This window comes from Triticum urartu, chromosome 1A (genome assembly GCF_056163025.1).
Source record: "Triticum urartu cultivar PI428250 chromosome 1A, HENAU_Tu73, whole genome shotgun sequence".
Lineage (NCBI taxonomy): Eukaryota > Viridiplantae > Streptophyta > Magnoliopsida > Poales > Poaceae > Triticum > Triticum urartu.
Genome location: NC_141873.1, coordinates 102335553 through 102406693, shown reverse-complemented (window position 1 = coordinate 102406693; position 71141 = coordinate 102335553). Strand labels below are relative to the sequence as shown.

Below are 71141 nucleotides of genomic sequence, written 5' to 3'. Positions count from 1 at the left end.
GAAAACGGGCTGGAATAATATTGGATGGCCTAGATGACGCTACTGGGCCTAATTCGGATAGGGCATAACGGGCCTTGGGTTAGCGGGCTATAAATGGGCTATATTTGAATAGGACATTAACATTCTTTCCATGGGTCGGCCTTTTCACAGGAATGGGCCTCTGTTGGGCCGTGCCACGTGTCGACGTATCATAGGCGCCTTCCGTCCAATGAGTGGTTGACATCTGTCCCAACGATGAGCCGACACGTGTTTCCTCCAGCCAATGGTGATTTTACACGTGGAAAATCCCCATTGGTCAGGGCTGTTAATGGGTTATCGGACCCAAAACCTGGCCCGATAGCTTAACGGTGTTCCGTTACGGTGGATGCCACGTGTCGTTCACCCTTGACGAAAGCACTTCTGTGACGCGCGATTTATCGTCATGGAAGTGGACACTTCTGTGATGATAATTTTGGTAATATCATGGAACACTTCTACGACAGCACAGGTATGACTATCTTGATTCTGTCATAAATTTGTCATGGATGTACATGCATGACAGAAAACGCGACCTACTGGGACAAACACGTATCATCACGGAAGTGTATTTTTTTGTAGTGTCGCCGCCTCCTGCTGCTGCAGCCCATGCCCCATCCCCCATTCTCGCGTGGTCTCCAACGAGGTATCCTACTACAACGGTGGTCACCGCCCAAAACTCTCGCCGGATCATTTTGATCTACTTTTGCACATTTGTTCTTTATCTCATGAATTTTGTTATGTAGGAGGTGAACAATTGTTGATCCTGAAGTTTCATCACATGATTTTTTGTCTCTGAATGTTGCACCAATTCTTGATCCTGAAGCATCAATGCTTGAGCACTGATTTTTGTGTGTTAGGTGGGTGTACAGTGCGTTGGGCATGTGTTTTTATTTTATGTTCTGAGCAAAAAATCAACTACAAAAATTGTGCCATGCAAAGTTCATGTACACCTATTGAGGTGGTTCTAAAATTAAAACTTTTAAAGTTAAAAAATAGGAAATCGGTTATTTCGTTGTGGAGGTTCTTTTGTTCTTGAACTATATAAGAGTTCAACTTTTGCTTGCTTTTCAGTTCGAATTTTGCGTTCTTTTCAGTACATCAACTTTAATGTGTAGAACATCGAGGAAATCTTGAAAAATTATATGTGCACTCTATGTATTTTCTTATGCTTACAAGAATTCTGCACTCATACTGTTATGCATCAGTTCAAGTCGCTTGTGGAGTTTTATATATATGCAATCGGATTAGAGCACCATGCTCTCAACTAAAAGTTTGAAAAACCATTGCTTTTAGTTCTGGTAACATATATTTTGTTTCAGTTTTGCTAATTCTTTCTCCAATGGCCTTTATATATTATCTTTCATATGTCTTACTATATGAAAAAATGTTGCCTTCACCAAGCAATCTTGCTTAGTTTTCTGGTTTAAAAAACAGACAACATGGATTACTACCATGGGAATTCAAAGAAATGTCATCTATAAAAATAGTACAATTTGTGAGATTCTTGCAGACTAATGATGAGTTACTAGATAAACTAAGAGTCATCATTTGTGGGCTCGTGGCCGGAACACAAAGCTCAAGTTGTGGTCCAGTATGTCAGAAAATTTTAGTTCACCTTCGTAGGCTTTTTCACTTCATCTTATCAAAAGCAAAAAAAATCAAATGTGTTTCATAGGATATGTTATATATGTGTACACCTTTGTAGGCTTTTTCGGTTCAAGTTTTGCTATCAAAAATAGATTTGTGGCAGTTCAACATAGTTTGTTTTCAGAAAAGCTCCTTGGTATTTCTTCGGCTGCAACATGTACATGCATCCCTACAAAAAAATGGTGAGCATGCCGTCAGTTGCACGCTGCTGCCTCCATCCTCTGCATTTTTCTTCTTGGAGCCAAGCTGTTGTTGCTAATACGTTTGGATTTGATAAATAATAAAGAGAATAAAAGGGACAGGGTGAAGAGAGAGCAAGTAGAGGAGAAAAATTGCGGGAGCCAGGATTCTTGAAACATTGCATCCGAGTTGATTCTGGCTGCCTCATGAGTTTACAACTAACTTATTTTTGTGTGGTTCGTGCAGTCCTATAGGTGTTTGTGTTCATGCCTACAAGTGATTTGTTGTGAAGTTAGGCAAGATGAAGCTGGGACAAGGCCGAATCGTGTGGCAGAACCGCCTCCTTCTAGTGCGTCGCCTCCTCGTTCCAGCATGCCGCCACCGCCGCAACCCTCCACCGTCAATGTCACACGTGTGTCCTCCTCGGTCCAACCACATGGCATTAGGGTGGTCGAGTTCATCACGAGTAGCGGTCCATGGCTGTCGGGTTCAACTTTCCTCATCACGAGGCTTGTACTCTTCTCCTATGAGCTCTCTCTCACTTCTGTTGTTCATTTTTACTGCTGCTTCAATTTCCTTGTGATGCAAAATGTTGTTGATGAACATTACTGGTTATATATATTGTTGTACTCTTCTCCTATGAGCTCTCTCTCACTTCTATATATATTGTTGTTCTGTATGCAATCCCATCGCACAACACACACGTCTTATTAGCAGCAACTGTCCGTGTTATTGTCGGTCTTCACACACATTTCTAATTACAAACATGTTTGCCGCGTACCACACACATCTTGTTAAGTTGAACCGTTTCTGTTCTCATGTCTCAACGCAAACAGTTCATCCGAGTGAACTGCATGTCGTATATCGCACAAACCTTCATCTGGCTGACCGTTTCTTTTGTGTTGCCTAATCACAAACAGTTCATCCGAGTGAACCGTATGTTGTATATCGCACACACCTCCATCTGGCTGCCCGTTTCTTTTGTTCCTCCTCATCGCAAACAGTTAATTGAACTGAACCGTATACCCTACATCACACATGCAACTAAAATCTGAACCGTGTTTGATGGCTCCACCATCGCAAACGTTTTGCACCTTTTTTGACGGTTTTTACACCATCGTTTGCGATTATGGCATCGCACACAGTTTCGTCGAAGGGTCTCTGATCGTAGTGTCACGTTAGCAGCATCTTGTAGTAGTGATGTTGCAGTTAACACACCTTTCCACTTTTTTTTCTGTACTAGCGTGCTTAAACCTGCACATTGAAGCTATCTTTTGGAAATTATTTTGTTTGTCGTGGATATATTTGGTTGATATTTAGCCTGTTGTGCTTAACATGCCTCTCGATGTACTTATAGACGAACAACTGTTGTTTTCTATCGAGGTTAGTTTCATCCCATGGCTTATATATACTCATTGTTCAGGATATCGGTAGCTGGTACCATATAGGCTGGGGACTGATAAGGGACTAATCGGTGAATCGGACTTTTAACTGAATATATATGTAACCCATTTATCGTTAGGTTAACTAGGGCCATATGTAATATATCTGAGGCTACATAGCAACATGCATTGTACTGATCATGTCTAAATATGCAATCCTAGGCTACATAGCAACAAGGAAGAGTGTTACCTTAATGTTCTGATGATGTCTAGATATACGTAGAAGAGCAACAGCAGCAACAACAACAACACAGCCTTGTTTGGATACTCTAACTTAGCTAGAGGTTAGAGTTAGTTTCTAGCTGACTAACCCTGAACTAACTCTAGCCAAATAGGTGTTTGGATGACAGGGTTCGATTGACAATAAATGCACTAGGAGAACTAGATCCAATTAGAACCTCTTGGGTGGGATAGTTTTTTTAGGTGGGTTAGATGCAACTAGCTCAAACCAGCCCTCATGTTTGGATATACTTTAGGGCTATTTGAGTCCAAACTAGCTCAAACTAACTCTAATCCATGGATATAGCAGCAGTTGATCAGCCGATAATTTGTAAAAATGCAATAAAATCCCTTCGGCCCATAATATAAGATGTTAATTCATCTAATATGTGAGTATATTGAATGTTATAAGATATTATATAAGAGTATTGTAGTACATCATTGTGCAATTGCTGTTTAGCTTCTAATATTAACTTGGTGCTTTTAGGTAGATATGTCATTGGTAAAGATCCGCAATTCGACCCTTTCTGCGTATGAGGCAATGAGATATTGATGAACCAGCATCAAGTAAGGAAGTTGATAAATATTGTTAGTAAAATGGATCAAAAGATGGCAATTAAACTATTTGTTTACACTTTATCCAAGACAATAGTGAACTACAGGATGGTAAGTAAGAACTCTGCATCCTTCTTTTTACTGCCCATAATGAGTTGTGTTAGATGACAATGTCTGAATTTTTTTCCTTTGCAGTGGTTCACAAAGCAGTTTACTCAAGGTTACCTCTCAAACTACATGATTGGTGGGCATGCAAAGGTTAAAGTATTTCTATCAGAACACGATGATTATCTAGATGTGTTCATGAAGACGGTGAAGGATGGGCCGTCGACCATCACAAGGGGTTGGACTAGAGTTGTGCGTGCCTTCTGCATGGAGGAGGGCACAATACGGGCATTCCGCTTCACCTTGTTCAGCAATCAGAATGTATTTCGCCTCTTTCTTTACCGTCTTTAATAGTACAAGTATACAAATGTGGTTCATCATTCTTTATTTGGTGCTTATGTAATTCTTGAACATATGTACTTGTGAATCGAATAATGTATTGGTTGTTTGAACCTAATGGATACGAATAAAGCTATAGCATATTTTGAAATTCAAATCCGGTACAACTTGAAATAGCAGCAATTACATAGTCAAAAATAATAGCAGCAATTAAATTACGGTGAAATTATGCTCTGCAGGTTGTTATGGCGCACGCGGTCGGTAAAACACAAACGTTTGTGATATACACCATAATCCAACATGGTTCACAGAGAGGAAACGTGTGCGAGCATGTACACAGTTGCCGTTTGCAACGCGTGTGTGATGTCAGACAATATCACAAATGGTGTGGGCAAACTAAACGTTTGTGATAGTTGCCTTATCATACACGTTTTGCAACCATGAACTGTTTCTGATGTGGTACGGATCGTAAACGTTGCACCACAGAATAGCGTGTGCGATAGTTGTCATATACGACGATGTTACGATGGTACGACATTTTGTAATCCTATCCGACACTCGTACGACGATTAGCTGATTCTTAATTAGTTATCGCATATGGTTCGGGCAAAGTGAACGTGTTGATTGTCTACTTATCATACACGTTCTATAATCGTGAACCGTTTGTGATGGGCCGCGCATCGTAAACGTAGCACCACAGAATACCGACTGCGATGGCAATGCAAGCACAAACGAGTTGCAAGGATGGAGCGTATGGGATATTTGAGATATCAGAAACAGTTTTATATGCACAACTGTATGCATCTTTGCTCCCTATCCCCGGCGATTATTGGGTCATGTGGGAAGGACCCCCTGTCGGTGTCAAAACCGGCGGATCTCGGGTAGGGGGTCCCGAACTGTGCGTATAAGGCGGATGGTAACAGGAGGCAGGGGACACGATGTTTACCCAGGTTCGGGCCCTCTTGATAGAGGTAAAACCCTATGTCCTGCTTGATTGTTCTTGATGATATGAGTATTACAAGAGTAGATCTACCATGAGATCAGAGAGGCTAAACCCTATAAGCTAGCCTATGGTATGATTGTATGTTGTCCTACGAACTAAAACCCTCCGGTATATATAGACATCGGAGGGGGCTAGGGTTACACAAGGTCGGTTACAAAGGAGGAGATATCCATATTCGTATTGCCTAGCTTGCCTTCCACGCCAAGTAGAGTCCCATCCGGACATGGGACGAAGTCTTCAATCTCGTATCTTCACAATCCAACAGTCCGGCCAAAGGATATAGTCCGGCTGTCCGGAGACCCCTTAATCCAGGACTCCCTCAGTAGCCCCTGAACCAGGCTTCGATGACGATGGGTTCGGCACGCAGTATTGTCTTCGACATTGCAAGGCGGGTTCCTCCTCCGAATACACCACGAAAGAGTTTGAATACAAGGATAGTGTCCGACCCTGCAAAATAAGTTTCACACACCACCGTAGAGAGAATAATATTTCCACAAATCTAATCTGCTGACACGTTTTGACAGCATGACATCACGCCACGGCCCGGTCATTATTTGAACCGTTTTTCTTTAACCAGCCCCGCACATAACGCGAGGCGGTTTCTTGACACGTCTTGTCAAAGCAGAGATCGTGTTCCCCTTATCACGGGATTCTCATCAATACAAACGTGGGTAACCCAACCGTGCCAGTTGGTATGACTCCTAGATCTTAGGTAAGTCTCGAACGGCCACGAGGAGGATGCCTGATATTCATCCCCTTTATAAAGGGACAAGGCTTTTTCTTTTTCCTCTCCCGTGCTCAATCGAATCCTTCCCCCGCCTCGAGTTCTAACACCCAAAGCTCAGGTCAGGTGCTTCGGACCTTCAACCATGTCCGGATCCAGCCTTCAAGGCTGGTGGATGCCTTCCTCCATCACGGAGGAGGACATCAAGAAGTTGAGGGAGGCCAGATATCTGACCGCCGAAATTCCGCATAGGCTGCCCGCCCGAGGGCAGGTCGTCCCTACTCCCGAACCCAACGAGAGCATTGTGTTCGTCTCCCACTTCCTCCGAGGACTAGGCCTTGATCTAAATCCCTTTGTTAGGGGTCTCATGTTCTATTACGGGCCGGATTTTCATGATCTGACCCCGGATTCCCTTCTTCACATCTCGTCATTCATTGTCGTATGTGAGGTCTTCCTCCGCATTACCCCTCACTTTGGCCTGTGGCTCAAAACCTTCGATGTGAAGCCAAAGATGGTCGATGGGCAGTACGCAGCATGCGGAGGTGCTTTAATAAGCAAAATTGCTGACGCTCCATGGCCAAAGGGTTCCTTTCCAGAGGTGCCCGGATTGTGGCAGCGGGAGTGGTTTTACGTCATAGCTCCCCGAAGTGCCAAATGGGTAGCTGCCCCCACCTTTTGCTCGGGCCCCCCACCACAACTGATGTCATGGATCAGCAGGGGGCTGAGCTGGGGTCCAGCCAAGGACGTGCTAATACTGCAGAGCCGTATCCGAGATCTCTTCGAGGGAGATTTCAGTCTGGTTATGGTAATGCAAGTTATGCTGGTTCGTCGAGTCCAGCCTTGCAAACGCCAACCCCTCCGCATGTGGGAATTCAACCCGGAAGGACCGCACACTATTCAGCATTTCCTCGGCATGACGCATGAGGAGATGCACAAATCATTCTTCGGACCCCAAATAGAGTGTCCGGACACCATCGAGGACGTGGGCCTAAGCTGCAACCGCCCCGCTGCCCAAGTAAGTAATCCCATGGCCGAACACACTGTCCTTTTATTTATCATGACATCATTCTGAAGAATCGCTCTTTGACTAGGACTGGATAACGAAGGCTAAGCTGATCCGGTGTTCGGCTCCCCTTCCTAAGGGCTTGGACAATCCGGTGCTGGAAAAAATGCTCGAGCCAGCACCTTGTCTAGTGCCCTCAAAAGAAGATGAAGGGGGGAATAAAGAGGGCGAAAGCAGGCCTCCATCGCTATCCATTCCAATCGAGGGAATGAGCGCCTCCACGAGGGAGGATAACCAAGGGGAAGAATCTGACATTCTCTCTCCCCGGGGAAGGAAGAGGACTACCTCTGAAGATTCGGAAACTAAGGTTTCCAAACGGGAGAAGAAATCTTCGCCAGAGGGTCCTGCCTCGGAGGGTATTCTGGCCGCACGATGTCCGCGCGGGGATCAGCCCTCTATCGAGCTGTAAGTAATCAAAAAGTACTTAATAGTGAAGATATCCTATCTTACTTCCGAAGACAATGACCGATGCTTATAAATTGTAGTCCGGATCGCAGCCCTTCTCGACAAAATTCATCTTCGGGGGATCTTCTTCCGGAGATGATGGAGAGCGAAACGCCTCCTCCAGACTCCCCAGCTCAAGAAGCGGGCGACCTTGAAGTGTCGTCGTGAAGGGTATCTCCGGATCCACTAGGGCCAGAGGATAACCCTTTGGCTGCCCGGCATCCCCAGTATCCGGCTCCTGAGGGGAGCAACAGCAAGGGTCTGTACAATGTGCGGTCAGACGCGCTAAAGGATCTTCTAGGGCAAGCTGTCGTCTCGGAAGCGCATCGTAGGCTAATGGGTATGGTGATTGAAAGGATTTCATCCGCTGAAAGCGGTTTGCATGAAGCTTTTATGAGTCTGTTGAAAGGCTTCGAGGTACGTGAAACAATGTATGCCTTTAAGAGTACCGCATGCATTAGGTATGCCCATGTAGATAGTAGCCCCTGAGACTTTGGTTGTCTTCGGGAACGGCGGTAAACAGAGGATCATAGTCCCAGGTAATAACCAGATTGCCTGTGCAGGTGGTTGAAGCTCCGGTGGTTAGTCGGACAGATGGTTTTGCCGAACTAAAGCGGCAACTGGATACGGTAGATGCCGACATCGTGCTTGTCAACAAGCGGCTTGACGAGGCACAGGGTGAGTGATTTTTCTGGTGATCGTCATGTAATAAGAGCAACATGATGCCAGTATCATTAATATGTTGTGACTGCGGATGGAGCTGCCACCGTGGAGACCCTTCGGGCGGAGCTTGCCCGAGCCAAGGAGCAAGCAAGGAGTAGCAATGCGGCCGCTTTAAAGGCGGCCGAAGAGTTAAGGGCCGAACAGGCCGCGCATTGCGAGAGCAAGGAAAAAAATAGCCAAGATGGCTATAGAGTTAAAAGATGCTACTGACCATTATCGGCTTCTTGAAGAAGAACACCGGGCGAAGGCGACGGGCCTGGAGAAGGCCCGGGTGGCCGCCAAGGAAGCCCGCTCCAAAATTAGAGCGACGAAGGAGGAGCTGAATCAAGCTGCAGATATCGTGTCTAGGAAGCCCTTCTTGTTGCGGACTAAGTTCAGAGATCCGAAATATGCTTCTCTGGACCGGCTATGGAGTTCTGCGGATGCGTACATGGATTTGGCTGCAAGTGCTACTGACGCAGTCGAGTACTTCAAGGATCAGAAAGGTCCCGAAGTGGAAAAGTTGTTCTGGTCACAGTTTCATGCTCCAATCCGTCCGCTACTGCTGAATGAGCGATTGACCGGTTGGGCCGAGCTCCATAGGTTGTCCGGACTTGCCATGAGGTCCGTTGTGGATCACCTGTGGCTGGGAGGGCCAAGGCCGAGTAGCTACTTTAGCTTAGGGCAACAATTCCTTGAAGTTGTGCCACACGTCGATGTTGTAAAGAGATCAGCGTGCATAGAAGGTGCGCGGATGGCCCTTGCCCGTGTCAAAATGTACTGGGCGGAGATGGAGGCCACCACTGTTGCGGCACAGGGTTCGGCCATAGGTTGAGTTGCTGCCGAGCACTACTTTGAAGAAGTCCTTGAAGGCGCTCGTTCGATAGAGGCTTAGTGCTTGAAGAATATTATTTTCCAGTGACATGTAGTCCCATTGTACAAACAATGTTTTTCTGAATTAATCAAGGCTGTATTTATACTTTTGCCCGGAAGTACTATGATGCCTCCTGTGCGGCCGTTTATGTATACATGTATATAACCTGAAAGTTTGCAGTCATCGGCTTCCGCCCCCACGCATATAATGCGGGGGTGTTCGCAAAAGATGCATATCCACACTTGATCCAACGTCTTGGTCCATTAAGGAGATGATAGCGTAGCGAACGAGGCAATCAGACTATATTGCTTTAACACTTTCACTTAGCCATAAGAGTCTGACAGTGGGGCTACTATATAGCCCCTGGTACTTCTGCGCTCGTCCGAATACGGTGCGCGTATGTACATGACCGGAAAACGGCCCTTCGTTAATGCGGAGGAATCACGAAGATTCCGATTAGTCATCGAGTGGTTGACCAGTCTCTCGCTATATCATGACAGTCAGTTTTCGGCTTTCTCTACTGAGGTGCTCATCCGGGTGAACCAGGGCACAATCGCAGTAGTTCTCCCAGTGCTACCTTAGCCGATATAACGGAACGTAAGGTACCTAAACGTGGGAGCCGGGCAAACCCAACATTTGACCAAAGACATGATTCGGAGCTGATGCATATAGGTCCAAACTCGCGACACCGAACACTCCCTAAGGTGTTTGGTCTTTATAACATATACCGGGCTAAACAATGCCCTTTATAAGAAACCCCATGTGTTCAGGTACGTGCAAAATCCTGGCGTGGCCACATGCCAATAACGTCGGCATCCTTCTCGGTTGTGTGGAGTATACGGAGGATGTGAACAACAAGAGACAGTAAAAAAGGTTTACGTAGGGTCTTAATCTAAAAAGAAACCTTTGGGCGGGTCCCTAGTGCATGTCTGCGCCTGTGTCTCCATTGTGCCGTGTCCTGGACGGGTGTAGCATGAGCGTCATCTGCAAAAGGAAAGAACTTAGGTGAAAGTTGTCATGCCAACAAGAAGAATGAATTATCAAAATTCCAGAGAAGCTTAGTTGAGCCGGGCTGGCCCTGATTACACGCAGGAAGCCCCTGGTATCGTTTTATGAGGGTTTGAAAACCAATCTCATTTATATATGATGGAGCGCCGGACTCGTCTAACCGTGTTCGTGGTCTTGACGACCTGCTATTTTTTCTGGTTGGTGAGGCCGTCTAATGTGCGGCTGTTAGAGCCGCCGCGTCCTCCTCCGTTCATAAGGAACGGTTGGTATTTCTGCTAACTGTGATGATGCCTCGTGGACCGGGCATCTTTGAGCTTGAGAAAAGCATAATGCGGTATTGCGTTAAAACGAGTGAAAGCCGCTCTTCCGAGCAGTGCTTGATAATCACTTCGGAGTGGAGCGATGCGAAAAGTTAACGTTTCGCTTCGGAAGTTATCGGGAGAACCGAATACCACCTCTAGTGGTAGAGAGCCCGTACAACGGGCCTCTTGGCCTGGTATTACTCCCTTGAAGGTAGTATTACTGTGGCTTATTTGTGTCAGGTCTATCCCCATTTTGCGGACTGTGTCCTGATATATCAGATTTAGGTCACTACCGCCGTCCATTAGGACCCTTGTGAAATGGTACCCGTTTATTATTGGGTCTAACACCAAGGCCATCAGTCCACGCGCCGGATATTTGTATTGTGATCCCTACGATCAAAAGTGATCGGGCAGGCCAACTAGGGGTTGAGCCTAGGGGTGACGGGCTTTATGGCGCGTGTGCATCGGTGTAACACCCCGGATATGACTTTCCCAATATGTATTCCAACTCTTGCCATTTCCGGCGTTAAGTTATTTTATTTTCTCGGGTTCGGGTCTTTGTCTCCGTGTGTTGTTATCGTTGTCATGCTTCTCATATCATGTCATCATGTGCGCATTTGCATTCGTGTTCATCTCATGCATTCGAGCATTTTTCCCGTTGTCCGTTTTGCATTCCGGCGCTTCGTTCTCCTCCAGTGGTCATTTCTACCTTTCTTTCGTGTGTGGGGATTAAAAATTTCTGGATTGGACCGAGACTTGCCAAGCGGCCTTGGTTTACTACCGGTAGACCGCCTGTCAAGTTTCGTATCATTTGGACTTCGTTTGATACTCCAACGGTTAACCGAGGGACCGAAAAGGCCTCGTGTGTGTTGCAGCCCAACACCCCTCCAAGTTGGCCCAAAACCCACCAAAACCCTCTCCATCATCTAGAGAGTTTGATCATGATCGCGTGGCCGAAAACCGCACCTCATTTGGACTCTCCTAGCTCCCTCTATGCCTATATATAGACCCCTCATTCCAAATTCCGGATCCCCTCTTCGAAACCCTAAAATCCAAGATCCGCCGCGCCGGACAATGTCCGTCCCGGGCCGGACACACCGCGCCGCCGCGCCCAACCAGTGAACGGCCGCCACTTGTCCCGCGTGGGGCCTCCCTCCGCCGCCGGCCCGCGAGGCCCAAGGCGGGCCCTCCTCCGCCGCCGCCCGGGCCGAGCCGCCCCAGCGCGCCGCCCGCGTCTTCCCCGTCGCCAGCCACCCCCGTCGCTGCGTGCCATCGCCGGTGAGGCCGCCGCATCCGGCCGCCGCGAGCCCGCCCATCCGCCGCCTCACCGCCCTCCTCGCCGCTCTGCCCTCGTCGCCGGCAGGTGCACCGGCGACCAGATCCGGTGCCGCGCCGCCCCTCTCCCTCGACGCCGTCCTCGTCGTCCACTCCGGCCGGCAACTCCGGCGAGTTCTTCCACTGTTCCGGCGAGATCTCGGCGAACCTCGGGAGACATGCCCCGGATCTGGATCTGGAAGTTTGGATCGGTTGACTTTTTGCCCGAAACCCTAGTTCATTTGCTCCTGTTCATCGCATCGTAACTCCTCATCCGTAGCTCCATTTTGGGCATATAGCATATCAAAATGTTCGTCTCAGAGAGCAAATCATTTCATTCCAGTGCATCATTTTCATTTGAGTTTATCTTGATGCCCGAAATGCTGTTAGAAGAGGGCTACTTGAGATAATTGTCAGATCTATTGCTCCATTTAGATATTTGTCATTTTTGCCATGATTATTGTGTGCATGATATGCCCCTGGGCTCTACATATGTTTTGTTAAGGGTTTTGCCATCTTTCCAGAGGTGCAACCCATGTATTTTTGTGATGTGTGTGGTGTCTAGCACAAGCTTGCAAAGTGAGGCACTTGGTAATGCTGATTTCAGGGACTTAGCATTTCCACCAAGTCTTTGAGCTGTTTATCTCATATGGCCATATGTTCATGTTGTTTCCTAGTGATCCGTGCCTCTTTTGAGGATGATCAGTAAGGATGTTTTGTTAATCTTGTAGTGCTCTATCCATCCATGTCTTTGTTTGCAATTATGGAGCACCCTAGCTTGAGTAGATCGAGCTCTACTTTTGTCATTTCGTGAATCTGGGCAGATTGTCTACTTGTTAGCGATTTTGCCGAGGATGTTGTAGTTGATCCATGCATGCTATGTTATTGTTCTTGCCATGTCTAGCTTGCATTTTGTGTACTCTTGATGGATGTATGCTTAGCTTTTCATGACCTGCTCCGTAGTGAGTGCATCGAGCTCGTAAACATGCCTACTTGATATCTGTTTTCAGCATGTGCCAGTTTTCACTAAGTCTGAAAACTGATTATGTTTTTGCCATGTTCACATGCTTGTAAATGTGTTTTCTGATCCCTTTTGGCTCAAGGTCACTAAGGGACTTTTGTTAAACTCTTTGAGTAGCTCCATGCCATGCTTTACTTTGCCATGTTCAGGTCCTGTAGCATGTAGTTTTGTTGCTCCGAAGAGTGCTATCTGATCTGAAATTCCAGACAAGTGTTAATTTCACTAAGTTTGAGATCTGTTTGTCAAATGCATTTTTGCCATGCTTGTTTGAACCTGTTAATGGATGAATTGGTCGTAGCTCAGTGCTATACTTTTGTTAAGCATCATGAATGCATCCCTGCCATGTATTTTGATGCCATGTTTGCGTGTTGTAGCATGTTCATCTTGTTGCATTTAGATGGCTACTTGCTGTAAATCGCAGAACGTGGTCATATTTGAATTGCTTGCCATTTCCAAACCGTAACTCCGATTCCGGTGTTCTTTATATCGTTTTCAAGCGGTTTCATCTCATATTTACAGTGGCACACTTGGATTTCCATGTTGAGGCCAGCTTCATACATCCCTTGTCAAATCTTGCATATGCATCCTGCATCGCATCCCGCATAGCATACCATCTTTGCATCATATTGTTTGAGCCTTGCACGTGGTTGATTATGTCCTTGTTGCTTGTTTGTCTTGTTTGGGTAGAGCCGGGAGACGAATTCGCTAACAAGGAGCTCGTTGAGTTTTCTTTCGAGGATCCAGTCAACTCTGACAACTTTGCAGGCAAGATGATCATACCCTCGAAATCACTACTATCTTTGCTTTGCTAGATGCTCGCTCTTTTGCTATGCCAATGCTACGATGCCTACCACTTGCTTTCAAGCCTCCCAAATTTCCATGTCAAACCTCTAACCCACCATGTCCTAGCAAGCCGTTGATTGGCTATGTTACCGCTTTGCTCAACCCCTCCTATAGCGTTGCTAGTTGCAGGTGAAGATTGGAGACCGTTCCTTGTTGGAACATTATTTATTTGTTGGGATATCATTATATTTCTATGTTATCTTAATGCATCTATATACTTGGTAAAGGGTGGAAGGCTCGGCCTCTCGCCTAGTGTTTTGTTCCACTCTTGCCGCCCTAGTTTCCGTCATATCGGTGTTATGTTCCCGGATTTTGCGTTCCTTACGCGGTTGGGTTATAATGGGAACCCCTTGATAGTTCGCCTTGATTAAAGCTTTTCCAGCAATGCCCAACCTTGGTTTTACCATTTGCCACATAGCCTCTTTTTCTCTTGGGTTTCCGGAGCCCGAGGGTCATCTTATTTAAAGCCCCCCCCCCCCGGGCCAGTGCTCCTCTGAGTGTTGGTCCGAACCGAGTAGACTGCGGGGCCACCTCGGGGCAACTTGAGGGTTGGTTTTACTCGTAGGATGTCTCATCTGAGTGTGCCCTGAGAACGAGATATGTGCAGCTCCTATCGGGATTTGTCGGCACATTCGGGCGGTGTTGCTGGTCTTGTTTTAACCTGTCGAAGTGTCTTCAAGAACCGAGGTACCGAGTCTGATTGGAACGTCTCGGGAGGAGGTCTATTCCTTCGTTGACCGTGAGAGCTTGTCATGGGCTAAGTTGGGACTCCCCTACAGGGATTTGAACTTTCGAAAGCCGTGCCCGCGGTTATGGGCAGATGGGAATTTGTTAATGTCTGGTTGTAGATAACTTGAACCTTAACTTAATTAAAATGAATCAACAATGTGAGTTGCCATGATGGTCTCCTCTCGGCGGAGTCCGGGAAGTGAACACGGTGTTGGAGTAATGCTTGTCGCAGGTTTCCCCCTAGTTGTTCGACCGTGCTTTGCCTCCTCTTCTCCCTCTCTTTTGCGAATAGGTTAGCCATCAGATATGCTAGTCGCTTGCTGCAGCTCCACATATTTACCTTGCCTTACCTATTAAGCTTAAATAGTCTTGATCGCGAGGGTGCGAGATTGCTGAGTCCCTGTGGCTCATAGATTACTTCCAAACCAGATGCAGGGCCTGATAATTCCGCTCCAGGCGACGCGCTTGAGCTCAAGTGGGAGTTCGACGAGGACTCTCAACGTTACTACGTGTCTTTCCCTGATGATCAGTAGTGGTGCCTAGTTGGGGGTGATCGGGACCGTGTCGCATGTTGAGTTATCTTTTATTGTGGTGCTGTAGTCGGGCCATGAGTGTTTGGATGATGTAATGTTATTTATGTACCTTGATTGACGTGGCGAGTGTAAGCCAACTATGTTATCTCCCCTTTATTATTTATATTACATGGGATGTTATGAAGATTGCCTAACTTGCGACATTGCTTTCAATGCGGTTATGTCTCTAAGTCGTGCCTCGACACGTGGGAACTATAGCCGGATTGAGGGCGTTACAAGTTGGTATCAGAGCCTTCCCCGACCTTAGGAGCCCCATTGCTTGATCGTTATTAGCGGCCGAGTTGTGTCTAGAAAAAATGTTTTGAGTCATTTAGGAATTATATATCGGAGAGTTTAGGAATTCTTTTTACTTCCCAGTCTCCTCATCGCTCTGGTAAGGTATCCTGACGTAGAGTTTTGACTCTTCTCTTCTCAAATTTCACTAAAAAAAATTTAGGATCACGCGGGTATCTTGGAATCGTTCCGATGGTTTTATGATGAGAACATTGTCTTGGTGCGTCCTGTCAGGGGTTTTGTGGAAGTGTCCCGGGGAGTTGAGCTCTGAGGTGTTGTCGTCATAATTTTATCGTTGCAGTTCTGGAATACCTGAGTTTAGTACGCCGACATCGAAAATCTCTTTTATGCAGTTCGTTGGTGAGATAACCTCGATGCCACCCAGTACTGGGGCGGGAGTTCGGGAGTATCGCCATAACTTGTATAACGGATGCTTTTCGAAGGTTGAGGTAGATGGTTTCCAAAGTTTTTCTCGGTTATGTGTTGAAGGATGGATACAGCTGGATGTAGGATTTGCTAGATTTGGGTGAGATATTATGCTTCCCCTGTATCTCCAACACCTGATTGCATAACCGGAAAGGTTCGGGAGTTTCATAGGTGGGAATTCAAGTAGCTCTAGCTCTTCTTCCACAGATATTTGGTTTGAGATTGGGATTTCTTACCGAGTATTCATTCTTGATCCGTACCTTGTTGATTTATTTCTCTACCTAAATTCTAAGTGGCTTCTCAATTTATGGATTTCTGACCATTTCAAGAGGATTGCATTCGTTAATTTTGTTCAGATGTGAAGACTTTATGTTGCAATTTTCATTCCGTTGGATTCAGCTTCATTTTATCTGTCAATGTGCTAACGGTGGTCAACCTCTTCAGGATGGCTCCTGCTAAGAGCACCAATTAGAATCAGAATCAGGATCCGCCACCACCTCCACCTCCTCTGGAGGCATGGCAAGCTGTGATGGCCGCAACCAATGCAAACACACAGTTGATCATGCAAATTCTTCAAGAGCGTAATCAAGGCAACCAAGGGAACCAAGGCAACAATCAAAATCACTTTGCTACACTCAACCAATTCCTTGCTAACGGGCCAAAGACTTTCAGCAATTGTGTTGAGGCAACCGATGCTGACGATTGGCTCGTGGATCTGTGCAAGCATTTCGAGTGCAATAACATCAGGCCTGAGGACTTCGTCAAGTTCGCTTCCTTCCAACTCAAAGACCAAGCTGCAGAATGGTTCCAGCAGTACAAGGATTCCAGAGGAGGACGTGCGATTACCTGGGATGAATTCCGTCAAGATTTCAGAGCTCACCATATCCCTCAGAGCGTGGTTGAAAGCAAGCGTGAGGAATTCCGCAACCTGAAGCAAGGCTCTTTGTCTGTCTATGACTACAACAAGTTGTTTCAGAAGCTCGCCCGCTTTGCTAAGCAGGACGTCCCTGATGAGAAGAGCATGATATACCAGTTCAGGGGTGGTCTCAGAGAAGAAATTCAGCTTGCTCTTGTCCTCTTTGAGCCCTTGAGGTACGATGAGTTCTACAACATGGCACTGAAGCAAGAGGCCGCTCAACTGAGGTGTGATGCTTCCAAGAAGCGAGTCAGAGATGCTACTCCTTCTTCCTCTACTCAAGTGGCCAAGCAGCAGAAGTATTGGCTTCCTCCTCCTCCGTTTCATCAGCCGTATCAGCAGAAGAGCAAAGGTGGCAGTGGATCTTCCCACCCACCCAACCCTGGCTTTTAGAACAAGACTTCGTCTCAAGCTCCAAGATCGAGTGCTCCGTATCACCGTCCGCTTTCAGAGGTCACGTGCAACAAGTGCCAATAGAAGGGTCACTATGCCAACAAGTGTCTCAACCAGAGGCGTCTTCCTCCTCCTCCTGTCAGATCGGCAAGTACAGTTGTGGTCAAGCATAACCCCAAGCACGCCAAGGTCAACTTGATGAATGCAGCTCAGGCAGAGGACTCGTCAGATGTCATCATGGGTAACCTTCCTGTTAACGATGTTCTTGCAAAAGTACTTTTTGATACTGGTGCATCGCATTCTTTCTTGTCATGCCCTTTTGCATCGAAGCACAATGTTGATACTGAGATCATGCCCAAAGCCATGCAAGTTGTTTCTCCCGGCAAGCTTTTGACTTCTAGTTTGGTTGCTCCCGATATCTCTATCACGTTGGGCGACTACAAGTTTCTTTCTTCTCCGGTGGTTCTTGGTAACTCGGATATTGATCTTATTCTCGGAATGGATTGGCTTTCTAAGCACAAGGCGCATCTTGATTGTGCAGCCAGACAGATTCAATTGACTCATTCGTCTGAGGATGTAATTGTCTTTGCCGCTCGGGATAATACCATCCGTCTGTTTTCTCTCAATGAGAAGGGTGAACTGGATGCTATCTCGCAAATTCCAGTCGTTTGCGAATATCAAGACGTCTTTCCAGAAGAGCTCCCAGGAATGCCTCTGCACCGGCCAGTTGAATTCGTCATCGATCTTGAGCCTGGCACGGAACCAGTGTGCAAGCGTCCTTACAAGCTTGGACCTGAAGAGTTGAAGGAGCTGAAGAAGCAACTCAATATTCAAGAGCGTATGGGTCTCATCCGGCCTAGTTCTTCTCCGTGGGGTTGTGGTGTTCTTTTTGTGAAGAAGAAGGATGGAACGGACCAACTTTGTGTTGATTACCGTCCATTGAACAAGAAGACCATCAAGAACAAATACCCACTTCCCAACATCAACGAGTTGTTCGAACAACTCAAAGGTGCCCAAGTATTCTCCAAGCTTGATCTCCATATGGGTTATCATCAGATTCGAATCCGTGAGCAAGATATTCCCAAGACGGCTTTTAGGACAAGCTTTGGTTCATATGAATACACTGTCATGTCTTTTGGCCTCGTCAACGCTCCTCCGACGTTCTCTCGCATGATGAACTTCATCTTCAACGCCTACACCAATAACTTCGTTTTGATCTATCTCGATGACATTCTGGTTTTCTCGAAGAACAAGGAAGATCATGCCAAGCACTTGCGTTTGGTACTCGATAAGTTGAGGGAACACAAGTTCTATGCCAAGTTCTCCAAGTGCGAATTTTGGCTCGATGAGGTTCTTTATCTTGGTCATATCATCTCTGCCAAGGGCATTGCGGTGAATCCTGAGAAGGTGTCTGCAATTTTGAATTGGGAACCTCCTAAGAACGTGAAGCAACTCCGTAGCTTCCTCGGTCTCGCAAGCTACTGTCGAAGATTCGTTGAAAACTTTTCTAAGATCGTGAATCCTCTCTCAAATCTTCTCCAGAAGCACGTCAAGTACGTTTGGTCTCCGGAGTGTGACATTGCTTTCAACACTTTGAAAGAGAAATTGATCACTGCTCCAGTTCTAACTCCGCCTGATGAATCCAAGCCGTACGAGGTCTTTTGTGATGCCTCTCTCCAAGGTCTTGGCGCAGTGTTGATGCAAGAGAAGAAAGTTGTTGCTTATACCTCTCGCCAGTTGAAGCCCAATGAGAAGAACTACCCCACTCATGATCTCGAGTTGGCGGCAGTTGTGCATGCTCTTTTGACTTGGAGACATCTCTTATTGGGAAGAAAAGTGGACATCTTCACTGACCACAAGAGTCTCAAGTACATCTTCACTCAGCCTAATCTCAACCTCAGGCAAGCTCGATGGATCGAAATGATTCAAGAGTATAATCCGAGTATCGAGTATACTCCAGGCAAGGCCAATGTGATTGCTGACGCATTGAGCAGGAAGGCTTATTGCAACAGTCTGATTCTCAAGCCTTATCAACCCGAGCTTTGTGAAGCTTTCCGCAAACTTAATCTGCAAGTTGTTCCTCAAGGTTTCCTCGCCAACCTTCAAGTCTCTCCTACCTTGGAAGACCAGATTCGCCAAGCCCAGCTTCTTGATGCTATGGTGAAAAAGGTGAAGATTGGGATTGCCAAGAGTCAACCCAAGTACAAGTGCTACCGCCTTGATGACAAGACACTCTCTTCTTCGAGGATCGTATTGTTGTGCCCAAAGGTGACCTCCGTAAAGTGATTATGAACGAGGCTCGCAATTCTCTCCTCTCCATCTACCCTGGGAGCACGAAGATGTATCAGGACCTCAAGCAGGCTTATTGGTGGACTCGAATGAAGCGCGAGATTGCTCAATTCGTGAATGAATGTGATGTCTGCAGAAGAGTGAAGGCAGAACACCAAAGGCCAGCTGGTCTCCTCCAACCTCTTGCCATTCCAGAATGGAAGTTTGACCACATTGAAATGGACTTCGTGACTGGGTTTCCAAAGTCCAAACGTGGCAATGATGCTATATTCGTTGTCATCGACAAACTCACCAAAGTGGCTCACTTTCTGCCTATCAAAGAGTCAATCACTGCAGCTCAATTGGCGGAACTATATACCTCTCGGATTGTCTCTCTGCACGGTATTCCTCAAGTGATATCTTCAGACCGTGGCAGCATCTTTACCTCCAAGTTTTGGGATTCTTTTCAGAAGGCCATGGGCACCAACATCCGCTTCAGCACAGCTTTTCATCCTCAAACTAGCGGTCAAGTCGAGCGTGTCAACCAGATTCTTGAAGATATGCTCAGGGCTTGTGTGATCTCCTTCGGCATGAAGTGGGAGGATTGTCTTCCTTATGCTGAATTCTCCTACAACAACAGTTTTCAAGCAAGTTCGGGCAAGGCCCCTTTTGAAATTTTGTATGGCAGGAAGTGTCGTACCCCTCTCAACTGGTCTGAAACCGGTGAACATCAGCTTTTGGGCAATGACTTAATCACAGAGGCAGAGGAAATGTGCAAAGTCATTCGAGATAACCTCAAAGCAGCCCAATCCCGCCAGAAGAGCTACTATGATAGTAAGCACCGTGATTTGGCTTTCGAGATCGGAGATCATGTTTACCTCCGCGTCTCTCCTATGAAAGGGACTCGTCGCTTCGGTATCAAAGGGAAGCTTGCCCCTAGATACGTGGGACCTTTCAAGATTGTCAGCAAGAGAGGAGATCTCGCCTATCAACTCGAGCTTCCTTCAAACTTTGCAAATGTTCATGATGTGTTCCATGTCTCTCAGCTCCGAAAGTGCTTCAAGACTCCTAACCACACCGTCAACTGCGAGGACATTGAGCTCCAAGAAGATCTCTCTTATCGTGAGCACCCAGTTGATATTCTTGAAGAGACTGAATGCAAGACTCGCAACAAGTCAATCAAATTCCTCAAAGTCAAGTGGTCACACCATTCCGACCGTGAAGCTACCTAGGAACGCGAGGATCACCTCCGTTCTGAGTACCCGGCGTTCTTTCAGTCCTAGATCTTGGGACGAGATCCTTTCGTAGTGGTGGAGTGCTGTAACACCCCGGATATGACTTTCCCAATATGTATTCCAACTCTTGCTGTTTCCGGCGTTAAGTTATTTTATTTTCTCGGGTTCGGGTCTTTGTCTCCATGTGTTGTTATCGTTGTCATGCTTCTCATATCATGTCATCATGTGCATTGCATTTACATACGTGTTCATCTCATGCATTCGAGCATTTTCCCCGTTGTCCATTTTGCATTCCGGCGCTTCGTTCTCCTCCGGTGGTCATTTCTACCTTTCTTTTGTGTGTGGGGATTAAACATTTCCGGATTGGACCGAGACTTGCCAAGCGGCCTTGGTTTACTACCGGTAGACCGCCTGTCAAGTTTCGTATCATTTGGACTTCGTTTGATACTCCAACGGTTAACCGAGGGACCGAAAAGGCCTCGTGTGTGTTGCAGCCCAACACCCCTCCAAGTTGGCCCAAAACCCACCAAAACCCTCTCCATCATCTAGAGCGTTCGATCACGATCGCGTGGCCGAAAACCGCACCTCATTTGGACTCTCCTAGCTCCCTCTATGCCTATATATAGACCCCTCATTCCAAATTCCGGATCCCCTCTTCGAAACCCTAAAATCCAAGATCCGCCGCGCCGGACAATGTCCGTCCCGGGCCGGACACACCGCGCCGCCGCACCCAGCCAGTGAAGGGCCGCCACTTGTCCCGCGCGGGGCCTCCCTCCGCCGCCGGCCCGCGAGGCCCAAGGCGGGCCCTCCTTCACCGCCGCCCGGGCCGAGCCGCCCCAGCGAGTCGCCCGCGTCTTCCCCGTCGCCAGCCACCCCCGCCGCCGCGCGCCATCGCCGGTGAGGCCGCCGCATCCGGCCGCCGCGAGCCCGCCCGACCGCCGCCTCACCGCCCTCCTCGTCGCGCTGCCCTCGTTGCCGGCAGGTGCACCGGCGACCAGATCCGGTGCCGCGCCGCCCCTCTCCCTCGACGCCGTCCTCGTCGTCCACTCCGGCCGGCAACTCCGGCGAGTTCTTCCACTGTTCTGGCGAGATCTCGGCGAACCTCGGGAGACGTGCCCCGGATCTGGATCTGGAAGTTTGGATCGGTTGACTTTTTGCCCGAAACCCTAGTTCATTTGCTCCTGTTCATCGCATCGTAACTCCTCATCTGTAGCTCCGTTTTGGGCATATAGCATATCAAAATGTTCGTCTCAGAGAGCACATCATTTCATTCCATTGCATCATTTTCATTTGAGTTCATCTTGATGCCTGAAATGCTGTTAGAAGAGGGCTACTTGAGATAATTGTCAGATCTGTTGCTCCATTTAGATATTTGTCATTTTTGCCATGATTATTGTGTGCATGATATGCCCCAGAGCTCTACATATGTTTTGTTAAGGGTTTTGCCATCTTTCCAGAGGTGCAACCCATGTATTTTTGTGATGTGTGTGGTGTCTAGCACAAGCTTGCAAAGTGAGGCACTTGGTAATGCTGATTTCAGGGACTTAGCATTTCCACCAAGTCTTTGAGCTGTTTATCTCATATGGCCATATGTTCATGTTGTTTCCTAGTGATCCGTGCCTCTTTTGAGGATGATCAGAAAGGATATTTTGTTAATCTTGTAGTGCTCTATCCATCCATGTATTTGTTTGCAATTATGGAGCACCCTATCTTGAGTAAATCGAGCTCTACTTTTGTCATTTCGTGAATCTGGGCAGATTGTCTACTTGTTAGCGATTTTGCCGAGGATGTTGTAGTTGATCCGTGCATGCTATGTTATTGTTCTTGCCATGTCTAGCTTGCATTTTGTGTATTCTTGATGGATGTATGCTTAGATTTTCATGACTTTCTCCGTAGTGAGTGCATCGAGCTCGTAAACATGCCTACTTGATATCTGTTTTCAGCATGTGCCAGTTTTCACTAAGTCTGAAAACTGATTATGTTTTTGCCATGTTCACATGCTTGTAAATGTGTTTTCTGATCCCTTTTGGCTCAAGGTCACTAAGGTACTTTTGAAAAGATTTTTGAGTAGCTCCATGCCATGTTTTACTTTGCCATGTTCAGGTCCTGTAGCATGTAGTTTTGTTGATCCAAAGAGTGCTACCTGATCTGAAATTCCAGACAAGTGTTAATTTCACTAAGTCTGAGATCTGTTTGTCAAATGCATTTTTGCCATGCTTGTTTGAACCTGTTAATGGATGAATTGGCCGTAGCTCAGTGCTAGAATTTTGTTAAGCATCATGAATGCATCCCTGCCATGTATTTTGATGCCATGTTTGGGTGCTGTAGCATGTTTATCTTCTTGCATTTAGATGGCTACTTGCTGTAAATCACAGAACGTGGTCATATTTGAATTGCTTGCCATTTCCAAACCGTAACTCCGATTCCGGCGTTCTTTATATAGTTTTCAAGCGGTTTCATCTCATCTTTCTAGTGGCACACTTGGATTTCTAAGTTGAGGCCAGGTTCATACATCCCTTGTCAAATCTTGCATATGCATCCCGCATCGCATCCCGCATAGCATACCATCTTTGCATCATATTGTTTGAGCCTTGAACGTGGTTGATTGTGTCCTTGTTACTTGTTTGTCTTGTTTGGGTAGAGCCGGGAGATGAGTTCGCTAACGAGGAGCTCGTTGAGTTTGCTTTCGAGGATCCAGTCAACTCTGACAACTTTGCAGGCAAGATGATCATACCCTCGAAATCACTACTATCTTTGCTTTGCTAGATGCTCACTCTTTTGCTATGCCAATGCTACGATGCCTACCACTTGCTTTCAAGCCTCCCAAATTGCCATGTCAAACCTCTAACCCACCATGTCGTAGCAAACCGTTGATTGGCTATGTTACTGCTTTGCTCAGCCCCTCCTATAGTGTTGCTAGTTGCAGGTGAAGATTGGAGACCATTCCTTGTTGGAACATTATTTATTTGTTGGGATATCATTATATTGCCATGTTATCTTAATGCATCTATATACTTGGTAAAGGGTGGAAGGCTCGGCCTCTCGCCTAGTGTTTTGTTCCACTCTTGCCGCCCTAGTTTCCGTCATATCGGTGTTATGTTCCCGGATTTTGCGTTCCTTACGCGGTTGGGTTATAATGGGAACCCCTTGATAGTTCGCCTTGATTAAAGCTTTTCCAGCAATGCCCAACCTTGGTTTTACCATTTGCCACCTAGCCTCTTTTTCCCTTGGGTTTTCGGAGCCCGAGGGTCATCTTATTTAAACCCCCCCCCCCCCCGGGCCAGTGCTCCTCTGAGTGTTGGTCCGAACCGAGTAGACTGCGGGGCCACCTCGGGGCAACTTGAGGGTTGGTTTTACTCGTAGGATGTCTCATCTGAGTGTGCACTGAGAACGAGATATGTGCAGCTCCTATCGGGATTTGTCGGCACATTCGGGCAGTGTTATGGTCTTGTTTTAACCTGTCGAAGTGTCTTGAAGAACCGAGGTACCGAGTCTGATCGGAACGTCTCGGGAGGAGGTCTATTCCTTCGTTGACCGTGAGAGCTTGTCATGGGCTAAGTTGGGACTCCCCTGCAGGGATTTGAACTTTCGAAAGCCGTGCCCGCGGTTATGGGCAGATGGGAATTTGTTAATGTCCGGTTGTAGATAACTTGAACCTTAACTTAATTAAAATGAATCAACAGTGTGAGTTGCCGTGATGGTCTCTTCTCGGCGGAGTCCAGGAAGTGAACACGGTGTTGGAGTAATGCTTGCCGCAGGTTGCCCACTAATTGTTCGACCGTGCTTTGCCTCCTCTTCTCGCTCTCTTTTGCGAATAGGTTAGCCATCATATATGCTAGTCGCTTGCTGCAGCTCCACATATTTACCTTGCCTTACCTATTAAGCTTAAATAGTCTTGATCGTGAGGGTGCGAGATTGCTGAGTCCCTGTGGCTCACAGATTACTTCCAAACCAGATGCAGGGCCTGATAATTCCGCTCCAGGCGACGCGCTTGAGCTCAAGTGGGAGTTCGACGAGGACTCTCAACGTTACTACGTGTCTTTCCCTGATGATCAGTAGTGGTGCCTAGTTGGGGGTGATCGGGACCATGTCGCATGTTGAGTTATCTTTTATTGTGGCGCTGTAGTCGGGCCATGAGTGTTTGGATGATGTAATGTTATTTATGTACCTTGATTGACGTGGCGAGTGTAAGCCAACTATGTTATCTCCCCTTTATTATTTATATTACATGGGATGTTGTGAAGATTGCCTAACTTGCGACATTGCTTTCAATGCGGTTATGTCTCTAAGTCGTGCCTCGACACATGGGAGCTATAGCCGCATCGAGGGCGTTACAATCGGGGTGCGTGATTGCTTCTCCCCTTTGTCACCTGGATCATGTTTACTGTTTTAACCTCTGGTGGGAACTTTTTCTGTCCTCCAGCGCTTTGCTGGCGAGGTTCATCCTCGTCTTCGCTTGGTGTCTCTTCCCCTTTGTGTTTGGTGTTTAGCTTACTAGCCTGCTTGAAGACCCAACATTCTCTGTGGGTATGATTTGCAGGTTTGTCTGGGGTGCCGTGAATCTGATAGAGTTTGTCAAGAATTTTGTTTAGGCCAGATTGTCCTTCTCTGCTGCCCTTGAAGGGATTTTTCCGTTGACCTGGTCGAGAGCCCCTGAATCTGGCGTTTACCACCGTGTTATCTAGGCTACCTTCTTTATTTCGACACTTGTTTTTGTTGCGTCGTGGTTTACCTTTGCCATCCCTGACTTCGGATGTGCTTGGGTCGCTGGTGCTGCTACGGGCCAACTAGCTGTCCTCACCCGCACAAAAGCGGGTCATGAGGCTTCTTAAGGCTGCCATTGTTCTCGGTTTTTCTTGACCGATGTGTCTGGCGAGCCATTCGTCTCGGACGCTGTGTTTGAAAGCTGCTAAGGCTTCGGCATTCGGACAGTCAAAAATTTGGTTCTTCTTAGTGAGGAACCTGTTCCAAAGCTTTCGGGCGGACTCTCCGGACTGTTGGATTATATGACTTAAATTGTCTGCATCTGGAGGTCGGACATAAGTCCCTTGAAAATTGGCCCGGAAAGCGTCCTCGAGCTCCTCCCAACTTCCAATTGAGTTTTTGGGGAGGCTTTTCAGCCAGTGCCTAGCTGGCCCTTTAAGCTTGAGGGGCAAGTATTTAATGGCATGGAGATTGTCTCCACGAGCCATATGGATGTGGAGGATGAAGTCCTCTATCCAGACTCCAGGGTCTGTGGTTCCGTCGTACGCCTATATGTTCACCGGTTTGAATCCCTCTGGGAATTCATGATTCAGCACCTCATCAGTGAAACATAAGGGGTGTGCGGCACCCCTGTATTGGGATGCGCCATGGTATTCGGACGATTGTAATATTCGGTGTTGGTTGTGTACCGTAGCGCGCTTCCTAGATCCGTAGATAGATCTGGTCGCACCGGATTTTTGACGCAAGTTCTCACGTAGATCGTGTGTTGACTTATGCGTGACTTTGTTAGCTGCTCTATCGCGTTCCCAGGGTGGTGGATCCGGTCGATTGGCCGTATCACTTTTCGTCTGTATGGGCTCTAAGGCCTCATCGTCGAATTCCGGTAATAGCTTGCGCTTTGGGTAGCTTTTTGGATGGTAACTTCCACCATACTTTGTTACTTTGTTCCACTTGTTGTTGAGCGTATCTTGTGCGACCTTGAGCCTTTGCTTCTGTTTCTTCAGGCTTCTCGCTGTGGCAGTAAGCCTTCTGCGGAGGTTCTCTTACTCCGAGTGTGTTTCCGGGATGATGGGTGCATCTTCGTCCGGACTGCTTTCTTCCCTAGGCGGGGATTGATGAGGCTTATCTTTGGCGTCATCGTGTTCGGATGTTGGATCCGTACTATGTTTGCAGTTTGCATCTTGATCGTTTTCTACCACCGGGGTGGTGCAGTTGTTGTCTTTTCCAGAGTCGCGTGGACTATTATTATCGTTGTTCTTGCTATGGCGGGGCTTAGAGCGGCGCCGCTGACGTCGGCGCTTGGGTTGCTTCTTGGAGGGGTCATCCTCCGTCTTCTCATCGCCATTGGCTTCTTTGGGGGTGTCCACCATGTATATATCATATGATGAGGTGGCGGTCCAGTCCCCTGAGGGTGGTGGATCATGTTCGTCTCCGGCTTCGTCCATACCGTCGAAGTCTTCGGAGCCGAAGTCGAGCATGTTGGTTAAGTCATCGACAGTGGCTACTAAGTGGGTGGTGGGTGGGCAGCGAATTTCCTCGTCGCCCGCATCCCATTCTAGCCGGACATAGTTCGGCCAAGGTTCTCCTGACAGGGAGAGAGACCTTAAAGAATTTAGCACATCCTCGAAGGGTGAGTGCTGAAAGATGTCCGCGGAGGTGAACTCCATGATCGGCGCCCAGTCGGACTCGACGGGCACGGATATGAGCGGCTCGGAGTCCGTGGTCGTAGATGAATCCAGTGGTTTGGCGACACGGCTCTCGTAAGGGGCGAAGTCAGTATCCAGCTCTATCGCCACTGAGAGTGTGGCCTCCATGGCGGGGTCCATCCCTCCGCTCTCGGATGGCGCGACTTGCTCCGGATTGATGGACGGAGTAGCTGCGAATGCGATCTCCCGAATACTGTCCGACGGCAGAGCTACATCATGCTCGTCAAGACTGTACGACGCGTCCGACATGGGCTCGAATCCGTCAAAGATCAAGGCTCCGCGGATGTCGGCCGTGTAGTTCAAGTTTCCAAATCTGACCTGATGGCCAGGGGCGTAGCTCTCAATCTGCTCCAGATGGCCAAGCGAATTGGCCCGCAGTGCAAAGCCGTCGAATATGAAGATCTGTCCAGGCAGGAAAGCCTCACCCTGGACCGCATCTCTAGCGATGATCGAAAGAGCCATCAAGCCTTATGGTGACGACACAGTGGAACTCTCAATGAAAGCACCAATGTCGGTGTCAAAACCGCGGATCTCGGGTAGGGGGTCCCGAACTGTGCGTCTAAGGCGGATGGTAACAAAAGGCAGGGGACACGATGTTTACCCAGGTTCGGGCCCTCTTGATAGAGGTAAAACCCTACGTCCTGCTTGATTGTTCTTGATGATATGAGTATTACAAGAGTAGATCTACCACGAGATCAGAGAGGCTAAACCCTAGAAGCTAGCCTATGGTATGATTGTATGTTGTCCTACGGACTAAAACCCTCCAGTTTATATAGACATCGGAGGGGGCTAGGGTTACACAAGGTCGGTTACAAAGGAGGAGATATCCATATCCGTATTGCCTAGCTTGCCTTCCACGCCAAGTAGAGTCCCATCCAGACACGAGACGAAGTCTTCAATCTCGTATCTTCACAGTCCAACAGTCCGGCCAAAGGATATAGTCCGGCTGTCCGGAGACCCCTTAATCCAGGACTCCCTCACCCCCCATCACAGTCACTCACTTGACGACGATTCCAAATGCCATTGCGGAAAGGGGTTAAAAACCATGTGTATAGCACCTGTTGTACCATTGTATACCAAGGATCTTTTCAAGAAGTTCACATGCAAGAAAGCAAAGGTATGAAAATACCCATGCCTACTAGTGGACATCTTGACTTGACTAAGGATGCCAAATCGGTTGACCAAAAGGTTTAATTCTCTATGATTGGTTCATTGTTATATTTATGTGCCTCCCGTCCCGATATTATGCTAAGTGTGTGCATATGTGCATGATATCAAGCGGCTCCAAAATACTTTCTCATCAAGCGTTTTGGTGAATATATCCTTCGCGTCCATCGCCATCACCGAGGAGAAGTAGAATACGGGAGTCCGCCACCGATTGGGTCCCACGAAGGCCGCCGCGTAGGCGACACCGGCGTACACAGCCGGTGTCTTGCCCAGTTCTTCTCTTTGGAGGACCTCCGTCGATCCCACATGGGCTTCATGAAAGCGGAGGCGCCGCCTTCCCCACCCGCTGAAGCATCAACCGGGGGTTCTACTCCGATGAGTGGCAGGGAAGCGAGTCGTCCTTTGTGCTGAAGCATATACCTCCAGGGCTCCCGGCAGTCCGGTGATCGGGCTGCCGGACATGAGGAAGACAAAGAAATCCGCGGGCAGCGATTTAGATTAGGTATTAATTATACCTTCAGAGCAGGACTAGCACCGTTGATGTAAATTACTGAAATCCTCATGTTTATATGAAGATCCGCCTTTTTATATGAAATTCGTCATATTTGCATGAAATCCGGCTGTGTTTGCATGAATTTCATCCGGTTGGTTTGAATTGTTGTGAAAATGTATGTGGCTAGCATTGGATGGCTGCCTCCCGCATCTGTGTCCCCGGACTAGTCCTCACTGTCCGTGGACGGATACGGGAGGTTTTTTGCGGGTTACCGTTGGAGATGCCCTAAAGATGCATAGGAGCACCCTTTTTTCAAAGATAACAAAAAAATTCACGATTAACTAATATGTAGTGGGAAACATGTAAGACATTTTATCATCAATTCCATTCATTTATATGTTATATAATCTATATATGTCCCAATTAGGTGTTGTGTTGTTTGTACCAAACACAAATTTGCGTAGGGAGGTGGTGTCGTTGGGCACCGCGGTGGCGTCGACGGATGGACAGACTGGCAAAGATGATACAAATCTCTTTTCTGAAGATGGATCGGCGGTTTGATCATCGTGGCGGCTTCTAAAATGTGTGCACGTGATGTACGCTTTAGGTTTGCTGCACCGGCCATAGGTTTCGATACATTATGGATGGATCGACGACGACGCCGGTTTTAATATGAGGAGTGAGAGCACTATATATTATCAAGTTTATACGTGTGAGTGGTAGCTTCGGGTGACTTGATGTATGTTCTTATCAGACATTTGTTAAATAATTAATAAAAATGGTCGATTGATGTTTTGACCTTCTTTTTCAAAAAAAGTTCCGCCATATATTCTTATCGGTGCTTTGAATGTGGTGTTTTGAATATCGTGTATATTGTCAAAGTTTTTTGTTACTCACAAATGAAAAAAGGGGCGTGCTATGTGACGCGAGCCGTCAGTTTCTTCTTCTTTAATTTCTTGCAGCAATACTCTTATTACGAAACCTCCTCGTTTCTAATTTCTCGCAACAAGACCTTTATTGAGAAATCCTTTTTTTTCTAATTTTCTACAACAAGTCCTCTGTTGCAAAACATTTTCTCTAATTTTCTACAGCAAGACCCTTGTTGCAAAAATTGCAAACACATCCACCACCGTGTCTAATTTTCTGTAACAGGACCCTTGTTGCCCTCGCAAAAAAACCCTTGTTGCAAAAAACACAACAACATCTTCGAATGAATCACGCACTAACATAGTTGTCTTTTGCAGCCGCCATTCCGCAGCACCGTTGTTGTTGCATAAACTTGGAGTAGATGTGGACGTATGGCGTGGTGATGTGGCCGCTGCCAGTGCCGGTGGTGTCAGGAGGACAGTGAGGTTGATGGCGCTCTATACCAGTGTGGCGGATCTCCGGATCCGTTGATCCGGTCGTCGAGAGGCGTTTGGCGACAGAGATTCAGCATGGATGCACTCACGACGACGACCAACAGGCGATGACGCTTGGCAAAGATGACCTACAAGTAGCGACACTCGGCTTGGCTACTGGTTGTGAGTGCTTGTTCTGCAACATATTATTTGTTTCAATCAAGCCAATTGAAACAAGTAAAAACTGTACTATAATAGAGATTGCTTGTGAGTCATTCGATCCAAATCAAATCTGACGGCCACAAAGAAGATCGTCGCGCGCACAAACATCCGCCAGTTGAGCGGTAGTGTTTCCCATTAAAAAACAAATGGGTGCTAAAATTATTCTCTTTGTCAGGAAATCTAAGATATATATGTTTTCCAAAAATTTGGTTTTAACTGACAATTTGTCTAACTGTGTCGATTATCTCATACAAAAAGAAATACCAATGGAAGAACCAGTCCCTTCCTATCCATGAGGCGACACAAATAGGTGATTAAGGTTTCCTCCTTCAGTCGGCGCCACCGTCGACCCGTCCCGCCTCCGGCATCCCTTCAGCCATGGAGGTGCGGAGTACCCTGGCCACTCGTTGGCAGGAAGGATCCCATTCTTGATTTAGGTAGTGTTAGTGTCTTGTAGGGTTGCGAGGTGGCGACGATGTCCCATAATAGAAATAATGTCTCCCACATCCCATCCTTGTCACCACGGTGCGTCTAGCATCGGCGAAGAGAGCGTGAGTGTGTATTTGGCAAATCTCACGGGATTCCGTCACCGCTGGTCTTCGGTGGATCTGCTTGGATTTTGTCTATGTTCGTCTGAGGCAAATCCATATGGATTAGATTAACCAACATTTTCATCAGTTTGTTTACAGCCTTGACCCTTCCGATTTACGCTTATCATCATCGGCAATGACTGTTGTTCTAGTGCCCTGGTCCTGTGGGACACCTTAACACGACGACTTCTCGATTGTTTACTACAACAATATTTGCTCGGCTCCAATGATAGAGTGATGATGACGGCACGACTTTGACTCGCTCCAATGTTTGTAGTCGTCGCTAGGTGGTCCACTGATCTTGTTGTAATTTTTGTTACTTCTAGTATTCTTTGTACTGCCATGACATAGTATTAATAGATCGGAAGATTTTTCTGAAAAAGTGATACCAATGGAAAGTGCTTTTCAATACAAATCCAACGATATAATTTTTATAATATAAATGACATTGTTGGACCAATCTTTTTTCAACCTTTAATCTTAAAAAAACATGGACGCTGTATATTTCCAAATGAAGGGAGCATACATCATGGCCATAAAACAAAATTAAAACAAGTGAATGGCCATATATTCAATTTATAGTCTAATTACCGTTCTTTGTCCTTTTTTAAGAGACTGTACTCGTGTTATCTATAGGTGGCAATGGAGGGGAGACCCATGGGCACTTAAAAACATAGTTCTGGTAACATCTTGCAGTGCTTGTATCATAGATTTCTCATTAGCTTGCAATTTAGTTATATATTTTCTTAAATATATGGTGCCAAAATATATTTGTTATGCATATATACTATTTTAGTACACAATCTTAAAAAGTTTTATCTAGATGATATACAAAATATAAACTAAATAGACAAAACAATAAGATATTTCTTTTTTCTATGTCCATGCATGGAACTTCATCACTTTTGTTGCCCCTCCGTCCTATGTTAGGGGAGGAACCAACGTAAAGTAACACCCTTAAATTATTTTATTATACTTACTATCTATTACTTTAAAGAAAATATAACCTTTCAATTACACTTATACGATTTCATGCAAAAGAAAGAAAATCAAGAAAAAAAACTAGGCAACAAGACCACATAACCCTGAAAAAACAAGACCCTACAAGATATTTAAGTAATATTCTTTCAGTAATAATTTTTCAGCCATGGAACCCCCTCCCAGGGCGACACATGCAGCTCCTAAAACCATAGCCGGCGGGCCTCACCCTTAGCTTCTCTTCCCCTAGTAGTTGTTTGAGGAGGCCGCAGAGCAAAGCCTACACGACATGGTCAATTCTGCTCATTTCATGGCGAACGATGGTGGGCTTGCACGTGATGTGAGAGTGGCAGATGCAAAGGGTGCGACGAGGTGCTATGATTTGAAGGTGAGACATGGTGATGTGAAGAATTGCACTAAGCAACCCTTGAGGGAGCTACTGGGTATGTGGAAGTTACATATCTAGATGAGGAGCTCACGTTTAAGGCCGAGGAGAGGAATCCTGGCTTGAAGGCGTGTTGCACGACCCTGTCCGGGTGTGAATTTGCGGTCCTGATAGGTCGTTGGGCGACTTGAAGTGCCCGATGGACCACCGGTCTAGGTGGTGGCGAGGTTGTAGTCAGTTTTCCTTTAAGAAATTGAGTTTCCTCTAACAAATCATGTTTGTATGATTTCTAGTCCTGTTTTTGTTATAAATTGGTCAACTGATGCTCCTTCCACACCTACTATATCTCGTTGTTACCGGTGATTGGCTATTGCGGTCTTCAAAGCGTTGTATAGTGTAGGTGTTTGCAGGTGTTTCCATCTCTTACCGTCTAGAAGCAATTTTATTTTTTACAGGTCGTTTTGCGTCTTGTTGTCCTTCTTCTTTTGTATCGTTTCCTGTTTTTTACATAAATATCTGATGCACTTTCTAAAAAAAAACCAAACACAGAACACAAAAATAGAAAAGGAATATGGAGCCAATAAAAAAAAGCGCCTTATCACCAGCCCCCCAAATCTGCCCATTGCTTGCTTTCTCATCTCACCCCTGGCCCCTGGCTGGCTGCCATCTCGTCCCAGAATTACACGCCAAACCAGACCCAAATCGAATTGAGCTATATATACTCGCGAGATAAATCGAGTAGCCTAACCTAAAACCCTCACCTTATCCTCTCCTCCCCTCTTCCCTCCCCTCCATCTCCTCCTCCGACGACGGAATCCGACGACTTCTGCTGCTGCTTTGCTTGTGGGCGGAGCAAGAGGCGGCAGCATGGCGACCACCGACGCCCGAGTCGCGCCCGTGGCCGACGAGCGGCCTCCGGCCGCTGATGCGGACGAGGCTGCGGCGGCGGAGGGGGCCAAGAGTGCAGGGGCGGCGGCGGCGGAGGTGGGTGGAGTAGGGGAGGGCGAGGAGGTGAGATTTGAGGGGAAAGACCGGAGCTTTACTGGTTCGGAGGCCAACAACGGCGGGGTGGTGGAGGCGGAGGACGGCGGGGAGGTGGAAGCAGCGGTAGGAGATGGGAAAGATGCAAGTGAGGGGGCTGGAGAAGAGAAGGAGGAGGAGGCGGCTGCGGCCAAGGAGGAGGAAGGTGACCGGGAATTGTCGGTGGAAGATGTGAAAGCTGCGTTGTTGGTGCAGGCGCTTGTTGCAGCGAAGTCTGAGTCCGACAATGGTGAATTGGGCGAGGGGGATGCTTCCCTGCCATCCGCTGATGCGCTGGTAGGTGATAAGAAGCCTGAATTGACAGACGAACCAGAGGAAAGTGCCTCTTTGGAGGTGAAGGAAGTGGGCAACGTGGCACTCGATGCTGAATTGTCCGAGGAGAAACCAGAGGGTGAGAAGCGTGCAGAGGTGGCCGCTGGAGGCGAAGATGATGGTGAGTTTGACAGTGAGAAGGCGGTTACGGCGTCCACCACGAGCATGGAGGCGGCGGAGCCGGAGGATAAGGTGGCTCCTACAGCTGAAGCCAATGGCAGTTTGGGTGGTGAGGCTGAAGCGCCTGCTGAGTTGGTGGTGGTGGGAGGTGAAGAAGCTCCAGAAGCATCATTGGAGAATGAGGCTGATGTGGAAGACAAGGCTGCAAAGCAGGAACCTGAAAGCGATGCAAGTCCAGTGGTAAGTGGGCCTCTTCAATCAGATAATTTTTGTTGATAGTATTGATATTGGTAGGATATCTTATGAACAATTCAAATGACCCAATCCAGGTTGCTGACGATGGTAACCACGCTGATGTTGAAGACGAGGCGGCAAAGCCCGAGCCGGAGAGCGATGCAACTCCAGTGGTAAGTGGGCATATTCGTTCTAGTTCTGTTACTAGTTGTCTTGACACCAGTAGAGGATGTGAACAATTCAAATGTAATGAAGCAGGTTGCTGATAACGGTACCGTGGAGAACCATGCTAATGTGGAAGACGAGGCTGCAAAGCTTGATCTGGTGAATGATGCAAGCCCAGTGGAGAACCATGCTAATGTGGAAGACGAGGCTGCAAAGCCTGATCAGGTGAATGATGCAAGCCCGATGGTAAGTGGACATGCTCAATATAATTTCGTTGCTACTACCTAGTAATGTTGACACTACTGGAGTTTAAAACAAATAAATGATCCAAACCAGGTTATTGACAATGGTAGCCTGGATTACCAGGCTAATGAGAAAGATGAGGTTGCAATGCCCGAGCCAGAAAGCGACGCAAGTCCTGAGGTAAGTGGTCATGTTCTATCTAAATCTTTTGCTAGTAGTGTTAACATTAATGTGGATTTTGGGGATATAAAGAATTCAAACGATCCATACCAGGTTATCGATGACATTAGCTCGGAGAGTTTGGTGAAGCTTGCTCCTTCAAGCGTGGATGTTCCGCTTACCGAAAGCAATGAGAAGGCACAAAATGCAGAGGACCAGGTGGTTGCTAGTGGAACTGTGGAAAATGTTGGTGTTGAGAAGCCTACAGAGGTTGAGAGTGTTGTTGCTGGTGGTGATGCTGTTATCTTGTCTCGGGAGTTGGCTCCAGAACCAGTCAAGGAAAACAATGATGATGTCGATGAGAATGAACCTGCTGCAGAGGTGGTTAGCCACAAAGAAGAGGCTGGTGATGATGAGATAGTTGTGGCTGCAGTTGCAGATGATCAGAAAACTGTAGCTGCAGCTGATGACGAAGACACAGGTGGTGAGGAGAATGAAGGTGCACAAGATGTTACTGACCGTGAAGTAGAGGCTGTTGATGATGAGATAGTTTTAGCTGCAGCTGATGAGAAAGATGGGAGTGGTAATGAGGGTGATGAGGACGATGATGAGGTGAGCTTTGACAGGAGTCCTGCACGTGTTGCAATCATAGAGAACGCTGAAGCTGCAAAGCAGATCATGAAGGAGCTTGGTGAAGGATCCTCAAGTGGTAGTCCTGTGTCTGGCTTGAGCAGCTCAAGGGAGTACACTAATAGCATGGATGGACAAATTGTTCTTGATGATTCTGAGGACGATGATGATGACGACGATAATGAGGATGATGATGAGAAGGGTTTTGACTCTGCTGCTTTAGCTGCCCTACTAAAAGCGGCTACCGGTGCATCCCCTGATGGGAACATCACAGTTTCTTCGCAAGACGGTTCCAGAATCTTTTCCATGGATAGACCTGCTGGTCTGGGCTCCTCAGCCCCATCTTTGCGGCCAACTGCCCCCCGCCAACCTGCCCGGTCAAACCTCTTCAGCCCCTCTGAGCTGGCAGTGACTGCTGAGCCTAATGACGAGATGACAGAGGAAGAGAAGAAATTGCATGACAAGGTTGAGTTGATTCGTGTAAAGTTTCTGCGCCTTGTCTATAAATTGGGGGCGACCCCTGAAGAGACAGTAGCAGCACAAGTGCTGTACCGTCTGAGCCTTGCTGAGGGTATCCGACATGGAAGGCAGACAAACAGAGCTTTCAGCCTCGAGAATGCACGGAAGAAAGCCTTGCTGCTTGAAGCGGAGGGAAAAGAGGATTTGAGCTTCTCCTGCAACATACTCGTCTTGGGAAAGATTGGAGTTGGCAAAAGTGCAACTATAAATTCTATATTTGGCGAAGTGAAGTCCAAAACTGATGCTTTTGGTGCAGCCACCACCAGCGTGCGTGAAATTGTTGGTAATGTGGATGGTGTCAAGATACGGATCATTGATACACCAGGCCTTCGGCCCAATGTGATGGACCAAGGAGCCAACAGGAAAATTCTCGCATCCGTCAAGAAATATACCAAGAGATGTCCCCCAGATATCGTTCTATATGTGGACCGTCTCGATAGTCTGAGCCGTGATCTTAATGACTTGCCTCTTCTAAAAACCATTACTTCTGTTCTGGGTTCTTCCATATGGTTCAACGCCATTGTTGCTCTCACCCATGCTGCTTCTGCTCCTCCTGAAGGCCTCAACGGTGCCCCTATGACATATGAGGTATTGATGGCACAGCGATCCCACATTATCCAGCAATCCATCAGGCAGGCTGCAGGGGATATGCGTCTGATGAACCCAGTAGCCCTTGTTGAGAACCATCCTTCTTGCCGGAAGAACCGTGAGGGTCAGAAAGTGCTTCCAAATGGCCAAAGTTGGAGGCATCAGATGCTGCTCTTGTGCTACTCATCAAAGATATTATCAGAAGCCAACTCACTTTTGAAGCTTCAGGATCCTTCTCCTGGGAAGCTTTTTGGGTTCCGCTTCCGCTCCCCGCCACTTCCTTTCCTGCTATCCTCCCTGTTGCAGTCAAGAGCTCACCCAAAACTTTCACCTGATCAGGGTGGTAATGAAGGAGATTCTGATATTGATTTGGATGAGTATTCTGATATAGAACAAGATGAAGATGAAGAGGAATATGATCAGCTTCCTCCCTTCAAGCCTTTGACCAAAGCGCAGCTTGCAAGGCTCACAAAAGAGCAGAAGAATGCTTATTTTGATGAGTATGATTACAGGGTCAAACTTCTGCAGAAGAAACAGTGGAAGGATGAGCTCCGCAGGTTAAAGGAGATGAAGAAGAGAGGCAAGTCTGATATGGATGCTTATGGCTATGCTAGTATCGCAGGTGAAAATGATCAGGATCCTCCTCCAGAAAATGTTTCAGTTCCCTTGCCTGACATGGTGCTGCCTCCTTCATTTGATTGTGACAATCCGACATACCGTTACCGTTTTCTGGAACCAACCTCTACTGTCCTTGCAAGGCCTGTTCTAGATGCGCATGGGTGGGATCATGACTGTGGCTATGATGGTGTAAGCGTTGAAGAGTCGCTCGCTCTCCTTAACAAATTCCCAGGTACTGTGGCAGTTCAGGTTACCAAGGACAAGAAGGAATTTAGCATCCATTTGGATTCTTCCATCTCAGCAAAGCATGGGGAGGATGCGTCTTCCCTTGCTGGTTTTGACATCCAGACTGTTGGGCGGCAGCTTGCTTATATTCTCCGTGGTGAGACCAAATTCAAGAGCATCAAGAAGAACAAGACCACTGGAGGATTCTCTGTGACTTTCTTGGGTGACATTGTAGCAACTGGGCTGAAGGTCGAGGACCAGCTCTCTGTTGGTAAGAGGCTGGCGTTAGTGGCAAGCACAGGCGCAATGCGAGCTCAAGGGGATACAGCCTATGGAGCCAACCTGGAAGCACGCTTAAAAGACAAAGATTATCCAATTGGTCAGTCCTTGTCAACCTTGGGCCTGTCCCTCATGAAGTGGCGCCGTGACCTTGCCCTGGGGGCTAATCTTCAGTCCCAGTTCTCGATTGGAAGGGGTTCAAAGATGGCTGTTCGCCTTGGGCTCAACAACAAGCTGAGCGGACAGATCACCGTCAGGACAAGCACATCGGAGCAGGTCCAGATCGCGCTACTGGGTCTAGTCCCAGTGATAGCCTCCATCTACAGGAGCTTCCGGCCCGGTGAACCATCGTTTGCTTATTAGCTTGTCAAGAAGAGCATCTATTTACTTAAATCATCAATGTGTTGTGTTAGCAATTTTCCTAATTTCTTGAACCGGTAATCTGTATCAGTTCCATTTTTCCTTTCTGCCCCGCAGATTGTTCGTATCATAATTTTGGCTGGAGAGTGTTGTCATATTCATCTGGAACTATAGTTCAATAATGTTGGTAGATCTATATGATCCTTATACCATTCTATCAATCACCGTTGTTGCTGTCCATCTTTTTAATGTTCTTTACCGCATGATGAGGAAATAAGCACTGTTTGCATTTCAAGATTGACTTGGAACAAACCCAGAACTTGTTTTATTTTGGGAGGGAGTACCAACCCAGAACTTGCTTTATTTTGGAAGGGAGGTACTCACTCTCTTCACAAATGTAAGACATTTTGGCAGTTTTAAACAAAGGGAGTAGTAATTAACAGGTTGTATCATACTCTGAATCTCAGGTAGTGTTACTTGCTACGGCAACAATCATGCTTAATATCTCCACTATACCGACTGTGCGGTTTTTGAGTATGAGAAAATAGACAATAACTAATAACTATTCAGATGAATCATACGAACAGGTGGATCCTCGTCTGAACAACAAAAGATGCAAACCCATAATGATCCTGGTACAGTAGTTCTATAATTCTGTGATCCTTGTATCACTCTATTACTGTTGTTGGGTCTGACGAAGAAATTTCAGTTCGGTTCAAACTTTGGATTTGGATTACTGATACCTGTCACCCTACATGTTTCTGCAGTTCTGCTTTCTGCTGGTGATTATTGACTATTACCTGGCTCCTTAAATCCCATGCATTGCATTTCGATGGTAATTTTTCTGTATGTTGAACGTCAACTAAAATTTATTCGAAAATTTTGTAAATATGTTGAAACCGTGTGGATTCAGTTTGAAGTCGCGTGAGAATTGAGAATCCGATCTTCTTAAACTAATAAAACCTACTCTTGCTAGTTAGTACTGATAGTATGCTGAAACGTTTGTGACATTAGTTCAAACTTTGACCCCAAACCTCAAATCACCATTGAGCCTTGTTGAAAGAGAAGAAAACACCCACAGAGCTTGCTGGGGGCAATGAAACTTCTTAGGGCTTCTTTGATTCAAAGGAATTTTATAGAATTTCTGGAGGATTGAAATCCTTAGGATTTTTTCCTATGTTGGTCCTTTGATTCATAGGATTGGATCCCATAGGAATTTTTCCTATGAAATCTTCTGTACTACATTTCATAGAAAATTTAACATCCACTTAACCTCTTTTTACAATTCTTTTGTTTTTCCCGTGGCATCAAACAATCATTGCTAATTCTATAGGATTCAAATGAGTATGCCACTCCAACCCTACACTTTTCCTATTTCTATGTTTTCAAAATCCTACGAATCAAAGAGGCCCTTACTACTCAGAGCATCTTCGACGACTCTCCTTTTCCCTGATAAATTTCCCGTGTTGAGAAGGAACCACTCGTTGACAGGGCTAGCTATACCTTCTACTATTGGTCGAGTGGTTTGTAAGGACTGTCAAAAGGCATCTCAATTAGCATCTGCAATCTGCGTAATGGGCATGACCTAAGGCATGTCTTCAAGCTGCTGCCCCATATATATGCCATGTAGACTCGCATGTCAGGGGGTGATGCCCTGCAATGTGTCGGATTCTTTTTTGCAGGTTGCGAGTGCTTCACCCGTGAAAAAAAAGGTTGCGAGTGCTTGATGTGGTTACGTGCAAAAGTTTGGAGTGGAGGGCGAGAGAATAGATATGCATGTCACCCATGTGTATGGGAGTTTTTTTTGCTGGACATGGATTATCTGCTCCCAAGCTTAAATACACACGCATGAACAATAAAATTCAAAAACAGTAAACATTTTTTTTAGATCTTAAATTTTTGGATGAACATCAACATATGTTCTAATATCATGTAAAAATTCACCTAGAAAAGACATCTATGGAGGCTTGTAAAAAAAGGTCAGGACTAAAAAAACCCGCATTTGAAGCACTCATTTTTCTGTTTTTCCGGCACATGCCACTATGGGTGACTTTTGGTGGTGAAATTTTGCATGATGCCAGAACACTCGTTGATGTTTATCCACAAAAGTTTTCAGAATTTTTTGATTGTTTTTACACACTTTCAAAAATTATTGTTCATGCGGGTGCATTTGTGTTGGGGATTAGATCCGATACTTTATATTTTTTGCTATCTTTCTTTTATTTGAGGCCCACTAGGTAGCAACTTGGGTTGAAGAAATAAAATTAGTAAAGTTGCCTCAAGTTACCTTTTCCTATGGGGCAGCAAGATAATGATGTCTTCATAACCTATGCCGTTAGCAAGTGTTAAAGCGGTCCTTATAAGCAAATGAAATTGTCTAGCATCAACACGGAAATTAAGATCAAGTTTGCTAAAACATCATACTTTTTTCATAATCTAGGGAAACCGTAATTTGGACGGGCTGTAAAAAAGAAAGTGCTTATGATATGAGACTTTGGCTATTACTCCATCTGTTTCAAATTACTCGTCGCAGAAATGGATGTATTTAGAATTAAAATACATCTAGATACTCCATACCCGTGACAAATAATTCAAAACGGAGGCAATAGATTTTTTAAAACACGGTACGACACATATGCTCATATTCGCGTATATATACTCATCTTCATGAACGCACACACTCTTTTTTTTTTGCGGCTGGTGAACGCACACACTCTAACCTCATTGTCGATGCAAGCGACATGTCCCACGGAACCAGCATCAACGAAAAATTGATTTTTTTAAATAAACATCAATGTCAAATCTAGAACATAACCTCCAACGGATGGTTCCACTGCAGAAAAACCAAAACCAAACCCCCACCTGAGCTACGCGTCCAGTTGGGGCCTTGTGAATTACTCGGAGGTTATGTGGTCGACACAAAACCGGTGGTCTTGTTGCGGAGAAAGCCTCTCCGTCAGCGTCAGGTTTTCGACAGAAAGCCACAGATCTCTAGACCTCGTCTCGAAACTTCCAGCAGCGTAGCAGCACCACAAAACATATTCCATTCCAAAAACACACAAAAAAAAACCGAAAAGCGTAAAACACGGCGAACGCCGTTCACACATCACGCACCGCCCCTCGTAAACGCAAAACCGCCCGTACACGTCACACCGTCCCCCGTCTCCCTCACAGACGCGCCGGCCCCACATCCAACCGCCTCCGCGTCACGGCGCGTAGCCACCACCCACACCCACCGGGACGCGGGCCCCATTTTGCCTGCCCCACTGTCGGCGACCCGCAGCGGGCCCACCCACACCCCCTTCTGGAAGCCCCGGCGCGGACGCGAAACGGACAGGCGCAAAATTCCTTAATGCGGAAGGCAAAAGAAAAAACAGACGCGTCCGATCGGTTTCATATTGTCTCTCTCTTCTCTTCCCTATAAGAGCCCCGATTCCCCACCTCCGCCAAATCCATCCACCGAATCCCCAAAACCCTAGCAGCGAAATCGCCTCGATCGAAAAAGCTCTTCGTCTCCCTCTCGCGGTATCAAGCGCAGCTCCGTCGATCCCCCACCTAAGAGCAGTGATGGCGCAGTCAGGCAACAACGACGCCGCCCCGATCAGCACCCAGCCCGCGGCGGTAAGGGATCTCGCCCCGAGATTTGTTTCGGCTTTTCAATTTCGGTTGTGATTTGGTGCTGATCTGTGGTTTGTTTTGTTGGCGCGCGCGCAGGAGGAGGTGACGGTGGAGAGGACGCCCGAGGAGGAGGAGGCCAGGCTGAGGTACCTCGAGTTCGTGCAGCAGGCGGCGGCGCAGGCGGTCGTGCTGGCCGCCGCGGCCTACGCCTACGCCAAGCAGGGCGCAGGCCCGCTCCGCCCCGGCGTCGACCACGTCGAGGGGACCGTCAAGGCCGTCGTCGGCCCCGTCTACGACCGCTACCACGCCGTGCCGCTCGACCTCCTCAAGTTCCTCGACCGCAAGGTGAGAACAATTGAGAAACTTGAACTTTATTTCTTAGCTGTATGCGATGATTTATTATCCGATCCAGTTCCTGGCTGTTGCTTTTTGCGACGGGAGTATCTAGTTCTGTGCTCCTGATTTCACATCGCATCTGCGTAGTGTTATGAGCCGTTATGTCAATTAAACTGCTGGATTGTTTATCCTGTGAATCTAGTTTTTTCTTAGTAATACTGATGATGTCCTGATAGTTTGATACTACCTAGGAGAATCAAGGTGTTCTTGCCAATCTGTTGATCACATACCTTGTCTGAACACCAGAGGAACTGACTTATTAGGCACTAGTTATAATTTGTTGTTGGCAGCTGTCTGCTTCATTTTCTATCTGTAGAGTTGGATTGTAGGATCTTAGTTGGTACAGGGCAAAATTGAGTTGATGTTAACTGAGGATATCATATTTTGCTTGCATCTATCTGGGCAATTCGAAATGGGATTGGCTACAACTCTTGCATCAATCAATTTATGTCCAATTTATCAACACAATAGCCTGTAAAGCAAATATCATTATAACATGGGCATTTGAATTCAGATGTTGCTAGTTCTTGCAACTGATTTATTGGTTAGCGCGAGGCAAGGCTTATGCAGTGTTAACTAACTGTTTCTTCATTTCTACACTTCCCACGTGCATCGTATTTTAATCATTTGATTGCTATTCAAGCAACTAATGTCTGCATGTGCTTGTGCCTTGCAGGTTGATGAGTCTGTCCAGGAGCTTGATCGTCGTGTCCCACCGGTCGTGAAGGAGGTGCCAACCTATGCCCGCTCTGCAGCAGCTGAGGTGCAGAAGACAGGCATAATGGGCACAGCAACTGGACTGGCCAAGTCGGCCATTGCTCGCGCTGAGCCAAAGGCCCGCGACTTGTATACCCGCTACGAGCCTGTGGCGGAGCGCAAGGCTGCCGAAGCCTGGGCTGCCCTGAACCGCCTCCCGCTCGTCCCCTCAGTGACCCGTGCCGTCCTCCCCACAGCTGCACAGCTCTCAGCCAAGTACAACTCTGCCGTGCTTGATGGTGCTAAGCGTGGCAACTCCGTCGCTACCTACCTCCCGCTTGTCCCAACGGAGCGCATCGCAAGGGTTTTTGCCTACCCGGCAGCTGACCCTGCGCCTGCCACAGCTCCTGAGATGCAGCCCATCCCGACGCAGTAACAATAAGAGCTACCCGGAGTTTTATTATTACCTAATAGCTGTAGGAGTCGGTATCTCGATGTAGTGTCTTGTCTGGCTTGTGGTGGACAGTGGTACTATATGTGGATGGTCACTGTGGTATCCGCCTCTGTTGAGGGGATTCGAATGCTGTTGCTGTGCAGCAACACCTGCTTTGTGTTTTAGTTTGTTCTTCATGAACCACTGTGTGTAATGCTTTGAATCAAAGTTACAGGAAACACCATCTGTAAATTCATTACTGTTTTTATGCGAGTGTGTATCGACTGTCGGCACTGTTTTATTTGCTATTACAAGAGCAGTATGCATTGTTTACCACTGCTGTTCAAGTTATTTGCATGTTTATGTAGATTCCTTTGGCTGATAAAGTGTGGGCAAATGATTTTGAGTGTTGTTAGATGAATGATTTTTTGCATATTTCTGGACTGATTAGCAATCTCAGAAAGCTGAGTTACATTGAAACTTGTATCACCATGACATCTGCACAGATAGGATGGCAATTTCGCTTGAGCTTGGTTAGTTATCATGTTTACTTGCCAATTTCGCAAGAAGTTGCCATTTTTTTGGGAACTTTTGATATTGCTAATTGTTGGCTTGCCAAGTATTGCCAATGCCAAATGTTGGCATCAAACAAATTATCCACAGAATTTCATGCTGGGCTATGCAAACGCTATAATCCAGATTTTTTGGCCATGACAAAGGCGATTCTCGGAGCTCTAGTAGTCATGCATTATATAAGCAAAAAGTGAACATTTTATAAGCTTCAGGACACGACATGGCCAAAAGAACAACCACAAACGGAAAACAAGCTGCACATTTCTAGCCTTTCTCTAATGAATTGTAGTAGGAGTATATGCAAAGATACTGAACCGTTAGTAGGGCCTCCTTTTCTTCTCTCGAACACACAGGTCAATTAATTAGAAAATTTGTTCAGTACTCCCACAAGGGTCACAACCACGTTTTCAGGTTTTGAATATCCCTTGTTTGATTTCAGTGATGAACCAGGAACAGAATTTCACACTAAGCTATGCAAAGGCTATACTCTAGAAATTATTTTGCCATGACAAAGGAAGTATTTAGATTATCGGAGCTATAGATAGTTATGCATTAGAGGGCCAAAAGAACAAACACAAACGGAAAAGCTGCTCATTCAGCACGAGTATCTGATATCTGATGAACATCCACCACTCCGCCATTAGTACTCAGTAGCAACTATGCCCAATACTGCTAACAAGAAGATTCAGCAATATCAGGCTCCCAGCTCATGAAACATATTCAATACGCCCCAGTACGCTTGATAAGATGCCACATACCACTCACCACGTTCCCAAACACATCTAGTACTATCGCTTGAACACCTGAACTATATACATGGAGATATATCTCACTGTATCATCTCCTAAACCCTCTTTTTCATCTCAGCAATGATCTCTGGGAATTTCAGAACCAGCAACGCATAACCATCGGTGAAGATGGCCTTCTTGAAATTTTACTCCACCACAAAGAAGTCAATGCACCTGTTCTTCAACTCCTGGCAATTGTAGATTTCAGCCCAAGCTAAGATAGTTGCAACTGTATCTACCGACACTTTATCCCATAACTTCTGGGCGCAAACAATCTTCAGTCTGTCCAGTGCATACCGATCGGCCGCAGCAAGCAGGTTCTGGAACATCTCGGTGGAAGAGTCCTCAAGCTCGTCTTCTAGGGGCAATTCATCTGTGTATATGAACCGGAGCATAACTTTGAATGTTGCAGGTGTGATGTCGTGCAGCGTGATGGATGGCATTGTAGCTTCAGACATGGGGCCAAAGAGCTCTGCTCTAAAGACTGGTGAGCGGGCAGCAAGCACTGCTCGGTGAGCATGGAATGTCTCATGGTCAACGATGAATGACACATCTGTCCCATCAGCGTGATCTAGCAGGCGGCCAAGATGGGTCCCGATGTCTGAAGGAGGGACAAGAACACAGTTGTCATCGATGATCATGATGGAAAATACAAATGTGACATGCCCCTCTGTTAAGTAACCTTTCTCCAAAATAGTTCCCTGGATGAACTGACCCCATCCCCAGCAGTCGCTGCTGTCTTTATCTTCCATGATTTCCAAGGTTTGAACGAACCTTCGTCTGTGCGCCATACATGGCTTGCTGTCCCTGCCCATCATAAAGACCTCAAACATGACCTCCACACTTCTAGACTTGCTCATGTGCTCCAGGAAGATCGAAACATACTCCTGGTCGGCCTCTAACTCCCCACGCGGGAAGAACTTAACCCTCCACAGGTGTCCCCCGGCGGAGACGATGTCGGAATAGAAGGCCATGCCAACGGGAATCTGCTTGCTTCGTTCATAGTCTACTTTGAATTGGAAGACACAAGAGCCCACACTGATGTTCTCCGCTGGTCTGTTCACTGAACAAAATTTAAGTTGATGTAAGGACAAATTGCCCAAAACAACATCGAGCAGGCAAAGAGAAAGTACCGCAAAATTGACAATGCAGAGCACACAAGCTAGTGAATCCGTGAGCTCAACGAACCGAAGAAGAGCATGAGAGGAGTGGACACTCACTGGCTTGCTGAATGGTGCCGGACGATCCAGTTGGCGATCGGTGAGAGGAGATGACAGCGATTGTCCTGCGGGTGGTGGCGATCGGTGCCGAGGCGCTGCCGGACGCTCCTGAGGCACCGGAACATCCGCCGTACGCCGTGTGTCCGCCTCCTCTTCCCCGCCGCTCCTCGTCGCCTGCGCTCGTGGCCGCCGCCACTCGCGGCGAAACCCTTGAGCACAGAACTGTTTTTTTTTACAAGGAGCACAGAACTGTTCTTGGGAGCAACTAGTTAACGAGCGCTTTTTTGGGAGCCTCGCAACGATCAGCGCCACTTAGCGCGCCCTCAGCCATTTACCACGTGTCGCACTCTGGACGCTCCCTTCGGATTTTATTTTTTTTATTTTTTCGCACGTGTTTTCGGCTTTTTAAACGGTTTTTCTCGATGTTTTGGTTTTTCCCGGTCTTTCTTAGCTTTTCGTCCAATTTTTTTTTTGAAATTTTCTTTTGCGCGAAAAAACGTGTTTTTTTTCCTTTCGCGAAAGTCACGAATTTTCTTCCGCGAGAGGCACGGTTGTGCTTTAGCAAAAGTCACGGCCGTGCCTTTCGGAAACGAAAAAAAAACGCGTTTTCTGTTTTTTTTTCGCGAGAGTCACGGTTTTGCTTCCACGAGAGGCACGGTTGTACTTTCGCGAGAGTCACAGCCGTGCCTCTCGGAAAGGGAAAAACAAAACGTGTTTTTTGTTTTTTTTCTTTCGGGAGAGTCACGGTTTTGCTTCCGCGAGAGGTACGGTTGTGCTTTCGCGAAAATCACGGCCCATCAGACCCCAGTGGAAGGCAAGATCAGAAAACACCAGCGAAGCTCAGCTAGCCGATCTGGATCCCATCATTGTCGCCGAGGAGGAGTCTGCCGCGGGGAAAGGATCTATCCGCCAATGCAGCAGCCGCATGAGCCAATCTCTTCACACCAGTCTGGAACTTCATCTTGTCATCTTCTTTAAGCAAACCTGCCCAATATAACATAAAAGAACATGCAGTGAAAACAGCCTCCAGCGAAATACGAGCAATATGTTTATCAAAAGTGACTTTATTGCGAAGGTTCCAGATCCCCCAGCAAATAGCAGCGATAATCATCATATAGAAATGTTCCCCTCCTGGAAAAAACATATACAACCATGCCCAACTTTGCCAAAGCGATCAGGGACAACAAGATGCTCCACCCGTCATTCCCAGCACACCCCAAACTGTGCGGGCAAGTGGGCAAGTAAAGACTAGATGGTTCGCTGTTTCAACATTTGTACAAAAAGAACATGTAGGATCTCCAGGCCACTTCCTAGCCCGCATATTATCTCTTGTAAGCACAACATTTTGAAAAAGTTGCCACAAGAAAATTTTGATTTTCAGTGGGATAGGGACTTTCCACACCCACTTATAGTTAGGGCCAGATAGGTTCCTTTCTAGCCACTCATAAACCGACTTAGTCGTAAATTTTCCTTTACTATTATGCTTCTATGAGATAGTATCTAAAGAGTTATTCAAAGACAGCTGCCTGGCTTTTGTAACCATCCAAGCCCATTGATTATTCAACTCACCAAACAATCTGCGTCTAAAATCCAGATTATAATTGTTTGCAACCCAGGAAGCAACAGTGCATTTTTGATCTTGGTAAATAGTAAATAGATCTGGGAAACGCTCACACAGAGCTGTATCATCTATCCAAGGATCATGCCAGACTCTAGCCAGGTTACCACTATTGATATTAACTTTCCTTCCAGCCATACATGTGTCTTTGACTTTCATGATAGCTTTCCAACACGGGGAGTCCGAGAAACGGCTCTGTATATCAGCTACTGTTTTGTTTCTAAAGTATCTACCCCTCACAATACGTTGCCATAGGCCATGATACGTCTCCAACGTATCTATAATTTTTGATTGTTCCATGCTATTATATTATCAACCTTGGATGTTTTATATGCATTTATATGCTATTTTATATGATTTTTGAGACTAACCTATTAACCTAGAGCCCAGTGTCAGTTTCTGTTTTTTCCTTGTTTTAGAGTATCGCAGAAAAGGAAAATCAAACGGAGTCTAATTGACCTGAAACTTCACGGAACTTATTTTTGGAAGAAAAGTAACCCGGGAGACTTGGAGTCCACGTAAGGGAAGCAACGAGGAGGCCACGAGGCAGGGGGCGCGCCCACCACCATCGTGGGCCCCTCGTGGCTCCCCCGACGTACTTCTTCCGCCTATATATCTCCATATACCCTAAAACTATCAAAGAGCACAATAGATCGGGAGTTCCGCCACCAGAAGCCTCCGTAGCCACCGAAACCCAATCTAGACCCGTTTCGGCACCCTGCCGGAGGGGGGAATCCCTCTCCGGTGGCCATCTTCATCATCCCGGTGCTCTCCATGACGAGGAGGGAGTAGTTCTCCCTCGGGGCTGAGGGTATGTACCAGTAGCTATGTGTTTGATCTCTCTCTCTCTCTCTCGTGTTCTTGAGGTGATACGATCTTGATGTATCGCGAGCTTTGCTATTATATTTGGATCCTATGATGTTTCTTTTCCCCCTCTACTCTCTTGTAATGGATTGAGTTTCCTCTTTGAAGTTATCTTATCGAATTGAGTCTTTAAAGATTTGATAACACTTGATGTATGTCTTGCCGTGATTATCTGTGGTGACAATGGGATATCACGTGATTCACTTGATGTATGTTTTGGTGATCAACTTGCGGGTTCCGCCCATGAACCTATGCATAGGGGTTGGCACACGTTTTCATCGTGATTCTCCGGTAGAAACTTTGGGGCACTCTTTGAGGTCCTATGTGTTGGTTGAATAGATGAATCTGAGATTGTGTGATGCATATCGTATAATCATACCCACGGATACTTGAGGTGGCATTGGAGTATCTAGGTGACATTAGGGTTTTGGTTGATTTGTGTCTTAAGGTGTTATTCTAGTACGAACTCTAGGGCTGTTTGTGACACTTATAGAAATAACCCAACGGATTGATTGAAAAGAATAACTTTGAGGTGGTTTCGTACCCTACCATAATCTCTTCGTTCGTTCTCCGCTATTAGTGACTTTGGAGTGACTCTTTGTTGCATGTTGAGGGATAATAATTATGTTATTATTGTTGAGAGGACTTGCACTAGTGAAAATATGAACCCTAGGCCTTGTTTCAACGCATTGCAATACCGTTTACGCTCACTTTTATCATTAGTTACCTTGCTGTTTTTATATTTTTAGATTACAAAAACATTTATCCACCATCCATATACCACTTGTATCACCATCTCTTCGCCGAACTAGTGCACCTATACAATTTACCATTGTATTGGGTGTGTTGGGGACACAAGAGACTCTTTTTTATTTGGTTGCAGGGTTGCTTGAGAGAGACCATCTTCATCCTACGCCTCCTATGGATTGATAAACCTTAGGTCATCCACTTGAGGGAAATTTGCTACTGTTCTACAAACCTTTGCACTTGGAGGCCCAACAACGTCTACAAGAAGAAGGTTGTGTAGTAGACATCAAGCTCTTTTCTGGCGCCGTTGCCGGGGAGGTTAGTGCTTGAAGGTATATCTTTAGATCTTGTAATTGAGTCTTTTAGTTTCTTGTTTTATCACTAGTTTAGTTTATAAAAGAAAACTACAAAAAAATGGAATTAAGTTTGCCTCATACGCTTCATCTTTTTAATATCTTTCGTGAGTATGATGGAAAGGAAAATTGTGCCAAAGTGCTAGAAGAAGAATGCATTAGAATGTTTGGCACTAAATATTTGAATGATGAGCATGATTGCAATGTTGTTAGTATGAATTCCTTGAATATCCATGATGCTAATGATATGCAAAGCCACAAGCTTGGGGAAGCTATGTTTGATGAAGATGATATTTTCCCCCCAAGTTTTGATGAGCAAATTTATTATGATGAAAGCATGCCTCCTATTTATGATGATTATATTGATGAAAGTAGATTTGGAGAGGTCATGACTTTATTTAGTAATGATTCCACTATTCCAGAAGAGGTTCCAATTGATTATGAGAACAAAGTTGCTATCTATGATGATTATTGTGATGACTTGTATGCTATAAAGAATAATGATATCCATGAAACTTGTCATCATGATTTTAGTTTTCAATTGGATTATGCCTCACATGATTATTATTTTGTTGAGTTTGCTCCCACTATTATTCATGAAAAGAATTTTGCTTGTGTGGAGAGTAATAAAATTTCTATGCTTATAGATCATGAAAAGAATGCTTTAGGTGTTGGTTATATTGTTGAATTCATTCATGATGCTACTGAAAATTATTATGAGGGAGGAACATATGCTTGTAGAAATTGCAATAATATCAAGTTTCCTCTCTATGCGCTTAAAATCTCGAAGCTATGCTTGTTTTACCTTCCTATGCAAGTTGATTCTTGTTCCCATAGGTTGTTTGCTCACAAAATCCCTATGCATAGGAAGTGGGTTAGACTTAAATGTGTTAGTCATATTCTTCAATATGCTCTCTTTATGTTTCAATTCTTATCTTTTATGTGAGCATCATTGAAATCATCATGCCTAGCTAGGGGCGTTAAACGATAGCGCTTGTTGGGAGGCAACCCAATTTTATTTTAGTTCCTTGCTTTTTGTTCCTGTTTAGTAATAAATAATTCATCTAGCCTCTGTTTAGATGTGGTTTTATGCTTTTAATTAGTGTTTGTGCCAAGTAGAACCTTTGGGAAGACTTGGGAAAAGTCTTGTTGATCATGCTGTAAAAAACAGAAACTTTAGCGCTCACGAGAATTGTTGCCATTTTTTATTGGAGAGTGCTATTTAGTTAAGTCTTTTTGAAGATAATTAATATATAAATTCCTCACGTCCAGCAGTTTATTTGAGAATTTTATGAGTTCCAGAAGTATACGTTTGATCCAGATTACTACTGACTGTTCTGTTTTTGACAGATTCTATTTTCTATGTGTTGTTTGCTTATTTTGATGAATCTATGGCTAGTAAAATAGTTTATAAACCATAGAGAAGTTGGAATACAGTAGGTTTAACACCAATATAAATAAGGAATGAGTTCATTACAGTACCTTGAAGTGGTGATTTATTTTCTTATACTAACGGAGCTTACGAGTTTTCTGTTAAGTTTTGTGTTGTGAAGTTTTCAAGTTTTGGGTAAGGATTCGATGGACTATGGAATAAGGAGTGGCAAGAGCCTAAGCTTGGGGATGCCCAAGGCACTCCAAGGTAATATTCAAGGACAACCAAGAGCCTAAGCTTGGGGATGCCCCGGAAGGCATCCCCTCTTTCGTCTTCGTTCATCGGTAAATTTACTTGGAGCTATATTTTTATTCACCACATGATATGTGTTTTGCTTGGAGCGTCAATTTATTTTGTTAATATTTGCTTGATGTTATTTAGAACAATGTTTTGCATCTTTTATTTCAATAAAAGTGACATTGATAGCCTTTACTATGCCTATTTTAGAAGTCCACATGTTGCTGTTTGAAAACAGAAAGTTTACCACTATCGCAATAATTCCCTAGAGAAGTCAGAATGTGATAAAATGTTGAAACCTTTTGAATATTAAGATATGATAAATTGAATACGGTGGGAATTTTCTTTCATAATTTTTGGAGTTAGGGAATTATGGATCTTGCTGCACTCTTTACAGACTGTCCTGTTTAGGCAGATTGTTGTTATGTTTCCATTGTTTGCATATGTTTGCTTCTTTAATGATTCTATTTGAGGATAGGACTATTAAATATGAAGAGGCATTTAGTATGCAATGTTTAATAATAATTTTAGTGATTTTCTACAGTAGAGTATGATAAGGTTTTGGCAATGGTTTATACTAACTTATCTCACGAGTCCTTGTTGAGTTTTGTGTGGATGAAGCTTTTGAGATTTAGGGAGACCGTGATATGAGAGGAATTACGGACACACAAAAGCTCAAGCTTGGAGATGCCCAAGGCATCCCAAGATAATATTTCAAGAAGTCTCAAGCATCTAAGTTTGGGGATGCCCCGGTTGGCATCCCACCTTTTTTCTTCAACAACTATCGGTTAGTTTCGGTTGATCCTAAGTTTTTGCTTCTTCACATGATGTTTGCTATTATTAGATGTCATTTTATTTAGTTTTGCTTGTTGTTTGAATAAAGTATCAAGATCTGGAATTATTAAATATTAGAGAGTCTTCACATAGTTGCATAATTATTCGACTACTCATTGAGCTTCACTTATATTTTTCGGAGTAGTTTGTCGTTTGCTCTAGTGCTTCACTTATATCTTCTTAGAGCATTGTGGTAGTTTTATTTTGAAGAAATAATTGATCTCTCATGCTTCACTTATATTATTTTGAGAGTCTTTAGAACAACATGGTAATTTGCTTTGGTTATGAAATTAGTCCTAATATGATGGGCATCCAAGAGGGATATAATAAAAACTTTCATATAGAGTGCATTGAATACTAAGAGAAGTTTGATGCTTGATGATTGTTTTGAGATATGGAGGTAATAATATCAAAGTCATGCTAGTTGAGTAGTTGTGAATTTGAGAAATGCTTGTTTTAAAGTTTGTGATTCCCGTAGCATGCACGTATGGTGAACCGTTATGTGATGAAGTCGGAGCATGATTTATTTATTGATTGTCTTCCTTATGAGTGGCGGTCGGGGACGAGCGATGGTCTTTTCCTACCAATCTATCCCCCTAGGAGCATGCGCGTAATACTTTGTTTTGATAACTAATAAATGTTTGCAATAAGTATGTGAGTTCTTTATGACTAATGTTGAGTCCATGGATTATACGCACTCTCACCCTTCCACCATTGCTAGCCTCTCTAGTACCGCGCAACTTTCGCCGGTACCTTAAACCCACCATATACCTTCCTCAAAACAGCCACCATATCTACCTATTATGGCATTTCCATAGACATTCCGAGATATATTTCCATGCAACTTTCCACCGTTATGCTTATTATGACACGCTCCATCATTGTCATATTGTTATGCATGATCATGTAGTTGACATTGTATTTGTGGCAAAGTCATCGTTCATAATTCTTTCATACATGTCACTCGTGAGTCATTGCACATCTCGGTACACCGCCAGAGGCATTCATATAGAGTCATATTTTGTTCTAAGAATCGAGTTGTAATTCTTGAGTTGTAAGTAAATAAAAGTGTGATGATCATCATTATTAGAGCATTGTCCCAGTGAGAAAAGGATGATGGAGACTATGATTCCCCCATAAGTCGGGATGAGACTCCGGACGAAAAATAAGTAAATAAAAGAGGCCAAAGAAGCCCAAATAAAAAAAGAGAAAAAAAGAGGCCATAAAAAAAGAGAAAGGCTCAAATAAAAAAATAAAAAAATGAGAGAAAAATAGAGAAGGGGAAATGCTACTATCCTTTTACCACACTTGTGCTTCAAAGTAGCACCATGATCTTCATGATAGAGAGTCTCCTATGTTGTCACTTTCATATACTAGTGGGAATTTTACATTATAGAACTTGGCTTGCATATTCCAATGATGGGCTTCCTCAAAATGCCCTAGGTCTTCGCGAGCAAGCAAGTTGGATGCACACCCACTTAGTTTCTTTTGTTGAGCTTTCATACACTTATAGATCTAGTGCATCTGTTGCATGGCAATCCCTACTCACACACATTGATATCTATTGATGGGCATATCCATAGCCCATTGATACGCCTAGTTGATGTGAGACTATCTTCTCCTTTTTGTCTTCTCCACAACCACCATTCTATTCCACCTATAGTGCTATATCCATGGCTCACGCTAATATATTGAGTGAAGATTGAAAAAGTTTGAGAACATCAAAAGTACGAAACAATTGCTTGGCTTGTCATGAGGGTTGTGCATGATTTAAATATTTTGTGTGGTGAAAATGGACATAGCTAGACTATATGATTTTGTAGGGATAACTTTCTTTGGCCATGTTATTTTGAGAAGACATGATTGCTTTATTGGTATGCTTGAAGTATTATTATGTTTATGTCAATATTAAACTTTTGTCTTGAATCTTTCGGATCTGAACATTCATGCCACAATAAATAAAATTACATTGAGAATTATGCTAGGTAGCATTCCACATCAAAAATTCTGTTTTTATCATTTACCTACTCGAGGACGAGCAGGAATTAAGCTTGGGGATGCTGATACGTCTCCAACGTATCTATAATTTTTGATTGTTCCATGCTATTATATTATCAACCTTGGATTTTTTATATGCATTTATATGCTATTTTATATGATTTTTGGGACTAACCTATTAACCTAGGAGCCCAATGCCAGTTTCTATTTTTCCTTGTTTTAGAGTATCGCAGAAAAGGAAAATCAAACGGAGTCCAATTGACCTGAAACTTCACGGAACTTATTTTTGGAAGGAAAGCAACCCGGGAGACTTGGAGTCCACGTAAGGGAAGCAACGAGGAGGCCAGGAGGCAGGGGCGCGCCCACCACCCTCGTGGGCCCCTCGTGGCTCCCCTGACGTACTTCTTCCGCCTATATATCTCCATATATCCTAAAACTATTGCAGACCACAATAGATCGGGGTTTCGCCGCCAGAAGCCTCTGTGGCCACCGAAACCCAATCTAGACCCGTTCCGGCACCCTGCCGGAGGGGGAATCCCTCTCCGGTGGCCATCCTCATTATCCCGGTGCTCTCCATGACGAGGAGGGAGTAGTTCTCCCTCGGGGCTGAGGTATGTACCAGTAGCTATGTGTTTGATCTCTCTCCCTTGTGTTCTTGAGGTGATACGATCTTGATGTATCACGAGCTTTGCTATTATATTTGGATCCTATGATGTTTCTTCCCCCCCTCTACTCTCTTGTAATGGATTGAGTTTCCCCTTTGAAGTTATCTTATTGGATTGAGTCTTTAAAGATTTGAGAACACTTGATGTATGTCTTGCCGTGATTATCTGTGGTGACAATGGGATATCACGTGATTCACTTGATGTATGTTTTGGTGATCAACTTGCGGGTTCCGCCCATGAACCTATGCATAGGGGTTGGCACACGTTTTCGTTGTGATTCTCCGGTAGGAACTTTGGGGCACTCTTTGAGGTCCTATGTGTTGGTTGAATAGATGAATCTAAGATTGTGTGATGCATATCGTATAATCATACCCACGGATACTTGAGGTGACATTGGAGTATCTAGGTGACATTAGGGTTTTGGTTGATTTGTGTCTTAAGGTGTTATTCTAGTACAAACTCTAGGGCTGTTTGTGACACTTATAGGAATAACCCAATGGATTGATTGGAAAGAATAACTTTGAGGTGGTTTCGTACCCTACCATAATTCCTTTGTTCGTTCTCCGCTATTAGTGACTTTGGAGTGACTCTTTGTTGCATATTGAGGGATAGTTATGTGATCCAATTATGTTATTATTGTTGAGAGGACTTGCACTAGTGAAAGTATGAACCCTAGGCCTTGTTTCAACGCATTGCAATACCGTTTACGCTCACTTTTATCATTAGTTACCTTGCTGTTTTTATATTTTTCAGATTACAAAAACCTTTATCCACCATCCATATACCACTTGTATCACCATCTCTTCGTCGAACTAGTGCACCTATACAATTTACCATTGTATTGGGTGTGTTGGGGACACAAGAGACTCTTTGTTATTTGGTTGCAGGGTTGCTTGAGAGAGACCATCTTCATCCTACGCCTCCTACGGATTGATAAACCTTAGGTCATCTACTTGAGGGAAATTTGCTACTGTCCTACAAACCTCTGGACTTGGAGGCCCAACAACGCCTACAAGAAGAAAGTTGTGTAGTAGACATCAGGCCATCGCCTGTTTCAAGCTTCCACCACCATTTAACAAGCAGACTAATGTTCTGCTGATGAAATCCTTAATCCCCAATCCCCCAATCTTCTTAGAATGACATATTCTATCCCATTTCACCATATGGTATCCATGTTTCTTGTTTTTTTCCTCCAAAAAAATCGTCTGCGATGTTTATTCATTTTTTCAATAAAAGTTTTATTGAAGAGAAACATCGACATAAGATAGGATGGAATCCCATCCAGGCTGGATCCTAACAGAGTGAGTCTGGCTCCTGATGCTGCTGCATAAGCAATCCAAGCATCCAATTTTTTAATCATCTTACCCTCCAGGAAATCCAACTCTACGTTCTTAAGAGTAGAGTATGTAACAGGAACACCCAAATATCTCATGGGCAGGGTGCCCACTTGACAATTAAACATGTCTGCATATACTAAGTCAGTTTCGTTATCCCCTCCGATAGTAAAAAAACCTCACTTTTGTCAAAATTGATTTTCAATCCTGACATGAGTTCAAAGAGGTAAAGCAAAAGTTTGACATTCATAGCTTTATCAATATCATGTTCAAAACATACAACCATATCATCCGCATATTGGAGGATACCAACTCCTCCTTCAATAAGCTCAGCAGCTAAACCTTTAATGAGACCGTTTTTGTGCTGAAAGCACCATTTTAGTCAGCCATTCAGCCGCAATGTTAAACAGAAAGGGGAAATGAGGGTCACCTTGCCGTACCCCCTTAGCACTTTGTATGTAAGGGCCGATCTCATCGTTAATCTTGACACTTACCGTGCCATTCTTAAGGATTTGAGATACCCACCCACACCACTTAGAGTTAAACCCACGCTTCTCATGGTAGTCAAGCAAAAATTCCCAATTAACTTTGTCGTAGGCTTTTTCAAAATCAAGTTTAAGGATCACCCCACTTGCTTTTTGATATGAGTATAATGCAACACTTCTTGCAGGGAGAGAATACCATCATCAATATGTCTCCCCTTAATAAAAGCATTTTTCTAGACACTAAACAACTTATGGGCGTATTTGCTCACTCTAATATCCATAGCTTTGGTGATAAGTTTATAGGGGCAACAAAGCAAGCAAATGGGTCTATATTGCTGGATTTTTGTAGCATCCGCAGATTTGGGCAAAAGAGTTATAATGCCATATTTTAGACATTGCACGTCCAACTTGCCTTCATAGAACCACTCGAATAGACAGAAAAGATCCTAGGCAACCACCTCCCAGCAATGTTGATAGAACTCAATAGGGATGTCATCCAGACCAGGAGCACGGTTGGATTTCATATCAAAAAGAGCTTTTTTAATCTCCTCAAGAGAAAAAGGTCGAGTTAAGTCTTCATTACCAGCATGCGTAATTCTCTCTTCCTGAGACCACAAGTCTGCATCAATATGGCAAAGGTTACCCAGAGCCGGCCCAAAAAGGTTTTTATAATATTCTGTGGCATGAGATAGCAAGTTTTTGGTCCCTTCTATAGTCACAGATCCGTACTCAAGGGATTTCATGGCGTTTTTCCTGTGACGCCCATTAGCTACTTTATGAAAGAAGTCAGTGTTATTATCTCCTTTCAACAACCACCTCTCATTAGAGAACTGGTGCCAATGAAGCTCTTCTTCTGTATACATATCATTGACCTCTACTAGGATATCGAGCTTCCTAGTATAAGCCTCCCCGCAAAGCCCAGTGGACTCCTCAATCGTCTCCAACTCCTGTAGCTCAAGTTTGATAAGTCTCTTCTTAATCTTATTATGCCCAAACACATTTGACCCCCAACCTTTGAAAAATTTCTTACACCTCTTCAGTTTAATGTTTAGGATATCAATGGGGTTAATAGTATATATTGGCCTTGACCAAATATCAGCCACTAAGGGAGGAAACTCTGGATCATTAAGCCAAGCATTATCAAATTTAAAGCACCTATTCCCTGGTGCTCTAGATGAGGCGACCCCATCATCCAATAGTAGAGGGTTGTGGTTTGATAATTCTTTAACCAGCTTGCTCACGAAGCAAGGGGAAATATGTCTTCCCACTCAGGAGACATCAGCACTCTATCCAACTTTTCAAGGGTTGGGTTTTCCTGCTTATTGGACCACGTATAGCATCCCCCAGCCATATGAATTTCTCTTAAACCAAGCAGGTGGATAACAGAGTTAAATACCTCTGAAAAAATGATATAGGGGTGCTTTTTTGTTTTTCTCACCATTGTGGCGAATAATATTGAAGTCCCCCCCACCAAATATGGCCTATTGATACTATGACACAAGGAAGATAATTCTGCGATGAATTCAGGCTTATGCTCATCGTGAGCAGCACCATATACGATTAGGAGAGACCAACTACAATTCTTGTTTTTATCAAACAAGTCCATTTGCAGGATATATTTACCCTATTTAGAGCCGAGAACATCAAATTTATATTTATTGAGGCCACAAAGAATACCTCCCGATTTCCCCCTCGAGGGAACCCATACCCAATGGAATTTCTGGTATGGGTCTATCTTCCTAAAAAGGAATGTTTATAAGATCCCTTCATAGTTTCTTGTAAACCAATAAAACCTACCTCATTGGCACAAATCATATCCGTGAGGCAGGTAGACATGCCTTTCTTACCTGCCCCCCTACAATTCCAAAAGATGCCTTTCATTTATATCGTTCAGGCTTATTTTTCACTCTGGGGGGTCTGTCAGGGTCCATAGCATCCGTACCCTCTCCCATTTTCTTTTGACTTCTTGTCATAGGTCTAGCAGATCTTTTTTGGGGATATAATCACCCCTGATCATCTGCGTTTTTCTTTCTTTTTCCTTTGTTTTGATTAAACAAGGATAAATGGTTCCTCCTCACTTCTATTATCATCATCCCAGGTTAGAGATAGAGGGATATCATTACCCAAACCATCATTAATAGTGATACTAGTATTATTTGCATCATTGTTTTTATCATTTAACAGATTTCTAGAATGCTCTAGCTCTCGAAGAACATCTATAGTAGAGAAATCATCATCAGGAATTTTAACCCCCATAAGAGCAGCACGTACGTAATATAATGGCATTATCAGATAGAGTAGAAAATTGGTTTTTAGAGTTGGGTATTTTCATACCTTCAGAGTCACGTTTCTTCCTGTTGATAGCCACTTCCTCCACTCGTCCCATTTTCTGCATTTGCCTGCGTGAAGCTTTTCCCTCATGGACCATAGTGTCATGGATAGGAGACCCCGATGGAGATTCAACAGTATAGGTGCTGCATTTCTCTTCCTCTTCTGTGGAACCCTCTTCAAGGGGTACAATATGAGGCAGGGAGGGCCAAACCACATAGTCTGACAAGGAAGGAAACATATTCCCGTGAGTATTTTCATCATGATAGAGGTATAATGGTGCGGGAGGGATAGGAGTAATAATCCCCCATGCACCTTTCTGACTGTTGTTCTCAGAAGTGGGAGACCCACCCATTCTCTCCACCTCCAGCACCTCGAAATTTTCCCCATAGGATGTATTGCCAGTCTGAGAACCATAGTTTAATTTTTTTCCCATCATCATGCTCTCTAGTCATGGTCTCAATCAGCAATTCAGTGTGATTTCCCTCATCACTGTCCTCCTCTTCTTCACTCTCAGCAACAACAGCAAGTCGTTGTGTCCCTTTTTCATAATTTTGGGATAAATAATTACCAACCATAGACGCACTGGTTTCTCCTTGCCCAACAGAACAAGCGGGATATAGGTCTGTCCTTGCTTTCTTGGGAAAAGAAGGGGATGCACTACTATCTACATCAATAGAGGATTGGCTCTTATCATCCCCCACTATCAAAATTTTTTCAACTTCATAAAAGAAGTCATAATATTGCTCACCCAACATCCCTTCAGCTGAGGGAGGTATTTTCTTCACCTCCATGCACCTAAGCAAGATTCTAGCATATTCAGGTTTATGGATTGTGGCCTCATCCACTTCCAATGTTATCCCCACCAGCCCTCCAACATAGGCAATATGTTCAGCACATATTTTTTCAATGGGAATGTTGCGAATCTTCACCCAAGCCTTTTCTATAACCCCTTTGGCCCCTATCGAAGCAGACCAAGGAGTTATGCATACCACAACAGCCCCCTCCTTCAGAGGCATACACTTCCCATAGCAGCAAGCTCTCTCCACTTCGCTAGCATTGGTAAAGTGCATGACAAACTGAGTAGGGCTAATGGAGCGAGCCGTGCAGCGCCATTTTTTCTTTCTAGGTTTCCGGGCAAAGATTGCATTAAATTCTTGTTCTATCTCTTTTATAGAAGCACATCCTTCCACAACAGTAATCACCACATTGTTCTTTTTTCAGTATTTTGTTTAGATGCACACATGTCAAGGATATAGAAAAAGCCCTGTCCCGGAGATTGAAACCCGCACATAGATGGAACACACTCGCAGGGCCTCAAAGTTTGACATAATTGAGCCATACGACCTAATTTGTTGCATTTTTTCGCACCGAATGGTAGGACAGCGAGGAGCGAAGTGACCTGGGAGGTTGCAGTTGATGCAGAGCTCGCTGGTGGTCGACGTTGGTGCAGATGGCGGGGGTGGCGGCGCCGCTTTGGTGGTCACCACCGTCTCCTTGGTCGCCTCGCTCAACGCGTGCGCAGCCGCCTCCCATCTGTCCCCGACTTCACCTCCTCCAGATCTCGGCCCCCCGGACGCCGCCGGCGGTGGATCTGGTCGCTGCCAAACCATATTGCGGGTTTGATTTGGCAGCGGTGCCTTGCGCCCTCCGTTGAAGCCGCCTCGCGCCGTGTTGTCGTGCCATCCTCCGGATCTCCCCCCACCTCGATCTCCCATCGCCGCGCTCGACGCACCACCCGCCCGCTCCGCCGCAACAACTTGAGCGAAGGAGCGACCGTCACCGTCGACCTTGCCGCGCCACCAGACGAAGGAATTGCGTGGGGAATGGATAGGAGGACAAACCCTAGCTCTCTCCCACAAGTGCCCGAAGAGAGGGGCGAGGTGTGCGTCTCGTGCGCTCGCAGTGGTAGGTGGGGGAAGTGATGTGGTTCCCCCCGCCTCGCACGCTCTAGAAAACTCCACGCCCTGGGCGAGACTGGGACCCTCCTGGCAGTCGGTGTTCACGTGTCGCCCTTCTGCCATTGGCGGGCGGTGGGTGGGGCTCGAGTCCGCCCCGTCACGGTTCAGCTCACTCGCCCGATGGACCGCACTTCTCCCGTGAACCGCACCTCGCACCGGACTGTGCGCCGCTGCTGCTGACGACGACCACGTCGCCGGTAGCCGCTCCCGAATCTTCGCGAAGTGACACGGCAGCGAGATGACATCACCAATGTCAATGTGCTCCCCCGCGCGCAGGAATCGTGCGTCGACCGTGATCCCGCGCCCATCGATCAGGACGATCCGGAGAGCATCTCGCCGTAGCACCAACACGCCGTCGTGGAACGAGAGGGTAAGCGTCTGCAGGTCGGCGGCGAAGGAGATGTGCCATCGCACGTCGGGCGTGTCGCGTGCCATCCTACCTCAGGTGTCGGAGCAACAGCGAGCGACGGATTCATTCTCGTAGAAGGTGAAGATATCGTCGTTCAGCGCGAGAATGTAATTGACTGGCGAAAATTCCGCGGTGTATATGGGCCCGGCCAATTCGGGTTCCTGCGGGGAGCGGGTGGTAGACGCTGTTTTTTTTTTTCTGCGTGTTTCGGGTGTTGGTTTTCATCGGTTTTTATTACGGTTCTCAGTTTTCTGTGTTTCGGTAGCGTTTTCCCCTCGGTTTTCTTGTTTTAGTTTTTTTGTTATCTTTGTCGGGTTTCAATGGGTTTTTTGGGTGTCGGTTCTCTGTGTTTCTACACTGGCGCTTTTTGTTGTTTCATTTTTAACATTTAAAACATTATTTTATAAATGTCTAATATTTTCAAAATATATAATTATTTTTCATAAAATAGATGTTTTTGTTTTTTAATACGTGTTAAACACCTTTCAAATACACATTGAAACATTTTCTGAATGACATGATTTTTTTTAACTCTGCAAATATATATTTTACATTGTTGAAACAATTTATAAAATTTACAAAAACATAGTCTTGAATGGTATGAAACTTTTTTTGAATTACACATTTTAAAAAATTTATAAAATTTGCGTTGTATGCACATTTAAAAAAATTCTAATATCATGTACATTTTCTTGAAATACGTGAATTTGTATTAATGCCACAAACTTTTTTCTGAATGTTAGATAACTTTTCAGAAAAAATTACGCTAACCGAATTTACACCGTGTTAACATTTTTCAAATATGCAGGTTTTAGTTTTTTATGTAAATTTAAGTTTTGGAATATCTATGTTTAGATTTTTTATTCAAAAATATGAACAAAAGAAAAAGAAGACAAAAAATCGGAATGGGTGGCAATGAATCGAAGCCCAAACACGTTAGGGACCTGACCCAATTAGGTTTATCACACAACATTCATTCACACAAGGAAAAAAAAGTGATAAACTGGTTGAAGAAAATCGGAGGCGTCTGCCTCTAAAAAGACGAGTTGCCGGTTTTTAAAGTATTGGGAAATATAATTAAAATGTCCCCAAATTTTTAAAAAATGATCTAAATAAATTATTAGCATTTAATAACTGTTCAAGAATTTTAAAAGTTTCATAAATTTTGAAAATGTTTAATTAATTGAATAATATTCAAGAATTGGATTAAAATGAATAAAAGGATCATGAATTTTTAAAATCTTCAATGAATTATGGATGTTTATATATTTTAAAAATATTCATGAAGTGACAAGCAGAATAAAAAATGAAACTAGAAAAAGAAAAGTAATGGAAAAACAGATGCCAGACCTAAAGAAAAGAAAGAAACTAGAAAAGAAAAAAGCAAGGACAAAAGACCAAAACAATTGAAGGAGAAAAAAGGGAAAACAACATAGGGCGGCCCATTGCAGCTGTATTATACAATTCGACTCATTTTACTTACTTTCTTTGCTAGGAGCGGAAAATATAAAATTCTGAAATAAATTCCCTAAAAAGACAAAATATGATGTACTTCCAAGAAGTTAAAAATTATGAAGTAAAAGGATAGGTATAAATAATTCATATCTAAATGAAAATACAACTAGATTATTTCTGCGTTGTTAGGGCATATCTCTCTCTAGTTGGTTTTGGTGTTGATGACAATGCACTTTGTGGACTAACCATGTGCATTGCGCATTTCAAATATTATTATATATGGCACAAGACGGTTTACTCTCCTCGGTGATAGAAGGAGCAAAGACGGTTTATTTTTTATGTTTACTTTTGTTTTGTTTGAGTCATAAAAAACTGTATTATTAAGAGGGGGTCCGCATTGAAAGGTATGGATGGAATCAATACGTACACGAACCATATGCACCCACATATACTTCCCACATTTTGGAACATTCTTCTGCTGTGTCTGGCTTTACTAAGTAGAGGATTAGCGGTAGTACCGCTTACTACCATGGTAGTATCCTCTAGTAGTACTGCTGGAACTACGGACGATCTCTCTGTTAGGCAAAAGAGATTTTACGGTAGTGCCGCTGGCTGCAGCGGTAGTACCGTCTTTGCGGTACTTCTACTGCAGTGCATCGTCGAAGCCTGTGTATGCCTCTTGTTATTTAAAGTTAGTACCGCGTATCGCAAGCAGTAGTACTGCTTCGGCGGTACATCCGTTAAGTAGGTACCGTGGCTACTTCCGCTTAGGCAGAGTCTTCTGTTGCCCTTGGCCAAGATCACAGAAGTACCTTAGCAGCCAACGGTAGTACCGCTCTATGTGGTACTTCTGCTTTGACGACCACTCAACTACCGTTGTTTTCTCTGTATGGCATTCGATAAATTGCGGCAGTACCGCTCATTATAGACGGTAGTACCGCTCCGGCGGAACTACTGCGCTAGTACTAATGCATTACTCGCTAGCTTATGCTGAAATGACCGTGCTAAATGGTTGTATTGCTTATGCACGATGAGGGCACATAACAGTTAGATTTGTACCCTCACTATATAAAGGCGGTCTTCTTCTTCTTCTTCTTCAAGAAGACCACCTCTTTCCCTCCTTTGCTCCACAATTTCCCTAAAGCTCATATTTGCTCGATCTCTCTCCCTAGCCATCAAAACTTGTTGATGCTCTAGGGTTTGGAGAAGAAGGCCTCGATCTACACTTCCACCAAGAGAAATTTGATTTCTTCACTAATCCCTCGTGGATCTTGTTACTCTTGGGGTGTTTGGGCATCCTAGACAGAAGAGGTCACCTCGAAGACACATTCCATTGTGATGAAGCTTTGTCGTGGTGTTGGGAGCCTCCAATTAAGTTCTGGAGAGAGCTCCAACCTTGTCTGTAAAGGTTCGGTCGCCGCCTTCAAATGCACCACTAGTGAAATCACGACATTTTGCATTGTACGAGGCCGTGAGGAGATTACGGTGGTCCTAGCGGTTGTTGGGGAGTATTGTACCCCCACACCGCTCTAACGGAGACATACCTCCCCATAAAGGGAGGGAACTTCGGTAACACATCTCCTTCTGCATCGACTTCACTTATGGTTACTTCTAACCTTTACTTTGTGCAAGCTTATATTGTGTTTTTATCTTGTGCTTGCTTGTGTTGTTATTGTTGACCTCATCATATAGGTTGTCCACCTAGTTGCATAGACACCATTTTTTTGTTAAGCCTAAATTGTTAAAATAACCTAAAAATTGTTAGTCACCTATTCACCCCCTCTAGTTGACCATATCGATCATTTCACGCTTGTTATGACGGTAACCTTGTTAAAATAAACGCATAAATAGGATGCACCCGCGATGAACAAAAAAATTCAAAATAAATACTAGAAAAATTCAAAAAAATATTCCTTTTTTTACATTGGTGCGTGAGGATAACTCCAAATTACAGATCATTTGGACATCTGAGTAGCTGTCGATAAAAAAGACAAATTTGGGGTCTGTAAAAAAGTTTTCTGTTCATGTACTATTTTGACCCAATTTATCTTTATTGCCGAGAGCTATTCGTATGTATAAATGATCTGAAATTGGGAGCGTACCTCACACATCAAATTATCTACCATGCAAAAAGCAATTGGATTTTTTTTTTAAAATGTGATTTTTTTCTTGACTGGGTGCATATTAGCCTGGCTCAGAAATGGATATTCGCGTAAATATGTGCTAATAATAGATAATCTAAAAGGCGAGCCGAGCCTCCCCCAGATGGTTATGTTCTTTGTGATGGAACCATCGCCAGGGTTCAGGTCCTAGACTTGGCACTGGTGCTCGTATTTTTCTGGATTTATTTCAGGCTTTTGGCGATGTTCATAATGTCAAAATGATGTGCCGGCCCAGTTTCTCGAAGGTGCCTGTGGTGACTTTGTCAATGTCAAAATGATGTGTCGGTCTAGCCTCTCGAATGTGCTCATACCCTGCTTGCATTCATAGGGATGGGTATGTATGATTGTCTATGTTTGTACCGTGTTCAAAAAAATAAAACCAATGCAAAATATATTTTTTTTGAATTTTCACCGGGGGAGGGGGGGAGCCCCCCCACCACCTGAATATATATTGCGTAAAGGGGACAAACCCCTGAGAGTCAGATTACAGAGAGGGAGAGCTTACAGAAGGGAAAGGAAAGGAGATCTAGCTAGGCAGCTAGCCATCATGCCAGACTACCGGTCCTAAGAACAGCTAGCCAGCGTCGATATGAGAGCGGTCTCCCTCCCGCAATCTGGCACGCCACAACACCGCGTCGTCCCGACATGCCTTCAGTGTAGCAGCCAGGGACCACGAGTCTTCCCTGAAGACAACAGCGTTCCGTCGTTTCCAGAGCCTCCAACAGCAAAGGAGGACGAAGGATGCGGGAGGGGCAACGCCGACAGCGGGCGAAGCATCGAAAAGGTGCAGGCTCCCCACAGAAGCACCAGTGGGCGAGAGCCCAACGCACCGCCAGAACTGAACCGCAAACAGACACCCGAAGATCATGTGATCGGCAGTTTCCAGCGCCGCCTCACAGCAGGGGCACCCCGCTTCCGCAGCCGTGAGGATGGTTTTTTCGAAGGAGCACGTCCCTCGTATGGATGCGTGACATGGAGAGGAGCCAACCGAAGAATTTGACGCGCGACAGGGCGCAGGACGACCAGAGGAAGGACGCCGGAGCCGCCTCCACCCCACCAAAGGTCACAAGGGCATACCCACCTCTAGCAGAGAAGCCCCCGCCGGGCCTCACGCACAGCGTGGCGAGACGGGAGTCCGGACCCTCAGGTAACCATCCACCATTTTCTGAACAGCAGCGCACTCCTCAGCGGCCAAGGGGGTGAGCCGCGGTACAAGCAAGGACCTGACACCTCGCCGACGCACCATCCACACCGAGACCTCCAAGCTGGCAGCATGGGAGAAGAGGGCGGGGAAGGCCACCCGGAGCACCCCACAGGCGAGCCAATCGTCGTGCCAGAATGAGGTCGCCCGTCCGTCTCCCACCTCCACACGCGTCAGTGCCCGGTAGACAGGCAGCAACCCAAGGAGGGCCCCCCAGTGCTCCCCCAAGAGAGGGGAGCGACCACGGCTCAGGAGAGATCGCCCGTCCAGCAGGCTCCAAACCCAGCAGGCCCACCGGGACGACACTCTGGAGTGAAGGCGATGGAGAAGCTTGAGGAGGAGGCAGTCGTTCTGAGCCCCCAGACCGCGAACGCCGAGGCCTCCTTCGGCCCTAGCTCGGCAAACCCGGTCCCAGGCGACGAGGCACTGAGCACCAGAGGCCCAACCCGCAACGTTCCAAAGGAACGCACGCCTCAGTCCATCCAACTTGGCCAGGACAGCCGGCGGGAGCCGCATGGCCGCCATGGCATAGGTAGGGAGGGAGTCCAGGACTGCGTTGATGAGGACCAGACGCCCCGCAGGGGACAGAAGCCTAGCGCGCCATCCCGCAAGATAGCGGTCCACCTTGGCCAGCATCGGGGCAAAGTCGTCGACCTTGATCTTGTCGCTGGACAACGGGAGGCCCAAGTAGGTCTGCGGGAAGGCGCCAACGCTGCACCCGAACGTCGCCACCACCGCCGCAAGCACCGCCGCGTCCACATGCATGGGGACAAGGGTGCTTTTGGAGAAGTTGATGACGAGCCCCGTAGCGGCGGCAAATTGGTCGAGGATGACGCGCAGCCTAGCCGCGCCCCCCGCCTCAGCATGCATGATGATCAGTGTGTCGTCGGCATACTGGAGTACCACCGGCGGCTCCCCCTCGCACAAGGGGTGTCGGAGAGCCCCGTCCGACCGAATCATGCGTTGCAGCACATCGACGACCAGGAGGAAGAGGTAGGGGGAGATAGGGTCCCCCTGCCGCAAGCCCTTGCGAACCGCGAACCAACGCCCGGGGACCCCGTTGAGTAGCACCGCCGCCATAGAGGACCGAAGGATGAGGTCCATCCAATCGTACCAAACAGCCGGGAACCCCTGCACCTCCATGATTCTGCGGAGGTGGGTGAATCGATTCCTCATCCCTGGTTGGAGCCAGAACCCTGGTTGGATGTCGGGCGATAACTCTGGCGACGAGCCAGGCGATCCCTCCGGTGTCCTTCCTCCGCCTTCCCGACCAACCCCTCCACCACCCCCCTGCCCCTCTCCATCCACCCCGCCGTCCGCTCCATCCCTTGGCCGTCGCCCTGATAGCTCCGGCGGCAGCAAGACGGCCAGTGACACGGGGAGAGTCTTCCGCGTCGTGCCTCGTCCAGGTAAAACCTTCCAGGATCGTGTCTTCTCCTCCCTTCGGTCCAGTGTTTCCCTCCCAAGCCGGCGTAGCTCGTCTCTCTGCCCCGGGACTGTGTGGGTCACGGTTCCGGTGACGGCCGCCCATCTCTCCGCCGTCTCCGTTTCTACCCTGGTTTCCATCCTCTTCTGTGCGCGCCCCGCCCGCCTGGTCGCCGTGGTGTCAAGCCCCTGGTTTTCTCTGTCCAGGTTGCTTGCGAGGTGGTGGCCCGGCTCATGGTCGAGACCGGCGTCGGGGCTTCCGCGACGGTGCAGCTCCGGCTGTTCCTGTCGGTGGCGGAGGCGCATGCTGCGGCTGAGCTGGCCATCGGGGGGCGTGTGGCCGCTCCCCCACCTGCCGCCTTCATGGCGCGGGTTATGGCGCATGGGCGTGGGCGTAGCCTTTCGGCCATGGGGCGCTCGGCTCCCCCAAGGTCTCTCCTCCCTGGCATCCTGCCTTGTCCCACCGTTAGCCACGTTTCGCCCTTCGATTTGCCTGGGCCTGTTGTGGGGTCGCTGGCAGTAGTTACTGCTGCCGCGGGTGAGGGAGCGGGGTTTCAGGCTGCCGCTGCCTAGGGGGTTTTCGGGCCGTCCAGCACCGCGTCGCCTGACCCGGACAGCGACGGGGCTTTTAATGTGGGGGCCCGTGACGGAATTAAGCCCCTGCCTCCCCCAATAGTTGCGCTCCCCGGGATGGCTGTGGCAGCCCTTACCGCACCGCGTTATTATCCCCAGCCGCCCCCCTCCGCCCCAAGCCGTGCCCTACTCCTCCTCTCTCCCTTCGCGGTTGCTTCCGCTGCCTCTCCTCACTCCACTACGTGAAAGACTGCCGGGATCCGGTGTGCTGTCGCCGCTGCCGCCGCTTCAGCCACCGTGCTCGGTCCAAGTCCTGCCCCATGCCCCCCCGCGCCCCGCCATGTTTCCCCCGCGCTCCACCCCCCTGCCTCCTCCTCCGCCGCCCCCTCCCCGCCGCCAAACCCCCTACCCTTCTGCGGCCCGGCGTCCCTCCTCTCTGTCCTCCATCGCTCCAAGGCGCCTTGACGTGGGGGAACCCAGCTCGCGGGCTCGCTCACCCACGCCCTCCCCACGAGATATCTCGTTGGACGGGGTGGTGCGTTCTCCTCCGCTATCTCCTCCGTCCGCGGAGGATGAGCTGGGCCACCCGCAGCCGGTGGTAGTTGCCTTGACGGCCCCTGCGCCGCCGCCGGAGCTGCTTCAGCCCCGGGGGCCGCCGTCGTCGCGTAGCTCGTCGCGCCTCTCCTCCTCTGGTACCGAGGTCTCCTCGGGCAGCGGGGGTCGGTTGCGGGCGAATAGCAGCGCCCGAACGCCATGGACGTCTTCATGCCGGCCGGGGATATCGAGGCCGCGCTTTGCCTAGCCGTGGTCTCCATTGAACCGCCTAGCGCCTTCATCAACGCGACGGCCGCGGTCCAGGCTGCCATGCTTCGTGACCTAGGGGACCTCTCCTTCGACACGGTCCCTTCGTCGGTCGGCGTCTGCTACCTCCGTTTCGCGTCCTGGGCCGACCGGGAGGAAGCCATCGCTAGCCAGCCCCTGCACTACCAGGGTGCGCGCATCGACCTCCACCGGGAGGAGCTGTATGGGCGAGTGCCGCAGCACGCTCGCCAGTGCGCCCTCCTGGCGGCTACGGGCTTCCCCGCCGAGTTCATTACGCCTATCTGCATCCCCGCCGCCTTCTCCGGCTTCGGGCGCGTCCTCGAGGTCGACCCGCGCGCCCTCTCTGGCAATGAGCTCGCCACGATCCGGGTGGTCGTGCTCCTGGAACGCACACGGGACATCCCGTGTGACGTTTGGCCATGGGGCGGGCCGTGGGCGACGCGGGCCATCTCCATCGAGCCGGCTGCAGTCTGGCCGATGACACGCTCCTTCGACGACAACGGCGAGTACGTGTCGTACTTCCGCTTCCCTCCCCCTCCCTTCGCCCACAACAGGCCCGACGGGGCGCGCCGTCACGGTGATGCGGCTGTCCCAGCCTTCCGCCCCGTCGGCAGGTTTTTCGATGGCGGGGGAGGCAACGGTGCCCTCGACTCCGTCCTTCGGGTCCTGGGCGCTTCCCCTCTGCCCGGCTCTGTCGCTCGCCTTGGGGCCATGGATGGTGCGGGGGGGGGGGGGGGGGGGGAGGGAGCGAGGACTGGACAGTGGCCCTGTCCGGCTCGCCCACCTCTGGCTCCTCGGTGCGCATCGTCGACCTGGCTGACGAAGCGCCCGACGACGTGCCCTGCATGGCGATGCATGGGGGTGGGTCCCCCTGTTTGGATGCCCCTGCGCCTGCTCCCACCGCCCCCTCAGCTGCCCAGGAAGCCGCCGTTCTCGGCGGGGGTGGGCACCGCAGCGCGCGTCTGGCCCGTGCGGATACCGGTGCCTTCGTCCCGATTGCGGACAAGGCGGTGAAGCGCCGCGCCCTCAAGGACGCGTTGATCGGGTGCTCGCCGCGTCTCCAATGCAAAATATTGTAAAAAGAGCTCTTGATTTATATTTTAAAGTAATAGAACATATGAGACAGCGACAAATGTTGTATTAAAATAGAGAAAAGGTAGACTGTGAGGCATGAACTACATAGATTTGCTTCAAGCACTAAACAAAAATAAATGTAAAATTAAAATGACAACTACAAACACACGCGAGTACAAAGCATGACACCTCTTGACAAGACAACAATTTGAATCATGGCTCCATTTTTTTTTACGAAAAAGGGTTTCCCCCCGCTTTGTATTACAAAGCAACCAACTGATACAACCAACGATAGGGGCTGGGGCGGAAGCAGCACAAACACGCCCAAAAGAAAGGAAAGAGAAAAAAGAAAAGAAACAAATGCCGATAACGGCGGATCGACAAAAACGACGAAGCATCGTGACCGCTGCGTCCACCGGAGATCACCCACCAAGCTCCGAGACTCCGAAGTGCCGGTACCCAACAACACCTCCAAGAAGGGACGCGACGATGACGACGCTGCTGCCAAGGGTTTCGCCCGGTACACGGCGAGGAGAGAGGAAGGGTAACCCCGACGCCCTCCAAGAAGGTCCGGCGGCACCCTCAGGCGCCACCGCGTCGGTGTCGGCGAAGCCAACAAAGATTTCTCCCGATCCCAGCCTCTACCTCAGGCACTCCGGAGCTCGCCACCAGACCGACCACCACCCTGCGCCAACACGAACACGAAGCTTCCCACGCTGTCTCACCATAGCACCGCGAAGATGGTCTGCACAACGAAGAAGAGGAGCCGGGACTAGGGCAACAGCACCATCGGCATACGGGAGGGCCCCACCTCCACCGTCCACGACGGTAGCCGACCAGACGCCATGGCAGGAGCCTACCGGGCCCGTGGCCCCACAGGCTCGTCCGGGCCCTCAAAGGCCCGGACAGCTCCCGCCTCCGCGCAGCAGCTGGAACGCCGCCGGCGTCGCTGTCCTAGTCCAAGCCGCTCCCCAGCCTCCCCATACAGAGAGCGTCGCGGTCGCGCCGGAGCCGATCCGCAAGGACCCAGAGGGAACCCTACGGGCCCAGATCTGGGCCAGGGACGCGCCCCCGGCCGGCCAGCACCATCGGACCACCCCGCCGCCAAGAGGCGGCACCACCAAGGCGAGCACCGGCGGCCTCCACACCAGGACGCCGGACCGCCACCGGCCGAAGCGCACCGCCGCCGGCCATCACCGCCCGAGCAGGGGAGGACCGCGCGCGGGGAAGGGCAAGCCCACCGCCGCCAGCATCACGCGGCCGAGGGCCGGCGGCGCAGGCTGACGGCGGCGGGAGGAGGGATGCGCGCGGGGAGGAGCTGGAGGCGCACGGAGGCAGGGCCCCCGGCCGCCTCGCTCCGGCTCCATTTTTTTTCACATTCTGGAAGAACAAAATCAGTGAAAAGATGCTGGATACCTTACCCGATACCACTCACCAATTCCAAAATACCACACTAGAGTTATGCTCTAAAACCTGAACTATATACACCCACAGATGTATCTCACTACTACATTATACCCTAACTCTCCTTTTGAGCTCAACAATAGTCGATGGTAATATCAGAAACCAGCAGCGCATAACCATGGTGAACATGGCCTCCTTGAAGTTTCCCTCCACAACAAAGAAGTCAATGCACTTGTTCTTCAACTCCTGACAGTTGTAAGTTTCAGCCTAAGATTGTTGCAACTGTATCTACAATTCTACATACACTTTCCCATAACTTCTG

The 71141-nt window shown here is 46.8% G+C and overlaps 4 protein-coding genes across 4 annotated transcripts; 2 read left to right on the top strand and 2 right to left on the bottom strand.

Moving 5' to 3' along the window:
* Window positions 1–32916: 32916 nt before the first annotated feature.
* TOC159 (translocon at the outer envelope membrane of chloroplasts 159) lies at window positions 32917–37935 on the top strand. The gene is made up of 5 exons (XM_048712986.2): window positions 32917–33934; window positions 34024–34101; window positions 34187–34339; window positions 34430–34516; window positions 34610–37935. Exons 1-5 carry the CDS (start codon window positions 33089–33091, stop codon window positions 37715–37717), a joined length of 4272 nt encoding a protein of 1423 aa, XP_048568943.2. The 5' UTR covers window positions 32917–33088; the 3' UTR covers window positions 37718–37935.
* A 3128-nt stretch (window positions 37936–41063) lies between these two features.
* On the top strand, window positions 41064–43190 carry LOC125549780 (Rubber elongation factor protein (REF)). The gene is made up of 3 exons (XM_048712984.1): window positions 41064–41335; window positions 41429–41677; window positions 42405–43190. The coding sequence occupies exons 1-3, from the start codon at window positions 41282–41284 to the stop codon at window positions 42858–42860; spliced, it is 759 nt and encodes a 252-aa protein (XP_048568941.1). The 5' UTR covers window positions 41064–41281; the 3' UTR covers window positions 42861–43190.
* On the bottom strand, window positions 42995–45886 carry LOC125549764 (BTB/POZ and MATH domain-containing protein 1-like). The gene is made up of 2 exons (XM_048712983.2): window positions 45439–45886; window positions 42995–45281 (listed from the first exon to the last, which is right to left on the bottom strand). Coding segments are annotated over exons 1-2 (918 nt in total). The 5' UTR covers window positions 45440–45886; the 3' UTR covers window positions 42995–44364.
* Window positions 45887–46076: 190 nt separating this feature from the next.
* Window positions 46077–59164, bottom strand: LOC147990252 (uncharacterized). Its single transcript, XM_087525863.1, has 2 exons — window positions 58340–59164; window positions 46077–46422 (listed from the first exon to the last, which is right to left on the bottom strand). The coding sequence occupies exons 1-2, from the start codon at window positions 58773–58775 to the stop codon at window positions 46283–46285; spliced, it is 576 nt and encodes a 191-aa protein (XP_087381989.1). The 5' UTR covers window positions 58776–59164; the 3' UTR covers window positions 46077–46282.
* Window positions 59165–71141: the final 11977 nt, after the last annotated feature.

What these genes read in the sequence shown, in the direction of transcription:
- TOC159 (XM_048712986.2), top strand. Translation starts at nt 33,089, where the DNA reads ATGGCGACCACCGACGCCCGAGTCGCGCCCGTGGCCGACGAGCGGCCT. An exon ending in TGAATGATGCAAGCCCGATG is followed by an intron (nt 34,340 to 34,429) that starts GTAAGTGGACAT and finishes GATCCAAACCAG; the next exon opens with GTTATTGACAATGGTAGCCT. An exon ending in AAAGCGACGCAAGTCCTGAG is followed by an intron (nt 34,517 to 34,609) that starts GTAAGTGGTCAT and finishes GATCCATACCAG; the next exon opens with GTTATCGATGACATTAGCTC.
- LOC125549780 (XM_048712984.1), top strand. Translation starts at nt 41,282, where the DNA reads ATGGCGCAGTCAGGCAACAACGACGCCGCCCCGATCAGCACCCAGCCC. An exon ending in TCAGCACCCAGCCCGCGGCG is followed by an intron (nt 41,336 to 41,428) that starts GTAAGGGATCTC and finishes GCGCGCGCGCAG; the next exon opens with GAGGAGGTGACGGTGGAGAG. An exon ending in TCAAGTTCCTCGACCGCAAG is followed by an intron (nt 41,678 to 42,404) that starts GTGAGAACAATT and finishes TGTGCCTTGCAG; the next exon opens with GTTGATGAGTCTGTCCAGGA.
- LOC147990252 (XM_087525863.1), bottom strand. Translation starts at nt 58,775, where the DNA reads ATGATGATGGGAAAAAAATTAAACTATGGTTCTCAGACTGGCAATACA. An exon ending in GAAGAAACGTGACTCTGAAG is followed by an intron (nt 46,423 to 58,339) that starts GTATGAAAATAC and finishes TATATTGGGCAG; the next exon opens with GTTTGCTTAAAGAAGATGAC.